At 40.1% G+C, this 72,089-nt stretch overlaps 2 protein-coding genes across 2 annotated transcripts; both read right to left on the reverse strand.

Moving 5' to 3' along the window:
• Positions 1-13,335: 13,335 nt before the first annotated feature.
• On the reverse strand, positions 13,336-24,099 carry LOC106087356 (argininosuccinate lyase). The gene is made up of 3 exons (XM_059365994.1): positions 23,327-24,099; positions 13,824-14,224; positions 13,336-13,755 (listed from the first exon to the last, which is right to left on the reverse strand). Exons 1-3 carry the CDS (start codon positions 24,039-24,041, stop codon positions 13,468-13,470), a joined length of 1,404 nt encoding a protein of 467 aa, XP_059221977.1. The 5' UTR covers positions 24,042-24,099; the 3' UTR covers positions 13,336-13,467.
• A 6,894-nt stretch (positions 24,100-30,993) lies between these two features.
• LOC106087355 (dTTP/UTP pyrophosphatase) lies at positions 30,994-34,438 on the reverse strand. The gene is made up of 4 exons (XM_013252373.2): positions 34,238-34,438; positions 33,926-34,170; positions 31,472-31,618; positions 30,994-31,408 (listed from the first exon to the last, which is right to left on the reverse strand). The coding sequence occupies exons 1-4, from the start codon at positions 34,325-34,327 to the stop codon at positions 31,264-31,266; spliced, it is 627 nt and encodes a 208-aa protein (XP_013107827.2). The 5' UTR covers positions 34,328-34,438; the 3' UTR covers positions 30,994-31,263.
• Positions 34,439-72,089: the final 37,651 nt, after the last annotated feature.

Raw genomic sequence — 72,089 nt, forward strand, 5'->3', positions numbered from 1 at the left:
GGACATTGAGTGGTCTTAAAAATAAAAGTCACTGTTGAATTTTGTAATTCAAATTTCAGCGAAATCGGTTAAAAAATAAAGCTTTAATGGCCTTCAGACCCTTTTTCGGGAGATCGGTCTATATGGCAGCTATATCTAAATATAGTCCGATCTGAACCATACTTAGGTCAGATGTTGGCAGGCTTAAAAAACCCACTGTTTTAAATTTCAACGAAATTGGGCAATAAATAAAGCTTTTATGGGCTTCAGACCCTTTATCGGGAGATCGGTCTATATTGCAGCTATATCTAAATATAGTCCGATCCGAACCATATTTAGATCAGATGTTGGGAAGCCCAAAAATACTCACTCTTTAAAATTTCAGCAAAGTCGGATGAAAAATAAAGTTTTACTGGGCATTAGACCCTTTATCGGAAAATCGGTCTATATAGCAGCTATACCCAAATGTGGTCCGATTTGGCCCGTTCAAGAACTTAACAGACAGACGGACGGACATACCTAAATCCAATCAGAAAGTGTTTCTGAGTCGAACGGTATTTACTAAGTTATAATACCCCGTACCACAGTAGTGCTGTAGGTTATAATGGCAAACTAATTGCAACACATCAAAATATCCATTTCCGACCCTATAAAGTATATATATTCTTGATCAACGTAAAAATCTAAGATGATGTCTATGTCCGTCCGTCTGACCGTCTGTCTGTTGCAATCACGCTACAGTCCTTAAAAATAGAGATATTGAGCTGAAACTTTGCAGATTCTTTTTTTGGCCATAAGCAGGTTAAATTCGAGGATGAGCTATATCGGACCATATCTTGATATAGCCCCCATATAGACTGATCCGCCGATTTAGGGTCTTAGGCCAATAAAAGCCACATTTATTAGCCGATTTTGCTAAAATTTGGGATAGTGAGTTGTGTTAGGCCCTTCGACATCCTTCATCAATTTGGATTAAAGCGGTCCAGATTTGGATATTGTTGCCATATAGACCGATCCACCGAGTTAGGGTCTTAAACCCACAAAAGCCACATTTATTATTCGATTTTGCTGAAAATTTGGACAGTGAGTTATGTTAGGCCCTTCGACATCCTTCCTCAATTTGGCTAAGATCAGTCCAGATTTGGATATAGCTGGCATATCGACAGATCCTCCGATTTAGGGTCTTAGGCCCATAAAAACCACATATATTATCCGATTTTGCCGAAATTTGACACAGTGAGTTGTGTTAGGCCCTTCAACATTCTTTGTCAATTTGGTTCAGATCGGTCCAGATTTAGATATAGCTGCCATATATACCGATTCTCCGATTTAGGGTCTTAGGCCCATAAAAGCCACATTTATTATCCGATTTTGCTGAAATTTTGGGACAGTGAGTTGCTTTAGGCCCTTCGACATCTTTTTTCAATTTGGTCCTGATCGGATCCGATTTGGATATAGCTGCCATAGGGACCGATCAATCGATTTAAGGTTTTGGGCCCATAAAAGTCGCATTTATTGTCCGATGTCGCCGAAATTAGGGACAGTGAATTATGTTAAGCTCCTTGACATACATATGCAATATGTCACAGATCGGTCCAGATTTGGATATATCTGCCATATAGACCGATCTCTCGGTTTTAGGTTTTGGAGCCATAAAAGGCGCATTTATAATCCGATGTCGCCGAAATTTGGGACAGTGAGTTGTGTTAGGCCCTTCGACATCCTTCGTCAATTTGGCTCAGATCGGTTCAGATTTGGATATGGCTGCCATATAGACCAATCTCTTGATTTAATGTTTTGGGCACATAAAAGGCGCATTTATTGTCCGATGTTGCCGAAATTTGGGACAGAGAATTAAGTTAATCCCCTCCACATATTTTTGCAACTTGGTCTAGATCGATCCAGATTTGCATATAGCTGCCATATAGACCGATGTCTCGATGTAAAATTTTGGTGGAATAAAAGGCGCATTTATTGTCGGATTTCGCGAAAATTTGGGAGTTGAGCGAGTTGTGTTAGGTTCTTTAAAATTTTTCAGCAACTTAGCCCAAAACGGTCCATAAAAGGTGCATTTATAATCCGATTTCACTGAAATTTGACACACACAGTCCGTCCCTCTGTCCGTCCGTCCATTCGTCCGCCTGTCTGTCGAAAGCACGCTAACTTCCGAAGGAGAAAAACTAGCCGCTTGAAATTTTGCACAAATACTTTTTATTAGTGTAGGTCGGTAGGTATAGTAAATGGGTCATATCCGTACATGTTTTGATATAGCTGCCATATAAACCGATCTTGGGTCTTGACTTCTTGAGCCTCTAGAGTGCACAATTCTTATCCGATTGGAATGAAATTTTGCACGACCTGTTTTGATATGACATCCAACAACTGTGCCAAGTATGGTTCAAATCGGTCCATAACCTGATATAGCTACCATATAAACTGATCTTGGGTCTTGACTTATTGAGCCTCTAGAGTGCGCATTTCTTATCGGATTGGAATGAAATTTTGCACGACGTGTTTTGTTATGATTTCCAACAACTGTGCCGAGTATGGTTCAAATCGGTCCATAACCTGATATAACTGTCATATAAACAGATCTGGGGACTTGACTTCTTGAGCTTCTAGAGGGCGCAATTCCTATCCGATTTGCCTGAAATTTTGCATGACTTATTATACCCTCCACCATAAGATGGGGGGTATACTAATTTCGTCATTCTGTTTGTAACTACTCGAAATATTTGTCTGAGACCCCATAAAGTATATATATTCTTGATCGTCGCGACATTTTATGTCGATCTAGCCATGTCCGTCCGTCTGTCCGTCCGTCCGTCCGTCTGTCTGTCGAAAGCACGCTAACTTCCGAAGGAGTAAAGCTAGCCGCTTGAAATTTTGCACAAATACTTCTTATAAGTGTAGGTCGGTTGGTATTGTAAATGGGCCATATCGGTCCATGTTTTGATACAGCTGCGATATAAACCGATCTTGAGCCTCTAGAGTGCGCAATTCTTATCCGATAGGGATGAAATTTTGCACGACGTGTTTTGCTATGATATCCAACAACTGTGCCAAGTATAGTTCAAATCGGTCCATAACCTGATATAGCTGCCATATAAACCGAACTTGGGTCTTGACTTCTTGAGCCTCTAGCGTGCGCAATTCTTACCCGATCAGAATGAAATTTTGCACGACGTGTTTTGTTATTATATCCAACAACTATGCCAAGTATGGTTCTAATCGGTCTATAACCTGATATAGCTGCCATATAAACCGATCTTGGGTCTTGACTTCTTGAGCCTCTAGAGTGCGCAATTCTTATCTGATTGGAATGGAATTTCGCACGTCAATATTTTGTTATGATACCCAACAAGTGTGCCAAGTATGGTTCGAATCCGCCCATAACCTGATATAGCTGCCATATAAACCGATCTTGGGTTTTGACTTCTTGAGCCTGTAGAGGGCACAATTCTTATCCGATTTGAATGAAATTTTGCATGACGTATTTTATTTTTATATCAAGAACTGTGTCAAATAAGGTTCAAATCGGTTCATAACCTGATATAGCGGCCATATAAACCGATCAGGGATCCTGACTTCTTGACCCCTAGAGGTCGCAATTATTATCCGATATGCCTGAAATTTTGTACGACGGATCCTCTCATGACCATCAACAAACGTGTTTATTATGGTCTGAATCGGTCTATAGCCCGATACAGATCCCATATAAATCGTTCTCTCTATTTTACTTCGTGAGCCCCAATGGGCGCAATTCTTATACGAATTGGCTGAACATATAATTTAATTGTGGTCCGAACCGGACCATATCTTGATATCGTTTTAATAGCAGAGCAACTCTTTTCTTATACCCTTTTTTGCCTAAGAAGAGATGCCGGAAAAAGGACTCGACAAATGCGATCCATGGTGGAGGGTATATAAGATTCGGCCCGGCCGAACTTAGCACGCTTTTCCTTGTTTTATTCTTACTTTCAACAACTGTGTCAAATAAAGTTCAAATCGGTTAATAACCTGATATAGCTGCTATATGATTTGGCGTATTTATCTTTTTACCACACAATGGACCAAAAAGACTGGTAATATGATTGGAAATTTGTGTTAATAGGGGTTAATACCTTGAACATCATGCAGAGTTATTTTCGTTTGAAATTAGAACACAGACTGAAACATGTAAAAGCGTGCTAATATCGGCCGGGCCGATTCTTGGGAACACACCACCATGGATTCTGCTAAAATGTAGTTTAGGCCGATTTGGACCGTACTTGCACAGTTCTTAAGAGTCATAACAGAACACTTCGTGCAATATTCAAGAAACTAAATCGGGAGATCGGTTTTTATGGCAGCTATATTAGGTTCTTGCAAGTCGTAACCGAACACTATGTGCAAAATTTCAGCCAATGCGGACAAAAATTGCGGCATCCAGGGCCTCAAGATGTCAAATCGGGAGATGGGTTTATATGGGACCTATATCCAAATATGAACCAATATGGCCCATTTGCAATCCCCAACGACCTACATCAATATGAAGTATCTGTGCAAAATTTCAAGAGGCTAGAATTATGCGTTCGACCGTTATAGTGATTTCGACCGACGGACATTGCTAGATCTACTCAGAACGTCGGGAGGATCATGAATGGATTCAGGTGGTAAGATATGGACACGAATGTCATGTTAAACGCGGACTGACGAGGCCCAAGGGAGAATACAATGAATCTACCAACACCTCCATATGTAGTACTAACATATGGATACCAATTTGTTACTGAAACCGAAGTTTGAGGGATTCCCAACACCCGTGGTACCAGCCATAAAAGACTGCTTCCAATTGAACCTCAAACAGTTCTGGACTGCTCTCTTAGGAAAAAGGAACAGCACTAAGCCGATATAATAGCCACCATACAGAGTATGCACAAAAACAACATATTGAACGTATAGCGCTGTCAAAAGCGGCTTTGTAGTCAACAAAGAGATGGTAGGTGTTGATTTGTCCTTCTCGGGTCTTTTTCAGGATTTGGCGCAGTGCGAATATCTGGTCTAGGGTGGATTTCCCAGGTCTAAAGCCGCATTGATAGGGTTCAATTATCTCATTGACTTTTGGTTTTAATCTTTCGCACAGTACGCTCGAGAATATCTTGAATGCAATGGAGAGGAGACTTATTCCTCTGCAGTTGGCACATCCCGTTTTGTCTTCTTTCTTGTGTACAGGACATAGTTTGCTGAGGTTCCAATCATCGCGAATGCGTTCTTCTAGCCAAATTACGCAGACAAGCTGATGCATACGCCTTATCAGCGTGTCGCCTCCGGTTTTAAACAGTTCAGCGGGTAACACGTCGGCTCCTGCTGCTTTGTTGTTTTTCAGTCGCGTCACTACTACTTGGACCTCATACTGACTAGGGGGTAAACATTTTCTATGCCTAATGTTCAGCTCACGGTCCTTTCATTTGCGGTCTAGTTTTTGTCTGAAGTATGTATATTACGCCAAACGCCTGGGTTCAAATCCCGGTGTGAACATTAGAAAAATGTTCAGCGGCAGTTATCTTCTTCTTAGGAAAGAAGAACAGCACTAAGCCGATATAATACCCACCATACACAGTATGCACAAAAACAACATACACCAGAATGATATACACATGCAAATACAGGACACGGCAGCCCTCAAGAGCTAAGCAAGACTTTCTAGTTCCAACATTGAACACAACTTTAAACGTGGGAATACTTACCGATGACCAAACACAACCAATCCCATGGCAGCCGGTTTTGCGTTCCGGGTTGAAGCGATAGAGTTTTTCATCGGCACGGGCTGCCGCCTCAGTGTATAACACACAGCTATAACAACAACTAAACTCAACCACAGAAGCAACGTGTAACCACGAAGAACAAACGCTGCAGCATTAATATTGGCCAAGCAGGTGCGGCAGTCGTCTCGTCTTCATGGGCCCAACTGAAATCCTAAACCGCCTCCCTTATCCCTATCGCACCTTAATCTCTAATATCTGCTTTGTAACGGCATTCAGAAAAAAATTTCAGACGTGGTTATCCCCTCCTAAAGCTGGCGACATGTATGAGGTACTGTACTATTTGGTATGACAGCCACGTGAAAACTTTTCCCCAAAGAGGTGTCGCACTGCGGTATGCCGTTCAGACTTGGCTATAAAAGGGAGGTGCTTATTGAACTTAAATCCACCAATCGAATCCACAATGACTCAAACATCGGATATTGTATTAAGTATAACATAGTGTCCGCAGCCGCCACATGATCCAAGAGAAAGCTCCCTTAGCCTCACGGCAGTGGTCGCTGCAATTTGGGTAGCCACAATGTCCAGAGGCATTAGATGTAGCATTAAATTCAGTGCATCAGATGATGTCGTCAGTGCGATTGTAATGCACAAACCAACCATCCTTTGCATACAGTTGAGTATTCAATTCAATTCAATTCAATTGTTCTTTATTTTCATGTAACGTTATAAAAGGTATAGAAATTTACAAATGTTAACTTATTAGCAATAAAGAATTATACAGCATGGTTTTATTCAAACCGTCTGCCGGAAAATTGAGTTTTTTTTTTTTTTTTTATTATTTCTAATGAATTTATTTTAAATAATTAGTAGTTGAACTCTTCTATAAGAACTTTTCTATATTTAAGTGCTTCTTTCAAGAATTTGTACAGGCTTAGCCAGCTAAAAACTTCCCCACCATTTAGGATATTAATAATTTCATTTCGGGACAAAAATATTTTATTGAAATATCGCTCGCGAATACTTTTAAGTATTGGGCAGCAACCCATGAAATGTTCCAATGTTTCTGCTTCTCCAAGGTTACACAGAGAGCATCTTTGTTCATCTGCAGTTCCGTTTTTATTAGAATTCAGCCAAAGAAGATCTCCTCTAGCTTTCATTATCAAGGTTATTTGTTCTTGACCGTAATTATCATTGCAGTAAAGTGGGCCAGCACTAAAGTCAAGGAATTTAAAAATTCGTCTCTCACTTCGCTCCGCATGTTGTATAAATTCAATATAAGCCTTGCTTTTTATTTCCGTCAAAAGTTTTTTAACTGCAGCCGTCCAACAGTTCTTATTCAATTTTACATTACTGCTCTGGATATTATGCTCTGTTAGTTGGCAAGAAAACTCCTTAAAACAGCTTAAGTTTTTATCTGAAAGTTTCTTGGCAAGTATATGTGGTAGTCTGTGACTCTCCAGATCAAATAGTACTTTTGCCAGGTATTGTAGATGTAGAGAATACGTATATATATACCCCGGCTCGTATCCGGTATCCAAGGCAAGGACGTAATTTGGAGTAGACTCTGGTAGTTTCAGAATTCTTTTTATAAAATAACGATACAATTTTTCAACCTCACTAAAATGGGAATTCCCCCATATCTGTGCTCCGTAACTATGGATCGAACGACAAACAGCCAAAAACATCTTCCATTTCGCCGTCAGATTTACAGAGGGTTTAGAAATAAAATTTCTCCACGTTGAATTTATTGCCATTTTCGTAGCTTCTTCCTTTTTCAATAGGTGTTTAGTAAAAGATAATTTGGGTGTTAATATAATTCCCAAGTATTTATATTCGTTTACTATTCTTATGCTTTCTCCTTTAAATGTCCATTTTTCATTTGCAGATAACTTTCCTCCTCTTCTAAAAACCATTATTTCGGACTTGGTGTGGTTCACTTCCATCCCCCATCTGTCGCAATACGATTCTAGGTTGTCTATCATCCGCTGCAAAATCATTGGGCTATCAGCCATTATAACTATGTCATCCGCGTACATTAAAAGACGAATGTTTGTTTCCTCTACGAAAAGACCGCCCTCAAGATGGCTATGTAAATCATTTAGATATATAGCAAATAGAACTGGCGACAATAAGCAACCTTGTTTTACGCCAGTACAAGTATCAAAATACTCCGACATTTCGGTGCCTGACCATACTGCGGACTTTGTGTTTCCATAGATCTTCTCTACAAAACCGATGATTTTTGACGACAGTCCTATATCATGAAGCTTGTATATAAGGAGGTTTCTTGGCACTCTATCAAAAGCTGCTTTAAAGTCTACGAAGTACGCATAAACCTTTTTGTTTTCGTTTAATTTAAGATTGACTATTGCTGCTAGGTTAAAGATGTTATCGACTGTAGAATAGCCTTTTCTGAAACCCGCCTGGTACTCATTTAATATTTGGTATCTGTTTACCCATTCTGTTATTCTACCATTGATCATTCCAATCATGAGTTTTCCAATACAATTCATGAACGTGATGCCCCGAAAGTTGTTTACATCGTTTGGGTCTCCTTTCTTGTGTATTGGAAATATTACGCCGACGCGAAATGTTTCGAAGTCGTCGAAGCCATCCAAAATCTTGTTAAAACCCTCGCATAATGTTCGCAAGTAGTCATCTGAAGCGTGGATAAAAAACTCATAGGGAACTCGATCTTCCCCAGGCGCTTTATTTGATTTAACATTTTTTAGTTGCAGTTGCAGGTAGGAAACCTGTCCACTGCAGAACTCATGAGTATGATGCAGCAGTCCATGTCACAGCTATTGGATAAGAAACTGGAAAATCTGCCCACAAAAACTGATATACTTGATATAAAATGTAGCATGGAGGGTGTTAAAGAGGATATTAAGCGTTTAACAACTGAGAATGAGGTACTAAAAACAGAAATAAAAGCACTGAGGGAAACAAAGGAAGAGGACAGCAAGAGATTGCAAAAGTTGGAAAATCAATTAGGACGGACCAAACTGATTATACGAGGTTTACCAAACCAAAAAGGGTTATATGGGGCTGTCAACAATCTCTTTCGAAATAATTTAAAGATGAATTTTGAGCCAGAAATCGAAAATATAAAAAAGATGCATGAAACAAACGACAAAATGACTGTCTTAGTGGAGCTAAAATCGGCTAGAACGGTTTCGGAAGTCTTTAAATGTACAAAGTTACTGGCTGGTTCATCGATATTCATAGAGCGGGATCTAAGCGGCGTACGTTTGCAAAAAAAGAAGGTGATGTTGTTAATGAAAAAGGAACTACAGAAGCTAAATAGAGACAAAAGGATTGGTGTAAGAGGTGAACAGCTTGTGGTTGAAGGAAGAACATTTTACTGGAATGCTGAAAATAGGCTTATGTGTGGACAAAGTTGCGGTATAGAGGAGCTAACAAACATGTTTGGTGACGGTATGAAATCCCTTAATATGAATTATAATCATTTAGTTGGTAATTTATCTTCAAAAAACTATTAAAATTCAAAAACTCCATTATTCAAAATAATAATATAAGCGAAAATAATAATATATATGAAATAAATGTAGAAACCATAGAAAGCTATAAACATGTTACATTAAAAATTATAGCATATAATATTCACGGCTTGAGCAGTAAAAATCTTCACCACCACTTTTTTGAATACTTAGAAAACTTTGATATCTTTATGCTTTCGGAAACGCATGTTGAGACAACAAAACAAGATTTCTATATAAGAAAATTTAAAAAATTTAAAATATACTGGAATGCTGCTACCAGGAACAGTACAAGAGGTCGAGGCATTGGTGGCCAATTATATGGAGTACGCAGCGATTTAGAAAGGAATGGTTTTAAGCATGTTTTTACTCGAAGAGGGGGCCAAGATATACTTCAATGCGAGTTTAACTCGGTCCGGTTCGAAATTTTACCAGTATACCTGAGAGGTGCTGATTGGGCTCAAGATTTCGATAATTTAAAATCGGCGGTTGAGAGTAGTAAAGGAAGCAAAATTGTTATCGGAGATCACAATATTCGGATCGGAGAGGAGCAAGAGGTACCTACAGAGATGCTAGAAAATTGCCTCAGCACCAGGCAGTCAAATGATAAAAATATTAATTCGAATGGGAAAAAATATGTGGAATTTTGTAATGATAATGGCCTAGTAATTTTGAATGGACGAACGCCAGGTGATGAAGAAGGCAGGTTTACATTTACAAACAAAAATGGTAGCTCCGTGATCGATTTGTGTGCTGTTACGTTAGAAACTCTGGGATACATAAGGACTTTCAGAGTTGACGATCAGATTTGGTCTGACCATTTCCCGTTAGTCCTAACTGTATCCTTACCAAGTACGAGTCTGAACACACTGGACAGATTAAACTTATTGCCAAAATTGATATGGAAAGACACAAATAAAATCAGTTACCAGAGTTCTTTGAATCGAAATCTTCGCAGCCTACCACTAAATCCAAAGCTAGGAGATTTAACGAAGACCATATACGAGTCTTATCCGAAGAACTCAAACTCACAAAAAGTGCGTTTTAAAAATAAGTGGTTTGACACAGAATGTCTGAAAGACAGAAAGAAGACAATGGGGTTGCTCTCCAAGCTCAGGAGATCTGGGTCAGCAAAAGACAGAAACGCCTATATGGAACAAAAGAAATCTTATGATAATTTATGTAAAGCCAAAAAGTCAAACTATTACAGTTGAGTATTGAATAGTGGACTTTTGAAGAGCCGTCCACCAGACCTTAACACCATATTGCATTATAGGTCTGACAAATGCAGTATACAGCCAGTGCATAGTATGCGGTCTAAATACCCAATTTTTGTCAAAAGATCCCTTGCAGGTGTATACGACAAGAGTTGCATTTCTTGTCATTTTCTAAATACTGCATTTGAAGTCCAATTTCGTGTCCAGCATAACTCCCAGGTATTTCGCTCTTTCAGTAAATGAAAAGTTAGCATCCTCTGCCGAAAAAAATAACTTGGCGAATTTTCGCCTAAATGCTTTCCGTAGCCCACTTTGCCGTCGTAAGTAGGGCTTCCTGACAAATTGTACTGCGCTCACAGCGTACATTGAAAATCATATAACTTTACTTTACTTTATTGGCTATGACAGAACAATTGTTCTATAGTCTCTGACACCAAGTTTCGAGGTATCTTCCACCACTTGATCTTTCCATGGGGATTTTGATCGCCTCGGTTTGCGTGTAGCTGCGTGTTTGCCTTCCAAAGACTTCTTTGATATTCTTATACATGTAACTATGCTCTCGTCAAAGAATCTTTCTCTCAAACACTCCAAGCACTTCCTCGTTTTCACAAATACCCATGCCTCTCAACCTTATAACAACATGGGTAGTATCAGTGCCTTGTATAGTGTAATCTTCGTCTGTCGAGAGTGGCCTTGTTTCTAAACTGCTTACTAAATCCAAAGTAGCATCTGTTTGCCAGTATTATTCTTCGCTTTATCCCAGAACTGGTGTCATTCGTTTCGGTTACGGCGGCGCCGAGGTAGACAAAGTCACTGTCTATCTCAAAGTTGAGGTTCCTGACTTTCTCCATTTTCTTTATCTGCTCGGTTGTACAAGGCGTTTTGGGAGTTGAATCCATCCATTTCGTCTTATCTCCATTTACTGCCGGACCCATTTTCACTGACTCCGTTTCGATTTTTTCAAGGGCTGCGGTTACTACTTCCGGTGACCGACCGATAATATCGCTGTCGTCGGCATAGGCGAGTAGCATTTGTTGTCTTTTGACTAGTGTGCCATGTCTATTCAGATTCTTTCCTATATTTACTAAGGAACGAGTATCAGCAAGTGTCATCCTGCAGAGTCATAATAATTTTGCGGGGTTACCAAACTCAGACATGGCTTGAAATACCATTGAACGTATAGCGCTGTCAAAAGCGGCTTTGTAGTCAACAAAGAGATGGTAGGTGTTGATTTGTCCTTCTCGGGTCTTTTCCAGGATTTGGCGCAGTGCGAATATCTGGTCTAGGGTGGATTTCCCAGGTCTAAAGCCGCATTGATAGGGTTCAATTATCTCATTGACTTCTGGTTTAAGTCTTTCGCACAGTACGCTCGAGAATATCTTGTATGCAATGGGGAGGAGACTTATTCCTCTGCAGTTGGCACATTCCGTTTTGTCTTCTTTCTTGTGTACGGGACATAGTTTGCTGAGGTTCCAATCATCGCGAATGCGTTCTTCTAGCCAAATTGCGCAGACGCTCGTCTGCTGCATACGCCTTATCAGCGTGTCGCCTCCGGTCTTAAACAGTTCAGCGGGTAACACATCGGCTCCTGCTGCTTTGTTGTTTTTCAGTCGCGTCACTACTACTTGGACCTCATACTGACTAGGGGGTAAACATTTTCTATGCCTAATGTTCAGCTCACGGTTCTTTCATTAGCGGTCTAGTTTTTGTCTGAAGTATGTATATTACGCCAAACGCCTGGGTTCAAATCCCGGTGTGAATATTAGAAAAATGTTCAGCGGCAGTTATCTTCTTACTAATACTGGCTACATTTGTGAGGTATCCGGCCAAGATAAAACTTATCTACCAAGTGATGTCGCCTTGCGGCACTCCGTTCAAACTCGGCACAAAAAGGAGGCCCCTAATCATTGAGCTTAAACATTAATCGGACTGAACTCATTGATATGAGAGAAGTATCCCCTGTTCCTTAATGGAATGTTCATGGGAGATTTAACAGTAGTTATTTAAAGTGTTTAAGGTGTCCGATGTAACGGGGAGGGCTTACGTTCCACGACAGTTATATTTATCATAGAATCGTACTTCCCGGAAAATATGGCGTTGTAAAATAACAAGTAAAAGCGTGCTGAGTTTGGCGGAGACGAATCTTGGGAGCCAATCACCATGGGCTCTGCTAAAAGTTTACACAAGACACAAGACAAATCTAGTTAAAGGGCAAAGATGTACTTTATGTACCAAATTTTTGCCAAACCAGGCAAAAATTAAACCTTTTAGAGCCCATAGAAAGCTAATCGAGAGATCTGCTCCAGACGTCAACACGAAAGATAGATTTATATGAGAGCTATGCCAGGTTATACACGGATTTGAACCACACTCGGCACCATTGTTGAACATTGTAACAGAACTCTATGTGGAAAATTTCAGTCAAATCGTATAAAAATTGCAGCTTCTAGGGGCTCAATATGTCAAATCAGGTTTTACACCGATTCGGAGCATATTTAAGGGCAAAATTTAATCTCTATCGAATAACAATGGCGGCTTCTAGGGGCTCAATATGTCAAATGGGGAGATCATTTTATATGGTAGATGTATCAGGTGTTACAACGATTTGGGCCATACTTTGCACGATCGTTGAGAGCCATAATAGAACACTGTTTCAGACCAATAGGATTAAAATTGTGCCTCAGGGCTCTAGGGGCTCAAGAAGTCAGTCAAGTTGAAGGACCACTTTATATGGAAGCTAAGTCCAAATCTGAACCGGTATGGCCATGCAATCAGCAACGACCTATCCAAAGGAAGTAACTGCTAAGCGGCTAACTATTCGACCACTATTGAGATTTCCACAGCCGAACTGACGCGAGGACGGACATTGCCAAATCGACTTAGAATATCAAGACGATCAAGAATATATATACTTTATTGGTTAGCAGATCAGTATTTCAAAATGTTACAAACGGAATGGCTAGCTTATTATACGCTCATCCTACGGCGGAGGGTATAAAAAGGCCCTTTGGTACTTTACATACATCAAATTTGATCCACTTTCTTTAGATCACTTAAAAAATCTTCCAAAACTTTTAGCTGCCTTCGAACGGATTGGGTGGCAGTACCACCAATAACATCATACTTCTCCACATTTCCAGCATAATCGGCCACCTTGAAGATGTCAACATCGAAATGGGGACAGATTTGTTGCAAATCACCCAGAGCCACACCATTAATATCAACCGACAAGCGTTCAGCATGGGCCACCACAGCGCCAATATAATGATGGGCTTTGCGGAAGGGAACACCTTTGCGCACCAAATAGTAGGCCTGTATGGAATTTAATAAAAATAAAACAAACATTTCTTTGACTTAAGCTCAATCGCTTGAAGACTTACCCAATCCGTGGCTAGCATATCGGCACTCAATGCCGCCTCCATTTGTTGTGCTTTGACCTTCATGTTTCTTATCACACCACTGGTGACTAGCAAAGCCTGCTGCAATTTGTCAAAAGCCTCAAAGCAATACTGTTTATCGAATTGCAAATCCTTGTTATAGGTCGAGGGAGTTCCCTTAATAGTCATCATAATGCCTGTCAAACAGGCACACAAACTTGCCGATAATCCCCTGACCAACTCCAAACTATCGGGGTTGCGTTTTTGTGGCATCAAACTACTGCCTGTGGAGAATTCATCGGATATTTCTATGAAATCAAATTCTTTGGTGGCATATATGATTAAGTCTTCGGCCAAGCGGGATAAATGTAAACCAGCCATGGAACAACAATAGATGAAATCCACTGAAATTAAAGGAAAACAACCTCATAAAATTTGTCTCGCGAAATTTTAAATTTTTAATCCCAAGTGCATAAACTAACCTCTGACAAAAAATAGGGTAGTGCTCTCAAATTTATTGAGAGGCTTGGTGCGAAGGATTCTAAGACTCTAGCCTATAAGGAGCGAGATTACCTTAATTTAGCAAATGACTACAATCATTGGATTAACTTCAAGGTGTGCGCCAACGGTAAACTAAAGGGTGATTTTTTTGAGGTTAGGATTTTCATGCATTAGTATTTGACAGATCACGTGGGATTTCAGACATGGTGTCAAAGAGAAAGATGCTCAGTATGCTTTGACATTTCATCATGAATAGACTTACTAACGAGCAACGCTTGCAAATCATTGAATTTTATTACCAAAATCAGTGTTCGGTTCGAAATGTGTTCAAATTTTGACAAATTTTGTTCAGCGATGAGGCTCATTTCTGGTTGAATGGCTACGTAAATAAGCAAAATTGCCGCATTTGGAGTGAAGAGCAACCAGAAGCCGTTCAAGAACTGCCCATGTATCCCGAAAAATGCACTGTTTGGTGTGGTTTGTACGCTGGTGGAATCATTGGACCGTATTTTTTCAAAGATGCTGTTGGACGCAACGTTACGGTGAATGAACACATTTCGAACCGAACACTGATTTTGGTAATAAAATTCAATGATTTGCAAGCGTTGCTCGTTAGTAAGTCTATTCATGATGAAATGTCAAAGCATACTGAGCATCTTTCTCTTTGACACCATGTCTGAAATCCCACGTGATCTGTCAAATACTAATGCATGAAAATCCTAACCTCAAAAAAATCACCCTTTAAAAAACTCTAGGGAAGGTACTTCGGATACAGTAGCGGGCGGAGCATCTTAGATGTAATTGTACCCACTACAAGCGTCCGACGCCCTGAGAAAGAGTGGTTCCACTGCTTTCTCAACTGCCCCTGGTTGCGTATTAAAACTCATCATGACACAATTGAACGAGTCTTGCTAGGGTGAACTCCAACAGGAATCAGACGACGAGGCTGGTAGAAAATCTGAAGCTTGACTACTACGCTGCAGATGTATCTGCACCATTTGAAGTCATTCGACGGCACTAAATGCCCTTCTAATGGCTTATCCAGGAACCAAGGGTGTGTGGAGGACTAAGAAATCTTGCATACTCAAGGGTACGGGGAATGAGAGACACAGAGCCTGTATTCTTTGAAAGAGAAGTCTTAATGTCGTTTCGTCGCTAAGCAATGAGCATTCAGTAGTATGTTAGGTTGAAAAAAAAGGGTGCCGATATTAATCTGAGTCATGTCACTATAGACATACCCCTAAGCCAGTAATCGGCTTGTTGTGCGCTCTAAAAACTGAAAAGTAACCTCGAAAAATAAATTAAAGTCAAGAATTCCGTGCTAATTACAAAATCCTCAATTGTTTTCCATACCACTCCCCTTAGTTGGTTCATGTCTGGTATTGTGTCCCTACCTAAGTACCGGTATCTGTTAGCCGCTGAAGCCGGGGCAATGACATAGGAAATGCTCCAACGTCTTATCAACTTCCCCATATGTCCTACGCATGCCATCACTTGCCGCACCGATTATGCATATGTGTCCCGTTATGACACCAAAAGCTATATTGACCTTCTTACATCCTCGTCCTCTCACGATCCGGATCACCCCATAGGATTCTCGCCGTCCTACCTACGGTTTCGCTGTTCCACAGTGTTACATGCGCCTTTGTCGCCCACGCTCTTAAATCGGACCACCCGAAAAACTTCGGGTTAACTAAGTTTATTGACAGCAGTTCTCTGGCCACTATGGACCGAGACTCAAACGATGCGGATCGTGCCAACCTCAGAGAAGATGTTAATCTCCTTCTTAGACTGCAAGACTGTTCGTGACCTTACTGTCCTGGTTGTTATAACCCTGATGTCCAGTTTACAGTCAGTAAAAATTTTTATAGTCATTGAAACCACTTATTCCGTGATCACCCGGATCTCTGCCCGCAGGATTGTATTATGGTCAGGCAATCGAAAACAGATCTCATTCCTTGGCTTCTCAATGTAGACCCCCAGGCCTACTTTGTCCTCATGCTTTGATCCATCTGTAAAGCATGATCTCCATCCGTAAAATGGCCTGCTCCAATCCTCCACCCATTCTCCAACGCCTTAAATCTCATAGCCGCAGTGGCTGCCTCACATTTAATCTGCAGGTCCATGGGTCGGATATCTAGAATAGTCTCCAGTTAATAACCACCTTCGTTAGGTTAGAAATGGTAATCAACCAAAGGAGTGGCGATAAAATACCCCCTGTGGCGTACCCTGTGTCACTTTCTCCCTCATATTTATTTAGCATATGGTTTATTCAGTCTCTAAGGACCCGATCCACCCACAACTGGTCTAAGGATAAGATTAATATGTCCGCCCGCACATTATTAAACGCCCCCTCGATGTCAATGCAATTGTCGATGTCAATTGTATTTGAGCAGTTCGCTGGATGTCCTTTATCATGGTGTCCACAATACGTTGCATGGGATTGGGTAGAAACACCACGCTTGCCTCCTGCCAGGCTTTCGGAGTATATACAAGTCCTAGGCACGTTGTGAAAATATTGGTCAGATGAGGCGCCAGATAGTTGGCCTTCTTTTGTAGTAACGCCGGAAATATTCCACCAGGTCCGGGTGACTTAAATGGTTTGAAGCTCCTCAAGACTTCCTTAACCATATATTCCGTTATGATAAACCTTCGATCAACCTTATTTTTCCAAGATTCCGGTTTCTCTGTGAGTCCCGTCGTATACTGTGAAAAATGCGTTTTTATCAAAAGCCTCCACATCTCCTCCGTTGTTTCTGCTCTCACTCCCATGTCATCTACTTAAGTTTCAATTTCAACCCATGTTTTGAAAGAAAATTTTTCATCTTGGTGGCGTCATTAACGCTATCGACCTGGTCACAGAAAAGCTTCCAGGAGGCATGTTTTGCCGCTGTGGTAATTTTATTGTTTTCCTTGAGCCGTGTGTAATACACACCCCAATATATTGGTTTGCCCAAAAAGTAATTGCGGATTTTTTAAAAGAAAGTAAATGCATTTTTAATAAAACTTAGAATGAACTTTAATCAAATATACTTCTTTTACACTTTTTTTCTAAAGCAAGCTAAAAGTAACAGCTGATAACTGACAGAAGAAAGAATGCAATTACAGAGTCACAAGCTGTGAAAAAATTTGTCAACGCCGACTATATGAAAAATCCCCAATTACTTTTTGGGCAACCCAATATATTCTAAACCTACTGTGGCGATGATCTGAGAAGGAATGCTCCATGGAGACCCTCCAATCCTGAACCTCATCGATTAGATTTTCCTAACATATTGTCACATCTAAAACTCCCGCTCTAATCCTATTAACAAAGGTAGAGGTGTTACCAATATTAAGTGCTGTTAGGTCTTTAGTATTCAAGAATTCTGCCAGGTCTTGGCCCCGCTTATTAGGACTGGTACTACCCCACGAAATGTGGTTAGAGTTCGCATAGCTTATAATACCCTAATAATACCTCATTTCATGTCTGCTATGCCTTCCTTCCTTCCAATGCGCCTTCTTCAACTCTTCAATGTCTTTTTAGGTCGGGAACACTTCGCCCTGAATGTGGATATCGAATTCGTGACACTGTAACCTATATCCACCTATGACGCTGAACGCCTGCGTTCCAATCCAACCCCAGGGTCTTTGTACCGGAAATGAGTATTCATTTCCCGAAAATCAATAAATTTCCACCCCAAAAGCTTTTATATATAAGGGAGATACTTTGGGGTGAGGCATCTCCCCAATCACATGGCTCTTCAATTGGACATTAAATTCATTTTTATACCCTGCACCATAGGATGGTGGTACACTCCTCGAAATATTCGTCTAAGACCCCATAATGATCTTGATCGTCATGACACTTTAAATCGATCTAGCCATGTCCGTCCGTCCGTCTGTCTGTCGAAAGCACGCTAACTTCCGAAAGAGTAAAGCTAGCCGCTTGAAATTTTTCACAAATACTTCTTATAAGTGTAGGTCGGTTGGGATTGTATGTGGGTCATATCGGTCCATATTTTGATACAGCTGCCATATAAACCGATCTTGGATCTTGACTTCTTGAGCCACTAGAAAGCGCAAATATTATCCGATTTGGCTGAAATTTTGCATGACTTTCAATAACTGTGCTAAGTATGGTTCAAATTGGTCCATAATCTGTTATAGCTGCCATATAAACTGATCTTGAATCTTGACTTATTGAGCCACTAGATGGCCAATCGGATAATAATTGCTATTATCCGATTGGCATAAATTTTGCATGAGGTGTTTTGTTATGACTTTCACGAACTGTGCCAAATATGATCCAAATCGGTCTATAACCTGATATAGCTGCCATATAAACCGATCTGGAATCTTGACTTCTTAAGCTGCTAGAGGGCTCAATTATTATCCGATTTGGCTGAAATTTCACTTCTTGAGCCTCTAACGAGCGGATTTATTATTCGATTTGGCTGAAATGACTTCTACTATGGTCTCCAACATTCAATTAGCATATCAATTCTCTTCTTTCATCCTTTGTTTGCCTATAAGGGGATATCGGGAAAAGAACTCGACAAATACGATCCATTGTGGAGGGTAAGATAAGATTTGGCTCGGCCGAACTTAGAACGCTTTTACTTGTTTCCCCTCAAACACCTTCCGTTAAAGCTCTTTATTGTCGTGATTAGTCTATATATCCATTTGGCGGGTTTTGGGCGGCTGCCGAGGCACCCGATCCCAACAATAAAAACCATGTTTTGTTTTTGGTTTCGCAAACCAATCGCCGAGATCTGGTGTTTTTGAAAACTATAGTAATGAGATGTGCTTTTTAAGGGAAGATATTTCCACTCAAATATGAATACCAAATTCATGCTCCACTCCCAAATCCCCATATTGCCATGGCCAGTAAATATGAACCGTATAAAGGTCGTTTTGGGGATGGGGAGGCCACCGGCACTTTGTCCTGAAAATAAATAAGAAATTCGTTCTTTACTCCCAAATACCGTTGATGTTAGCTCCATATTGCTATAGTCGGAAATGATGTTTAGTTTAAGGGGTGCTTTAGGCCATACCCCCACACACTTGGCTCCAAAATTGAGTATCAAATTCGTTTTCTACTCTCAATTGCCTTTCATTTGAGTCCCACATTGTCATAATGGACCAATTAACCTATTTGACGTATTTTTAGGAGGAAAAGCGCCACCTAAACTTGAACGTAAATTTTAATGTCATATTCGTAGTCTACTCCCAAGTATCTTTCATTTGAGTCCCATGTAACCATGGTCGGCTAATATGGTCATTTGAGGGTATTTGGGCATATTATCTGTTTTGGTACAGGGTATTATAACTTAGTGCATTTGTTTGTAACACCCAAAAGAAAGAGAGATAGACCCATTGATAAGCATACCGATCGACTCAGAATCACTTTATGATTCGATTTAGCTATGTCCGGCTGTCTGTCTGTCTGTCCGTCTGTCTGTCCGTCTGTCGGTCCGTCTGTCTGTCCATCTGTATGTCCGTCTGTCTGTCTGTCTGTCCGTCTGTCCGTCTGTCCGTCTGTCTGTCTATCCGTCTGTCCCCAAACTACAGGACGCAATTTTCATCCGATCGTCTTCAAATTTGGAACAGGCATATTTTTCGGTTTTGAGACGATATATATATATATATAAAGGGTGATTTTTTTGAGGTTAGGATTTTCATGCATTAGTATTTGACAGATCACGTGGGATTTCAGACATGGTGTCAAAGAGAAAGATGCTCAGTATGCTTTGACATTTCATCATGAATAGACTTACTAACGAGCAACGCTTGCAAATCATTGAATTTTATTACCAAATTAAGTGTTCGGTTCGAAATGTGTTCAAATTTTGACAAATTTTGTTCAGCGATGAGGCTCATTTCTGGTTGAATGGCTACGTAAATAAGCAAAATTGCCGCATTTGGAGTGAAGAGCAACCAGAAGCCGTTCAAGAACTGCCCATGCATCCCGAAAAATGCACTGTTTGGTGTGGTTTGTACACTGGTGGAATCATTGGACCGTATTTTTTCAAAGATGCAGTTGGACGCAACGTTACGGTGAATGAACACATTTCGAACCGAACACTGATTTTGGTAATAAAATTCCATGATTTGCAAGCGTTGCTCGTTAGTAAGTCTATTCATGATGAAATGTCAAAGCATACTGAGCATCTTTCTCTTTGACACCATGTCTGAAATCCCACGTGATCTGTCAAATACTAATGCATGAAAATCCTAACCTCAAAAAAATCACCCTTTATATATATATATATATATATATATATATATATATATATATATATATATATATATATATATATACTATATATATATACTAGCTGACCCGGGCCCGCTCCGCTGCGCCTTCTTTTACTTTATATGGAACAAAAGTTTCCTTGGAATATTTATTTTCGACAATTAAAGATCTTTTAGTGAAATTTTTTCCCTTTGGGGGTGTTTTGGGAAAGGGGTGATGCCCTTTGGGTGTTTTGGGTATTGGGGTGGTCCCCCAAACACTATGCCCGGAAAATATATCAGCAACGTGCTCTATTCTCATATATCTATACATCATTTATTTGAACCCCATATTGCCATTGCCCTCAAAATTGGATATCAAATTGGTTTTCTATTCTCATTTTAACACCTTATTGCAAAAGTCAGCAAATATGTCCGGTTTGGGGTATTGGCCCTAAGAACTATGAATATTTTGTTCCACTCTCTTTAAGACCCAAATTTTCTTGGTGAGCAAATACGTCCTATTTGGGGGTTGTTATGGTGGTGGGACGTCCCCTGGACCATTGGCCCCTAATGTTGATATCAGATACATGGTTTAATCCCACATACCTTTAATTTGAGCCCCATATTTCCATAGTAAGCAAACATGACCGGCTTGGGGGGTGTATTGGGAGATGGGCGGCCACTCAGTGACATGACCTTGAAAATGTATATCGGATTCGTGTTCTACTCTAAAAACCCTCTTATTTGAGCCTCATATTGTAATAGTCAGCAAATACTTCCTATTTGGGTGGTGTTGTGGGGGTGGGGTGGCCCCATAGACACTTTTCGCGAATATTGATATCAGATTTGTGCTTTACTCCCAAAGACCTTTCATTTGAGCCCCATATTGCTATGGTCGTAAAATTGTCGCCTTTGGGGGATTTTTTCGAGGAGAGACACTTGGTCCCATATTTGGATATCAGATTCGTATTCTACACTCAAATACCTTTTATTTAAGCCCCATATTCCCATGGTCAGTTAATAAGTCCTGTTTGGGGGGTGTTTTTGGGAAGGGGTGGACCCCCAGAAACGTGGTCCCACATTTGGATATTAGATTCATATTCTACTCGCAAATACCTTCCATTTGAGTCCCATATTGCCATGGTCGGTAAATATGTCCGATTTAGTGGTGTTTTGGGGCTTGGGGTGGTCCCCCTAGCACTTGGTCCGACAATTGGATATCAGATACGTTTTCTTATCCTAAATACCTTTCATTTGAGTCCCATATTGTCGTGATTGGTCTAAATATATGTTTGGTAGGTTTAAGGGTGGGGCAGCCCCCCTAGGTACCCCATACGAAATTTGGATACCAAATTTTTATTTTTAGTGTACTATAATAGAGCACACAAAATTTCGCTAAAAATCGCACCACCCATCTCCGAGATCTGGCGTTTCTGAAAATTAGGGTAAGGGGGAGGGTCGGCCCCCCTTCAGATATCAAAAAATTGAGTACCCTATTTTCACCACGAGGTCATTTTGCACCATCTGTGAAAATTTCAAGAAAATCGGTTTAGCCGTTTCTGAGTCTATAAGGAACACACAAACATACAAACAAACACAAATTGATTTTTATACCCTCCACCATAGAATGGGGGGTATACTAATTTCGTCATTCTGTTTGTAACTACTCGAAATATTCGTCTGAGACCCCATAAATTATATATTCTTGATCGTCGCGACATTTTATGTCGATCTAGCCATGTCCGTCCGTCTATCCGTCCGTCCGTCCGCCCGTCTGTCTGTCGAAAGCACGCTAACTTCCTAGTGCTAGCCGCTTGAAATTTTGCACAAATACTTCTTATTAGTGTAGGTCGGTTGGTATTGTAAATGGGCCATATCGGTCCATGTTTTGATATAGCTGCCATATAAACCGATCTTGGGTCTTGACTTCTTGAGCCGCCAGAGTGCGCAATTCTTATCCGATTGGGATGAAATTTTGCACGACGTATTTTGTTATGATATCCAACAACTGTGCCAAGTATGGTTCAAATCTGCTCATAACCTGATATAGCTGCCATATAAACCGATCTTGGGTCTTGACTTTTTGAGCCTCTAGAGTGCGCAATTCTTATCGGATTGGAATGAAATTTTGCACTACGTGTTTTTTATGATGTTCTATAACTGTGGCAAGTATGGTTCAAATCGGCTCATAACCTGATATAGCTGCCATATAAACCGATCTGGGATCTTGACTTCTTGAGCTTCTAGAGGTCGCAATTATTATCCGATTTGTATGCAATTTTGTACGACGGATTCTCTCATGACCATCAACATACGTGTTTATTATTATCTGAATCGGTCTATAGCCCGATACAGCTCCCATATAAATCGATCCCTCTATTTTATTTCTTGAGCACCCCAAAGGGTGCAATTCTTATTCGAATTGGCTGACATTTTACACAAGTCTCCAACATATAATTTAATTGTGGTCCAAACCGAACCATATCTTGATATCGCTCTAATAGCAGAGCAAATCTTTTCTAATATACTTTTTTTGCCTAAGAAGAGATGCCGGGAAAAGAACTCGACAAATGCGATCCATGGTGGAGGGTATATAAGATTCGGCCCGGCCGAACTTAGCACACTTTTACTTATTCTATATAAGAAGAAGAGATGTTTCTTTCCAGACGAACCTACACCATCTGTGAAACACAAATTGATTTTTATCTATAAGATTAAAAAATGAAAAGCAAAGTAATAAAATAATGAAACAAGTAATTCAAAGATTACTTGATTCCAATGCTTACCAACAAAATCTCTGTCACCCACAGCATGCATGCTATTATCGGTAACCCCGACAAAGCCTAACTTTTCAGCCAACCACAAACGATCGATGCCCAAGGGATTACCTGCCAAGGCACCACTACCCAAGGGTAAGATATTCGAACGATCTCTTAGCTCAATTAAACGCAAACAATCTTCACGCAAAGCAAAAGCATGCGACAGCAGCCAATGTGAGAAAAGAACCGGTTGAGCCCTTTGCATATGAGTGTAGCCGGGCATTAGAACTTTCAAATGTTCCTGCGATTGCAGGCACATTGCTTCCACAACTTGACACAATGCCGAACAAGTTTCTCGTATGGCTTTGCGCATCCATAATTTCATATCGGTTACAACTTGATCGTTGCGGCTGCGACCGGTGTGCAAACGCTGGCCAAGCTCACCAATCAACTCTATTAGACGTCTTTCGTTAACGGTGTGCACATCTTCATCGGTAACTAAAAATTTCATGAGTCCCTCAATCCACTCGTAACGCACCAGCTCTAGCCCACCCAAAATTGAGGACATTTCTTTGCCGGTCAAATAGCCAGCCATGGCCAAGGCTTCGGCATAGGCCCTACTGCCATCCAGATCATCGGCAAATAGACGTGAGTCCACCGGCAGACTACAGTTGAGCGATGCCAGACAATCGTTCGTTTTTCCAGCATTTTTGCCAAAGCGTCCACCCCACAATTGTGTCATCTAATTTCTCTGTAGATTCTTGATAACGCTTAGCGATCTTAACTTGACGAATTGAGAATCACTACTATTTCAGCGTTTATTATCTCGCGAGTTCGGCGGAATTTGTTTTTGTGAAATTAGAATAAAATAATTCCCTCTTATCAATGACATAGATGTACACATGTACTTGTTCTTTCTATTACCTCACAACAATCTTTGCCTCAGCATGAAGAAAAACATGAAGAAATTTGTTGGGAATCAGAAAAAAAAGTAAAAGCGTGCTAAGTTCGGCCGGGCCGAATCTTATATACCCTCCACCATGGGTCGCATTTGTCGAGTTCTTTTCCCGGCATCTCTTCTTAGGCAAAAAAGGATATCAAGATAGGGTCCGGTTTGGACCACAATTAAATTATATGTTGGAGACCTGTGTAAAATGTCAGACAATTCGAATAAGAATTGCGCCCTTTGGGGGCTCAAGAAGTAAAATAGATAGATCTATTTATATAGGAACTGTATCGGGCTATACCCCGATTCAGACCATAATAAACATGAGAGGATCCGTTGTACAAAATTTCAGGCAAATCGGATAATAATTGCGACCTCTAGAGGCTCAAGAAGTCAAGACCCAAGATCGGTTTATATAACAGCTATATCAGGTTATGGACCGATTTGAACCATACTTGGCACAGTTGTTGGATATCATGACAAACACGTCGTGCGAAATTTTATTGCAATCGGATACGAATTGCGCACTCTAGAGGCTCAAGAAGTCAAGACCCAAGATCGGTTTATATGGCAGCTATATCAGGTTATGGACCGATTTGAGCCATACTCGGCACAGTTGTTGGATATCATAACAAAACACGTCGTGCAAAATTTCATTGCAATCGGATAAGAATTGCGCACTCTAGAGGCTCAAGAAGTCAAGACCCAAGATCGGTTTATATGGCAGCTATATCAGGTTATGGACCGATTTAAACCATACCCAGCACAGTTGTTGGATATCACAACAAAACACGTCATGCAAAATTTCATTCCAATCGGATAAGAATTGCGCACTCTAGAGGCTCAAGAAGTCAAGACCCAAGATCGGTTTATATGGCAGCTATATCAAAACATGGACCGATATGGCCCATTTACAATACCAACCGACCTACACTAATAAGAAGTATTTGCGCAAAATTTCAAGCGGCTTGCTTTACGCCTTAGGAAGTTAGCGTGCTTTCGACAGACAGACAGACGGACATGGCTAGATCGACATAAAATGTCACGACGATCAAGAATATATACACTTTATGGGGTCTCAGACGAATATTTCGAGTAGTTACGAACAGAATGACGAAATTAGTATACCCCCATCATATGGAAGAGGGTATAATAAATTTAATTGAAGGGCATAAGTTTATTCTACATACCAAACTTCTGCCAAACCAGCAATAATTAAAGCTTCTAGGAACCGAACAAGGATGATCGAGAGACCGGTTTACATGGGAGCTATATCAGGTTATACACTGATTTGGACCGTATATGGCACAGTTGTTGGAAGTCAAAACAGATGACCGCATGCAAAATTTCAGCCAAATCGGACAAAAATTGCGGCTTGTAAGGACTCAAGATGTCAAATCGAAAAATCGGTTTATATGGGAGCTATATTCACCGATTCGAACCGAACTTAGCATAGTTATTGGAAGTCACAATAAACACTTAATGCAAAATTTCAGCCAAATCGAAAAAAATTGCGGCTTGTAATGGGGTCAAGAAGTCAAATCGGGAGATCGGTCTATATGGGAGCTATATTAAGTTATAGGCCGATTTGGACCGTACTTAGTATAGCTGTTGGAAGTCACAACAGATCACTACGTGCAAAATTTCAGCCAAATTGGATACAAATTGAGGCTTGGAAGGGAGTCAAAAAGTCAAATCGGGGGATCGTTTTATATGGGAGCTAAATATAAATCTGAACCGATATGGCCCATTTGCAATCCCCAACGGGGATTGGCTAGCTCTACGCGGAATGACTAGATTAGTATACTCCCATCCTATGGTGGTGGGTATCTTGATCGCCACCTTCAAAATGCTTGATTTCAGGGTCCGACATCCAAACTCCCTACTATGGCAATAAGGCGGTCAAATAATAGGTATTTGATAGTAGAAAACGAATTTGATATCTAATTTTGAGGCCAATTGTCCCCCTAAACCAATTGCAATTGCTACACAAATAAAAGAAATTTAACAGAAGAGCACGATGTTGATATTTTTTCAAGCCTAAGTGCATGGGTGGCCGACCCAACCTACATATCTCTCAAACTCGACATATTTGTGGATTATGGCAAAAAGGGGCTCAAGTTCTATATCTATTTTATGGTTTCAGGGACGACTCCCCCTGACGACGAACCCCCATATATACCGACTATAGGAATATGTAGCTGAAATGTGATTTTGGGAGTAGAGTATGAACCTGATATTCACTTTCGGGCCAAAGGGTTTTGCTACTCCAATCCACCACCAAATCTGAGAGAGTGAAGTAGATCTAACATGCAAACTGTAATGGGCGGACCTTCCTGCTACCATATTTTCAAAAGCGCCAGATCCCGGAGATGGATGGGGCGATTTACGCGAAATTTAGTACGTTTATAATAACTGAACAAGTAAATAGGCGTTAAGTTCGGCAGCCCCGAACTTTGACGAACCCACCATTTCGGGTATATATGTAAACCAACTTTCGTCATGATCCGGTGTAAATGCGTAATTTATGCTTCCATAGCAGCTGTATCGAAATATGGTCCGATTTTGGCCAAATTCGGTACGGACATTGAGTGATCTAATAAGAACATGGTCAATTTTGTAGAACGAAATATTGGTAGCTACAATATATCCAAATATAGACCGATCTGAACCATATACGAAACGGATGTCGACAAGCCTAGCATAAGTCGCTATGTCAAATTTCAGTGAAATCGGATTATAAATGCGCTTTTTATGGCCCCATAACCTTAAATCGAGAGATTGGTCTATATTAATCCAGAGATCGGTCTATATGGCAGCTATATCGAAATCTAGACCGATCTAGACCAAATTAAAAAGGAATGTCAAAGGGCACAACTCACTGTCCCCAACTTCGGCGACGTCGATCGATCTGGGTCAAATTAAAGAAAGATGTCGAGGGGCCTAACACAACTCACTGTCCCAAACTTCGGCGACATGGGACAATAAATGCGCCTTTTATGGCCCCAAAACCTTAAATCGAGAGATCGGTCTATAAGTCAGCTGTATCCAAATCTGAATCGATCTGGGTCAAATTAAAGAAAGATGTCGAGGGGCCTAACATAACTCCAAACTTTGGCGACGTCGGACAATAAATGCGCCTTTTATGTCCCCAAAACCTTAAATCTAGAGATCGGTCTATAAGGCAGCGTATCCAAATCTGAACCGATCTGGGCCAAATTGAAGAACGATGTCGAAGGGCCTAACACAATTCACTGTCACTGTGGCAAAATCGGACAATAAATGCGCCTTTTATGAGCCCAAGATCTTAAATCGTCAGATCGGTCTATATGGCAGCTTTATCCAAATCCGTACCGATCTAAGCCAAATTGAAGAAGGATGTCGAAGGACCTAACACAATATAATAATAATAAATGTGGCTTTTATTAGCCTAAGACCGTATCGGTCAATATGGGGGCTATACCAAGATATAATCCGATATAGCCCATTTTCGAAATTAACCTGAAATTATGTATATATATATATATATATATATATATATATATATATATATATATATATATATATATATATAAATATATATATATATATATTTATATATACATAAAATATTCAAGAATATGAAGTAAAATATGATTTTAAAAGCGTTCTGAAAGTTTCATACCATCAGAAAAGGTCATAGTTTCACTTTTCTTTTTGCGCCTAGAGGCAACTTACGAGAGTTTTCAGTCTAGTAGAGACTATAATCTTAAAGGTTACTTTGAAATGTTCCTGAGAATCCTTGCGCTTTTTTTGTATACCCACCACCATTGAATTGGTGGTATACTAACCTAGTCATTCCGTTTGTGACACCTCGAAATATTCGTCTAAGATCCCATAAGGTATTATATTCTTGATTGTCTCGACGTTCTGGGTCGATCTAGTCCGTCCGTCGATATCACGATAGCGGTCGAACGCTTAAAGCTAGCCGTTTGAAATTTTGCACAGATACTTAGTATTGATGTAGGTCGTTGGGGATTGCAAATGAGCCATATCGGTTCAGCTTTAGAAATAGCTCCCATATAAACCGATCTTCCGATTTGACTTCTTGAGCCCCTGAAAGCCGCGATTTTTGTCCGATTTGGCTGACATATTGCATGTAGTGTTCTGTTATGACTTCCAACAAATATACCAAGTACGATCCGAATCGGTCTATATCCTGATATAGCTGCCATATAAACCGATCTCCGATTTGACGTCTTGAGTCCCTGGAAGCCTCAATGCTTGTCCGATTTCACTGACATTTATCATATGATGTTTTGTTATGATTAACAAAGACTGTGCCAAATACGGTCCAAACCGGTCTATAACTTGATATAGCTCCCATATAAACCGATCTTCCTATTTGACTCCTTCAGCCCATACAAGCCGTAATCGGGACATACATCTTACACGTTGCCATCAATCCTTGCTCTGTAGGAGTTGAGGCGGAACTACTGGTTTGCCGGGGAAGTCAATTTCTATTTCTTCAGGTGCAATGGGAGGCGGTCGTTCTCCAAGGACTACATTCACCCGGTAGCCATTTACCGCATCTGCTACCGTGTCTGCATGAATGTCGTCTAGACCCGCATGATATGCCGCTTGATCAAGAGGTTCTCTCTTGTAGCGCTGAACCTCACGCTCTAGATCATGTAGATCTACCTTTAGGCTTTTGGGCGTTGGATACCTCTCCACGAGATGATGATTTAGATGGTCTCTGCAATAACAACCCAAAAGGTAGTGCTTATCTCCTGCTGAAGTTGGTCCACATGAGAACTGAGGGGACAGCCCGTCGCAGTTCGAAGGGCGGCATTCTGAAAGATCCGAATATTATTCCACTGCGTGTCACAGAGCTGACGAGACCACACTGGGGCTGCATAACTTACCACAGATCGGCCAATTGCTTTGTACGTGGTCAACAAGGTTTCTTTGTCAGCACCCCAAGTACTGCCAGCGAGTGACTTGAGGACCTTGTTTTTACTTTTGACTTTATTGCAGATTGCTGTTGCATGTGGGGAGAAAGTGTAGGAGCTGTCAAATGTGACGCCAAGTATTTTGGGACACTTGATGGTCGGAATCATTTCTCCATCGTACATCACTTTCAGCCCAGTGTTCGCCTCACGCGCATTTGTAGTGAACAATGTGGCGGAAGATTTGGTGCCAGATATCTTCAGATTTCTTGTAGCGAAATATGAGGCCAGTTCGTGGACGCCGACGTTCAACCTAACGCAGATGTCATCAATGGCTCGGGGGCCTGATGCCAAGGTCGTACAATCGTTCGCATATGATACGATCTCTATGTCGTCTAGGGGGGGAGCGTGGAATGGAGGATAGGTGGAGATATCACCCCACTTTGGGGAACTCCCTGTTTCACTCTAAGGTGCTTCGACGACTTGTTATCCCTAAATTCCACAAATGACCACCTATTGGCGATGTTTTCAAATAGTTTGGCATGGCTGATGGTGTCGAATGCCTTCGATAAGTCCAGTGCCACGAGGACCATCCTATCACATGGGCTGGGCAGAATGAAGCCAAGGCAAATGTGTGCGGTGATGGCATGCAAAGCAGTTGTTGTGCTATGCAGTCTTCGAAAGCCATGCTGATGCCCGGCGAATGAAAAATCTCCTGCGAGGCTCGGGAGGAGTAGTGCCTCAAGAGTGAGGGAAGGGAGATCGGTCTGACGACTCGCCCAAACTCAGGTCCTTTTCAGACTTGACAGGACAGTAGTAAGGTACTCAACTCCAGGTAGACCCAGCATCAGCATAGAGATTCCGTCGGGTCCCAAAGCCTTGGATGATTTGGCGCCACGGATAACATTCTCAACTTCGGCCACGGTAAATTGAGATGGCTGTCCATCGGCTCGGAGACCATGTATACGACGAATGGCTCTCCTCCTAGCCCTGTCACTCTCGGGATGCACAATAAATTGACGGTTGAACAACCTGGCGCATCTCTTCGGATCAGTCACGGTTACTTCGCCAAAAGTGACGGAGGTCCTGTCATCCCGTCTATCGGGGTTCGAGAGTGACTTAACAGTAGACCACAGCTTGCCTAAACCGGTGCCTAATATCCATTGGTCCAAGCGTTCCAGCCACAAATTCCGCTTATCTTCGTTGACTACCCTGTTTATTTCCAGATTCAGCTCGCTGATTCTGGGATCAGTGGGGTCCGTACAATGAAACCCATCACGCTCGTCTGTGAGTACCATTGCCTGCGTTGGGAAATTGGGCTGGAGCTTTCAATCTGTTCTGCCAAAGCTATGCCACGCTGGTCGTTACCTAGGGGACAATGCCATGATGTGTGATGCGCATTAAAGTCCCCTAGAACCAGACGATTTTGGCCAGATAGCAACCCACTTATGTCAGGGTTGTAAGCCTGGCCATTAATCGGGACACAGCTACCAACCGGCGGTATGTACACGTTGTATAGCTCTAACTCGGCAGTACCAGACCTGACTGCTATCCCCATGCATTCCATGTAGGGGTCACTAGAGTCATTCGTAAGCGAGATAGGTCTATACTGCACGGAATGGTGTATTACGAAGGCCAATTTCCCACCTCCATTCCTTGAGCGATTCTACTTGCAAATATCTTTCATTTGAGTACCATATTGCCATGATCGGTAAATATGTCCGATTTTAGGGTGTTTTGGGGATTGGAGTGGTCTACTAAACACTTGGTCCAACAATTGGATATTAGATACGTTTTGCAATCTTCAATACCTTTCATTTCAGTCCCATATTGAAGTCCATCTACTGTTCAATACTCAGCCGGATCCAAAGGATGGCTTGTTTGTGCATCACAGCCGCAATAAGGACCACACCATGGACATTGTGGCTAGACAAATTGCTGCGACCACTGCCGTGAGGCTAAGGGAGCTTTCTCTTTGATCATGTACAAGTTGGGATGTATTGGTTCTCAATAATAACCAAAGATTTTTGTTTCAGTAAAACAACGTTAAAAATTATTTTGTCTATAGACTAGAATGTAAAACTAAATTCCTACGCTATATCTTCTAGGAATAATTTGTTCAATTCACAGCATAAGCGATGCAGAGGTAAACCCATGACACAGTAATAATCACCATCAATGCGGGATATTAAGGCTCCACCAGCACCTTGAACACCATAACCACCGGCCTTATCTCTGTAAGAAAAACACGACTAACAGTTAAAACTTTTTACTGTTCGTTACATATGAGGTACTTACAGCGGTTCTCCACTATCTACATAGGCTTGAATCTGTTCATTTGTCAAATGGCCAAAATAAACGTCAGCAGTTTCTGTAAAGCTGCGAACACCTTTGGAATGTTTCAAAACTACGCCAGTAAAGACACGATTGCACTTTCCTGCAAGACTATAAAAATCATATCGTATAAGTGGGTTAAAAAACAAAACAAAAAGTTCTGCTTGGGCGGAATTTATATACCCCTCCCCTCTTCGAAAATCTGCGGCTACAAAAACAGATTTTTTATGACATCCACAATCGCCCAATACTCTAGAATCCGATGAAATCTTTACTTCGATGCTGAAACAGGTTGGTCTAATTGTGTCCCTGGCCAAGGTCCTTAGAGTGATGCCTCTACTGAAGTCAGGTAATGATTCGAGTAAAACGCTACTACTCTCGTCCAAATGGTACAAATTTTCCAACTGCTCAATCAGGTCAATATGACAATTGTGGCACTTGATCTATCGGAGGACTTCGCTACTTTTTGCCTTCCTTTCCTACAAAACTGCAACATTGGATTACGAACTATTTATGTGGTCGGCAGTTCAATGCGAAATTTTGCGAATCAGTTTAAAATCTGTCAATCCACTTTTCCAACTCAAGGTATTGAGATCGTATAATAGGACGATTGTACTATCTTAAGCCACATTCTTCAGATGTATGAGAAAATTTCGAACAACAACTATCCTAATATATTTGGGGTCATATCCTAGGCTAGCTACCTAAGCGGACTCATTGTTATTGTGACACCGGTGATACCAGGTTCGGTCAGACTTCGTAGCCAAAATACTAGGACAGGTTAGGTTAAAGTGGGAGTCTGCCATCAGGCTCGCTTAAACGTTTTCGTCCATTGTGATACCACAGGAACAGAAGAAGGAAGATGCCTCCTAGTTCCTACCATCCATATGATCGTTTTAAAAAGCCCAATGAATTGCGAATGTTCACATCCGCTATATCAGAGAGGTCCTCAAAGAAATAAGAACCTAAAGTGGAACTTCTTCTGACTGTTAGTGCGGGACACACACACAGAAGGTTTTCTATAGTCTCTTCTTCTTTGATGCATCATAGCTTCTGCAAACGTCGTTGCTGGCAACTTTCAGTCTGTCAGCATGTTTTCCGATTAGACAGTGACCTGTCTTGACGGACACAATGACTGAGACGTCTGTTCTAGCCAATGGCAGCAAAACAGTCGACCTCTTCAAGCCTAGATTAGGACACACAGTTTTGCAATGCTATCAGCCCCCTCTTTTGGACCATCTATCATTCGTTGTCCTTCGGGCCTGGTCCTGAAAACTTAGGCATACCCATAGATTCCAGTATCCCTGAAATGTGTAGGCTAGTTCCTAGTCTCTAGAATTTTGAACTGTTCAGCCATCTCGTTGAGAGATCTGCGACAGTCGAGGGCGGTTTTCGTGTTCAGAAATAAGTTCTCCAGGGATTTAATGGCATTATATCTTAGCCATTCCACCACTTCCTTAATTGCAAGGATCTCCGCTTGATACACACTGCAGTGGTCGGGGAACTTTTTCGGTATGATCAGTTCTAAATTTTTAGAGTCTATGTAACCTCTGTTACCAGGGATATCGTAGTTCCAATCGGTTCTATCAGGAATAGTGGTACAGTACTTTTTATCAAAAAGCGGTGCAGGTAGGGTGTAATCCATACTGCCTGGAATATCGGATATTGTATCAATGATAACACAGTGTCCGTAGCCGCCACATAACCAATGAGCTCCCTTAATCTCACGGCAGTGGTCGCTGCAATTTGGGTAGCTACAATGTCCAGAGGCATAAGATGTAGCATTAAATTCAGTGCATCCGTTGGTGTCGTCCTCAGTGCCGGTTAAGTATTGAGCAGTAGGTGGACTTTTGAAGCGCCGTTCACCAGACCACAACACCATAAAGCAATTCCATGGCAGCCGGTTGTATGTACCGGGTTGACCCGATGAATTCCTTCATCGACAAAGGCTGCCGCCTCAGTGTACCACACACTGCTACTACAACAACTACCATATAGCATTATAGGTCTGACAACTGTAGTATATACCCAATGCATGACACGTAAATGGTGCCGCCCGACCTCTCACTGAGACTCTCCACTCGATACCGCTGATTGTCCGCAACTGCAAATACAGCTACTCCTTATGAAGCATTCCACTATCCGCAACCTGTGGACGCACCCAGTAGCTCGCAGCTAAGCTTCTCATGACAGCAATGAGCACCACATAGATCTGAACTCAATGTTCCAGCTTGTGTGGAGCTCAAAGCTATACCGTGCCGGGTAGGATGTTTGTGGGGTAAAGATGCAATTCAACAATGGATTATAGATACAATTCTATGCATTTTGCTTTGTGAGATCAATAGTTACCGACGGAATGGTTTTTAGTACACTATGCCATCCCATGGTGAAGGTTATGGATTTCTGTTTTCCAATTACCTAGTTAACATTTTAAACGCCTCATTGCTATCCTTTGGTTTACCATATATCTCAGGACCCATAGTCACCATGGTATCAGCTGCTATTACCAACAAGTTTTCCTGATTGTCATCGGACTTTAAACGCTCGTACACCTCATCGGCTTTTCTCAAAGCTGTAGCTACTATAAACTGGGAGAAATCCTTAAAGTCTGCGGCATTGAGGTTTTCCTCAAATGTGGAAGGACAAAGTTCGGCATTGAGGCCCTATGTAGGGAGGGTGGTATATTTATGTAAGAACTGAAATATTTTGATTTTGCAAGTGCCTACTTACCAGTGACTTTACCAATTCCTGCCTCCTTGGGGAACCAGAGGCTAAGATAATGCGTTTTGAGGGAAGTAAATGCTTTATGGGGGCTAACATGTTGAAAATTATATTTTTTTATTTATTTATTCCTGAGTATTGTTTACAAAATAGCAAAACAACAACAAAAATTAGGAAAACGTGCGTAAACATCTGGTTATTGTCGATAAGAATGATCTACCTAACACACAGTACTTATACAGCAACGCATGTCAATCAAGCATGTCGGCTGTTGTTGTTTTGTTCTACATTAGGTATAGATAACGATAACAATTTGGTTGCGCTATAAAACACCGTTTAAGCAGAGTATTGTGTTCAGCTTTTCAAGCGCAAATTCTGTCAAACTCCATACAAATAAAAAACAAGTAAAAGCGTGCTAAGTTCGGCCGGGCCGAATCTTATATACCCTCCACCATGGATCGCATTTGTCGAGTTCTTTTCCCGGCATCTCTTCTTAGGCAAAAAAGGATATAAGAAAAGAATTGCTCTGCTATTAAAACGATATCAAGATATGGTCCGGTTCGGACCACAATTAAATTATATGTTGGAGACCTGTGTAAAATTTCAGCCAATTCGAATAAGAATTGCGCCCATTGGGGCTCACGAAGTAAAATAGAGAGAACGATTTATATGGGATCTGTATCGGGCTATAGACCGATTCAGACCATAATAAACACGTTTGTTGATGGTCATAAGAGGATCCGTCGTACAAAATTTCAGGCATATCGGATAATAATTGCGACCTCTAGGGTCAAGGGATCTTGATCCCAGAGCGGTTTATATGGCAGCTATATCAGGTTATGAACCGATTTAAACCTTATTTGACACAGTCGTTGGATATCATAACGAAATACTTCGTACAAAAATTCATTCAAATCGGATAAGAATTATGCCCTCTAGAGGCTCAAGAAGTCAAGACCTAAGATCGGTTTATATGGCAGCTATATCAGGTTATGGACCGATTTGAACCATACTTGGCACAGTTGTTAGATATCATAACAAAACACGTCGTGCAAAATTTCATTCCAATCGGATAAGAATTGCGCACGCTAGAGGCTCAAGAAGTCAAGACCCAAGATCGGTTTATATGGCAGCTATATCAGGTTATAGACCGATTTGAACTATACTTGGCACAGTTGTTGGATATCATAACAAAACACGTCGTGCAAAATTTCATTCCAATCGGATAAGAATTGCGCCCTCTAGAGGCTCAAGAAGTCAAGACCCAAGATCGGTTTATATGGCAGCTATATCAGGTTATGGACCGATTTGAACTATACTTGGCACAGTTGTTGGATACCATAACAAAACACGTCGTGCAAAATTTCATTCAAATCGGATAAGAATTGCGCCCTCTAGAGGCTCAAGAAGTCAAGACCCAAGATCGGTTTATATGACAGCTATATCAAAACATGGACCGATATGGCCCATTTACAATACCAACCGACCTACACTAATAAGAAGTATTTGTGCAAAATTTCAAGCGGCTAGCTTTACTCCTTCGGAAGTTAGCGTGCTTTCGACAGACAGACGGAAGGACGGACGGACGGACGGACGGACGGACGGACGGACGGACGGACGGACGGACGGACGGACAGACGGACGGACATGGCTAGATCGACATAAAATATCACGACGATCAAGAATATATATACTTTATGGGGTCTCAGACGAATATTTCGAGTAGTTACAAACAGAATGACGAAATTAGTATACCCCCCATCTTATGGTGGAGGGTATAAAAATGTCGGCGAAACGTCGGCTGAAAATAGGCGGAAAAACATGGCAAAAAACTATTATAGTGGCAACACTTGAAATTATTGCCGGCTTCATTTATGCTGGTTGTATTGGTTTCAATAATTCATTTTTCTTTATTTATTTGAGAAAAACTTAATAAAATAGAGAAAACAATTAGTGTAGATAAAGAAAAGAGTTTTGGTATGGATATAACAACATTTGGTTGCTGTCAAATTCCGCTCGCGGAACAATTTAAAATTTCAGCGGCTCTTCCGAAAGAAGAATAGAATACCAACCATTACATCGCTCATTAAATCCGGATTTAAGGCTCTCGTCAGCTGATTTTATAAAGGGAAAACAGATGATCGAGCCGGGGTTTAAAGGCGGGTACCTGTGTGCTGTGTTTTATTATAGTCCTATCCAGTGCAAGAAAGATGTTGTGGATAAAATATTATTGCAAAGTTGGCCAAAATTAAAGTCTAATGTTTGGTACCAGAGACCACCGTAGCGCAGAGGTTAGCTTGTCCGGCTATAATGCCGAACGCTTGACGGACGGACATGGCTAGATCAACTTAAAATGTCACGACGATCAAGTATATATATACTTTATGGGGTCTCAGACGCATATTTCCAGGTGTTACAAACAGAATGACGAAATTAGTATACCCCCATCCTATGGTGGAGGGTAAAAAAAAATCATATATTTTTATTGCAAACTAGCTGGACAAGGCCCGTTCTCTTATTTTATCTGAGCCCTATGCTGGCACGGTCAGGAAATAAGCCCTGCTTGGGGTGATGGTACGGTCTTTCAGATATTTCGCCCCAATGTGTATATGAGATTGGTGCTCAACTTCCAAATTTTTTTCATTTGAGCCTTATATTGGTATGGTCGGTAAATATGCCCAGTATGGGGGTGTTTTTGGGGGCGAGGTGGTACCCCATGTATTGGAAGTAAGGAAGTGTATTCGTGTTCTCGTCTCAAATATCTTTTATTAGAGCCTAATATTGTCTTTATTGGTTAAAATTTCCATTTGGCGAGCTTTGGAGGTCGCCCTAGACATCCCACCTTAAATAACTATAACAAGTTTCTGTTTTTATACCCACCCAGGATGGGGGTATATTCATTTTGTCAGTCCTTTTGCAACACATCGAAATATGCATTTGCGGCCCTATAATATATATATATATATATATATATTTATATATATATATATATATATATATATATATATATATATATATATATATATATATATATATATATATATATATATATATATATATATATATATATATATATATATATATATATATATATATATATATATATATATATATATATATATATATATATATATATATATATATATATATATATATATATATATTTCGACAATTAAAGTGCTTTAGTGAAATACCATGCTATGAAAATAGTATATCGCTTGACTACCAGTTTAACAATATAAGTGCCTTTATCTGAATCCCATATGATCTTTATTGGTCTACGAATTTAAGTTGGGCTGCAAGGTGTGCTCCATTCTTAATATACTTTATTTCAGCCCGAAAATATCATCGTGATCTTCTCTCAAATACCATTTATTTAAAGCCCATATTGCCATTGGTTTTGAGGGGGAGTTTTCAGGATGAGGCATCCCCCAAACACATGGTCCCAAAGTTGGTTATCAAATTCGTTTGCCAATCTCAAATACCTTTCATTTGAGCCACATATTGGCATGTTCGAAAAATTTTTACCCTTTGGATTTCAAATTCGAATTCTACTCCCAAATACCTTCATTTGAGCCCCATATTGCGATGGTCAGTAAAAAATAGCTGTTAGTGGGGTATTTTGGGAACGGGGTTGACCCCCAAAAATTGATCCCGAAAGTGGGTATCAATTCTTGCTCTGCCCCCCAATACCTTTTATTAAAGCTCCACACTGACATGGTCGGTGAATATAAGCCCTGAAAATATATCAGCAACGTGCTCTATTCTCATATATATTTAAACCCCATATTGCCATTGGCCTCAAAATTGCTTATCAAATTCGTTTTCTAATCTCAAATACCATTCACTAAAACCCCTTATTGAAAAAGCCAGCAAATATGTCCGGTTTGGGGTATGGGCCCTAAAAACTATGAATATCGAGCTCCACAGTCTTGAAGACCCAAATTGTCTTGGTGAGCAAATACGTCCTACTTGGGGGTTATTATAGTGGTGTGACATCCCCTAGACAGTTGGTCCTGAATGTTGATGTCAAATTCATGGCCTATTCCCAAAATCACTTCAGCTCCATTTTTCAATAGTCGGCAAATGTGTCCGGTTTGGCGGTGTTTCGGGGGGATGGGGCGGCCACTCAGCGACTTGGCTTTAAAAATATATATCCGATTCTTCCTATTTGGGTGGTGTTATGGGGGTGGGGTGGCCCCATAGACACTTTTCCCGAACATTGATATCGTGCTTTACTTCCAAAGGCCTTTCATTTGAGCCCCATATTGCTTTGGTCGTAAATTTGTCTTCTTTGGGGGATGGACGAGCCCTCAAACACTTGGTCCCACATCTGGATATCAGATTCGTATTCTAAACTCAAATATCTTTTATTTAAGCCCCATATTATTATGGTCAGTTGTTGTTGTTGTAGCAGTGTGTTGTACACTGAGGCGGCAGCCCTTGCCGATAGAGAACTCCATCGGGTCAATCCGGTAGGCACAACCGGCTGCCATGGTCTGTAAATAAGTCCTGCTTGGGGGGTCTTTTGGGGAAGAGGTGGACCCCAGAAACTTTGTGCCAAATTTGGATATCAGATTCGTATTTTATTCGCAAATACCTTTCATTTGAGACCCATATTGCAATGGTCGGTAAATATGTCCGATTTAGGGGTGTTTTGGGGCTTGGGGTAGTCCTCTAAACACTTGGTCCGACAATTCTAATCTTATCAGATATGTTTTCTAATCTAAAATACCTTTCATTTGAGTCCCATATTGTCGTGATTGGTGTAATGTATATTTAGTAGGTTTTGGGGTGAGGCGCCCACCCTAGGTACCCCATCCGAAATTTAGATACCGAATTTTTGTTTGTAGGTTACTATAAGAGAGCACACAAATCGCACCACCCATCTTCGAGATCTGGCGTTTCTGAAAATCAGGGTAAGGGGGAGGGTCCGTTCACCCTTCTGATATCAAAAAATGGAGTAAACTAATTTCACCACGGGATCATTATGTACCATCAGTGAACATTTCAAGAAAATCGGTTCAGCCGTTTCTGAGCCTATAGGGAACACACAAACAAACACAAATTGATTTTTATATATAAAAGAAGATTTTATGACAACATTTAACAAAGCCAGTAATAGAAGAAAATAAAGGAAGCCAAAACTTGTATACCCTATTGCCAAAATACAGAGGTAACATTCAGTATAATTCTTATTAAGATTTTTAATCACTTTACGCTTGCAATACCCGTTCAAGTCGGGATATTTTAGAATTTCTCGATATCCATTGGTATAAGTGATTCCGGCAAGGTTCATCTATCATCATCTAAAGCGTAAAACAGCGTCCATCAACTGATTTGCTCCATGGCGATTGGCAACTACTAGCAAATGGGCGGCGTTTTCTACAGTTAGTTTAGAAAGTAGAACATCTTCTTCGTATTTGTTTTCTCCGTAGTTTGATTCAATAACTAGAAATTAGTGCTTCCCCTCTTAAAGCATGCACATACTTGCTTTATATTAGCGCCAACCTGCAAATAACATACCTGTGTGAAGTTAACGACGTCGCTAACTTTCGATAATAAGAAATCACAGGGTGACACAAAATCAAAATGTGCGGAAATTATAAACCATTTTCTGCCGCTGTCGACGGCGACGGCGACGGCATAAAATTATGATTATAGCAATTGAATTTTTAACACGTTTCCATTGAAATTTTTATGATCTAGATTTAACTAAATCCAAAACCAAATCCTGCCCGTTTCACTGCGTTTATGCGCATAACACGAATGCGCATATCATACACAACCATACACAATTCTAGAAAACAGTTGCATATTTTGGTACTTTTATCGATTATTCAGCCATGAATGAAATTGGGTTTATTTGGAATAAAAAAATAAGGGTAGAGTTACATACATCGCGCAGCACTTATGCGTGCATGTCAGAAAAAATAAAATGAAAATATATTAGGTTGCCCAAAAAGTAATTGCGGATTTTTTAAAAGAAAGTAAATGCATTTCTAATAAAACTAAGAATGAACTTTAATCAAATATACTTTTTTTACACTTTTTTTCTAAAGCAAGCTAAAAGTAACAGCTGATAACTGACAGAAGAAAAAATGCAATTACAGAGTTACAAGCTGTGAAAAAATTTGTCAACGCCGACTATATGAAAAATCCGCAATTACTTTTTGGGCAACCATAGGTTGTTTTGTATTGTGTGAGTTAAGCTGAGTATTCTGTTCAGCTTTTCAAGCGAAATGCAGTCAAACTCCATATAAAAAAACGTCGGCGAAACGTTTATACTGAGGAAAATGGCAAAAAACTATTATAGTGGCAACAATTGGCACTTTTGCCTGCATCATTTTTGTTTGTTATATTGGTTTCAATGGTTCGTTCTTCTTTATTTATTTGAGAAAAATGGAGAAAACAATACGTGCAGATAAAGAAACGTGTTTTGGTATGGAAATAAAAACCTTTGATTGCTGTCAAATTCCGCTCGCGAAATAATTTAAAATGTCAGCGGATATTCCGAAAGCAGAATAGAATACCAACCCTTACACAACACAAATGCACACACGCATCTGACAGAGTAAATTAACCAACACTCAGCTTTGAACGCATTTCAGGGCACAAAAGATATGATATGAATATGCTTAAAGGCTTTATTATACGGCATGTAGTTGTCTTATGACATGTCAAATTAAGCACATGTTGAGTTGTACATGTCGTGTGATACAAACGAAACTAACATATGAAAATGACTTTTCAAAATAGCACAAAATTTTTTTCGATTATATCATGCTCTATTCCTTCTGACAAAAACCTAAAGAAATCAGCTGTTTTTGTTGTCAGTCGAATGAAAGCAACCCCAAATTAATTTATTTTCACAAAGTTATGATTTAACCAGCTTTCTCACAACTTTAACAACTATTACTCATAAAAAATCAGATTTTGCTCAAATTTTTAGGTTATGTCACTCGAATATATTGGGTTGCCCAAAAAGTAATTGCGGATTTTTCATATAGGCGGTGTTGACAAATTTTTTCACAGCTTGTGACTCTGTAATTGCATTTTTTCTTCTGTCAGTTATCAGCTGTTCATTTTAGCTTGCTTTAAAAAAACATAAAAAAGTATATTTGATTAAAGTTCATTCTAAGTTCTATTAAAAATGCATTTACTTTCTTTTAAAAAATCCGCAATTACTTTTTGGGCAACCCAATATCATACAGGTGTGATAGCAAAAATTATGAGTCGTTTGCAAATTAACAATTTTGACAAACATTTTCAATTACATGTGAACACAAAAAGTGACATGACATCTACATGCTGTATAATAGCGCCTTAAGGTGGATTTACATACCTCGCATACCATGACATAATTACCAGGTAGTGTACCGTAAACAGCTGAGTAAAATTTTTGTCTCGCAAAGTGCATTTTCTGCCAACGAGTTTTGGTTGGGTATTATGGTGTATTATAGTTAAGAACTACGACACACAAACAACGAAAAATTGCGCGAACTAGTAACATACACAAAATCAATGTTGCACTAAACGCTGATTTTGACAGTAAGGACACTCAATATTTTGTTGTTGGGCAACTGCCACCACCTGTGAATGAATTTATTTTGGCTATAATCGCTTTGATATTTAAATTTACGGCATTTACCACTCGAAGTAGTTTCGCTAGGGGTATATTTTTGTTGTTGTCCCAATGGCAAAAAAACTATTTTGGTGGCAACACTTGAAACTGTTGGCGGTATCATTTTTGCTTGTTTTATTGATTTCAATGCTTCGTTTTTCTTAATTTATTTGAGAAAAAATATATAAGTTAGAGAAAACAATAAGTGCAGATAAAGAAACGTGTTTTGGTATGAAAATAACAACATTTGCTTGCTGTCAAATTCCGCTCGCGGAACAACAATTAACAATTTCAGCGTCTATTCGGAAAGCAAAATAGAATACCAACTCAAACTCTTTATTATACCATGCCCTGTTGCCATCGCTTTGCTTTTCCATCACAGCTGCTACTATCGATTATCAATAATAAACGATTAAAAAAAATCGATTTACCAATTACTTTGTTATTTTACGTTTGTTTAACGTTCAACGTCGTCGTCCAAACGAAAGGCATAGCAAAAATCTAGATTGTAAAAGTGTATACTTGGCGAATTCTTAACGAAGTCCAGAAGTGTGCGTGAAATTTTCCACAAGCGGAGCCATAGCGATAATAATCGATTATCTTAACATAAAAGTGAAAATATTCCCAACGTTAATTTGCCCAGAATTTGCTTTGCTAAAAAGTTGCTCACCCTCAAAAGTGAGGTTATAATACACCCGACTTGACTACGAATAAAAAAACCAAAAAAGAAGGAATAAAACAAAAAGAAAGGTGTTCAGTGTATGTGTATGGTGGTTTGAGTGTTTTGATGCAAAACGAAACAGCCAAAAAATTGTGACTGTCCAAGTGGCGAGAGTGGATTCAAAATTTGCCAAAAATTAGTTGATGAAGCAAACCTTATATTGCTCATCCATCCCAGACGACGTTTTGTCCAAACATCTGTTGTTGCGTTGGTGAATTTGCTTAATTTTACAGATTATTGTAAAATTTCTTTTCCTTGATCCAGCCATCCAACCATTTGAGTGTTTTTCGATTGCATAGAGTACTCCTTACAACGCCCATCTCGTTTTAGGTTGGTCTCAACAAATGTGTATGGCTATTGTGGTAAGTACTTGTTGTTTTCATGTTTCTTTTATGTCTGCCTCTTCCCCACCCTTTGCCATTACAATTGCAGAACGGACATTATAATTTTTCTTGGTTTTTGCTTTATCTTCAATTGGGAAAAGTGCATTTTGAGAATGTCATCATCATCATAACCATCATATTTGAGTAAAAAAACAACACTGCATTCCATCGTTAATTTTGGAACTGCACATTTCTACCCCTCCCCAAATGGCTGACTGCAGTATGCTTGTGTGTGGCGGGTGTGGGTTTTCCTTCAGAGTTTTGTTTTTGTAAACCTACAGATGGGTCGCATATGCAAAGTACAAGGCGATCAAAAGTGAACTGGGTATAACCAATTTGTTATTCGGACAAATTTTTACCAGGAGAGAAGAAGGGAAACGGCGAATGAATTGATTTGTATGCATAAATCCATAATAGCTGGAATATATTGTGGAATTATCCAGACTAGGCTAATCTCCAACAATAGTTGCAGAAATTTGGCCCATTCTACAATAGCTGTCAATGTCCAAACTACAGTTGAATTAGAAGTTGTGGTTTGATTGTTCTTGCTGTTGTTGTAGCTCAGTGTTATCATTACCTTTAATTTGGCCGGCACGGGATAACTAACTATGAGCACCACACAGGCTGGAGCTTTGAGCTCCGATCTGTGTGGTGTTCCGATCTGTTGTTGTTGTAGCAGTGTGTTGTACACTGAGGCGGCAGCCCTTGCCGGTGAAGGAATCCATCGGGTCAATCCGGTACGTACAACCGGCTGCCATGAGGTACGAGGGCGTCCACAGGTTGTAGAATGCTCCATACGGAGTAGCTGCAATTGCAGTCGTGGACACTCAGCGGTATCAAGCGAAGAGTCTCAGTGAGAGGCCCGGTGGCACCGGCTCTTGCATAAATACTAAGTGCCTATGATGCTCGATATGACAAGGCCTGTTATTGGCGCCTTTGAATAACCAATGGCCAACATGTTTCTGCGGCGATCGGTCCTTTGGAACGTAGCAAGCTTGCTCACCTATAAGTGTTAGAAGAGGATCACCACCTCTACATATAGACATGTGGCAACAACAACAACAACACAACCCATTACCCTTAATTTGGATTCTTTTAAATTTCCTGATCAAGGAACTCTACAACTTGTGTTGGGTATGTCCAGATTGAGCTGGTAGAAAGTCGAACTGGATTGGCAGGGTTGATGAACACATGATGTGTGTCAGGCTTGCTCACCTATAGGAGCTTGACGAGGATGGATAATTCCACATGCAAATGTGGCTAATAAAACAGCAAGGTTGTCGTGTGGCCCAGGTTAATTCCGACGCGCCCTTGTCTCGTAGGTCTCATTACTACACCAGTAGGAATTAAAAGTGCATGTTGTGCAACATAGTTGAGCCAAAATTACTATGAAATACCTGAGGAGGTTTCATTACACAGGTGCTATGGCTGGTGGAATGGCACTCACTCTGTAGCTGTTCACCGCTTTGGTGGCCACCGTGGCGCAGAGCATGCCTACCTATGACGCCTTGCGCCCGGACTCGAATCGAAAAAATTGTACTGCGTTGGCTATCTGCGCCATTTATGGCGCAGGTTTTTGATTTGGTTAACCTATCAGAGGTTGAAATCACGATTTCACGATTTTCAAACCACAGAAAACATTTTCAGTAGAACTTTTTCCCCTTTTTTAATGCTGGCGTCATTAATGATGTTTTCACCCATTTAAGATTTTTCTACAGCAATGAACACCACATACAGATCGGAACCCAATGTTCCAGTGTGTGTGGTGCTCTCACAGCTATCCCGTGCCGAGTTGTAGCAGTGTGTTGTACTCTAAGGCGGCAGCCCATGGGTAGGATCTTTGCCTCAAGTGATGGTGTTGTTGTCTGGTGGACCGTCCACCAGACGACAACACCATCACATCACAGCCGCACTGAGGACGACAATACCTGATGCACTGAAGTTATTGCTACAGCTACTGCATCTGGGGGCATTGTGGCTTGACAAATTGCTGCGACCACTGCTGAGAGGCTAAGGGAACTTTTCGGTTATGTGGCGGCTACGGCGTATTCGTGATCTCCGAGCCGATGAACGACGAACACAATTTGTAGTGGTCAAAGTTATTCACAACGCCAAGTCGCCCGAGGCGCTGCGCCCAGACGTAATCCCTATCATGATTGATGCTGAAGAAACTGGATGTACCGGAAGTTGAGTACATGGCACAGATCCTTAACCTCTCTCATGGTTCCCGATGTCTACAAAATGGGCCGAGTGATCCCGCTTATAGGGCGTGGAAAGGACCCGAGTAAAGGAGAGTCGTACAGACTGATCTCTATTCCCTCTCCAGTAGCCTAGACGCATGAGGGACTTCTCCTGCGCCTAGTTTGAGAAGTCCCTCATACGTCTAGGCTACTGGGGAGCGAATAGAGATCAGTCTGTACGACTCCCCTTTACTCGGGGCCTTTCCACGCTCTAGAAGCGGGATCACTCGGCCCATTTTGTTGAGCACCAGCAAGGATTTCGTAAATGGTACAGAAGGACGACTGATTTGTACGCCATCACTATCCATATTAACCGTGGCTAAATCAGATCAGGCCATGCCATAGTGCAGTCCTCGTGTTTCCAAATCCCTCAGAAATTTTCGATACGGTTATTCGTGCCACACTCTAACACGTCCCTCAGGCCAGGCCTAAAATGTTGGATAACGAAAGTGTAGTCACCAGTCGTTTGTGGTATTTAGGGATAAAAAGACAAAGCCCCGTAGAGTGAAATAGGGAGTTGCTTAAAGAAGGGTGATATTTCGGACACTGTTGAACCGCTAACTTTCCTCTATTCCAGACCCTCCAGACTGTATCGAGTTTGTATCATATGCGAACGATTGTACCTGTGGAAGTACCCGAAAGGTCTCTACTGAGCTTCTCCAGATTACGATGAACATCACACAGATCGGAGTTAAAAATTTGCCTGTTTGGTGCTCATAGACATTCCATGCCAGGAAGTTATTCGGTCAATCAAGCTCAATGTTTGTATGAAGGCGAGATGATAATTGTTAGCCATACCTTTTTTATACCCTCAACCATTGGTTGGGGGTATACTAATTTCGTCATTCCGTTTGTCACATATCGAAATATTGATCTGAGAGCCAACAATGTATATTATTCTTGATCGCCTTGACATTCCAATTCGATTTAGCCTTGTCCGTCCTTCTGTCGAAAGCACGTTAACTTTCGAAGGAATGAAAATAGGATTTGGAAATTTTGCACGAATATTTCCTATTAGTGTGCGTCGGCTGGTATTGTATAGGGCCTATATTGGTCCATGTTTTGATATAGCTGCCATAAAAACTGATCCTGGATCTTGACTGCTTGAGCCTCTAGAGGGCGCAACTTTCATCCGATTTGAAAGGTATGGTTTAAATCGGTTCATAAACTGATATAGCTCCCATTGAAACCGATTTCGGATCTTGACTTCTTGAGGCGGCGCTAGACGGCGCGTTTATTAACCAATTTGGTCGAAATTTTGCATAAAGCAACAACTGTGGCAAGTATGGCCTAACTCGGTTCATAACCTCATATAGCTCCCATATAAACCGATCTCGGATCTTGACTTCTTGAGCCGCTGGAAGGCTCAATTATTAACCGATCTTGCTGAAGTTTTGCATGAAGTGGTTTGTTTTGGCTTCCAAAAACTGTGCCTTAATTGTTTCACAACCTGATATAGCTCCCATATAAATCGATCTTCCGATTTTATTCCTTGAGCCACTACAGAAGGCAATGCTTATCCAATATGGCGAAATTTGCACTATGGTATCCAACAGCCATACCAAGTAGGGATCTGGGTCTGAGTCGAGTCGAGTGGGCCTGGCTGTGCAGTTAAACAGGTGACGTGTGTCGTGTCGTCCCTGGTCACAATCGGGACATACATCTTGCACGTCGCCTTCAATACTTGCTCTGTAGTAGTTGAGGTGCTACATCTGCCGGATCGTAATTGGGCCAGAACTACTCTGGTTTGTCGGGGAGGTCAATTTCTTCAGGTGCAAAGCCGTTATTTTTTGGGATCAGAACACCTCCCCAAAGTTCTCACCATCGATAGACAAACCGACTTCATAACCTCTGAGCGCCGGACGTTTATTAATCAGAAGAAGGTCGATTAGGCTCGATTCAGTAAACTGACACTCCCGTCGGATGTGCTAGTTGCAGAGAGGAAACACCGAGACATCATTAACGCAACAGCCGCTTGCTTTATTCCAGCCGGTCGATTATCCCAAGTGCTGCGCAATTTCCCAGCGCAGGCAGTGGTACTCGCAGACGAGCGTGATGGGATTCGTTGTACGGACCCCACTAATCCCAGAATCAGCGAGCTGAATTTGGAAATAAACAGGGAAGTCAACGAACATAAGCGTTATTTGTGGCTGGAACACTTTGAGCGATGTACCTTAGGCACCGGTTTAGGAAATTGGATTCGGAAGACTTCATAGCACAACAACATGCACACATTTGCCGTGGCTTCAATCAGCCCAGGCCATGTAATAGGACGGTCCTCGTGTCACTGGACCTATCGAAGGCATTCGACACGTTCAGCCATGCTAAACTATTTGAGGCCATCGTCAACACGCCCTCCAGCCAAGCCTGAAACGCTGGCCGCCCTTTGAACTGCGACGGGCTGTCTCCTCAGTTCTCAAGTGGACCACCTCCATCAGGAGACAAAGATCCTACCAGTGCGAAGACATAACTACATGCTGTCTAAGCAATACCTTTTGGGCTGTTATTGCAGAGACCATCCAAATCATCATCTTGTGGATAAGTATCCAATGCCCAGAAGCCTTAAGGTAAATCTACATGAACTAGAGAGCATGAGGTTCAGCGCTACAAGAGAGAACCTCTAGAACAAGCGGCATATCATGCGGGTCTAAACAAAATTCATGCGGTAAATAGCTATCGGGTGATTGTAGTCCTTGGAGAACGACCACCTCCAGTTGCACCTGAAAAAATTTCACTCCCCCGACAAACCAGAGTAGTTCTGGCTCAATTACGTTCCGGCAGATGCAGCCGCCTCAATACCTACAGAGCTAGGATTGATTCAGACGTGCAATATGTATGCCCCAATTGTGACCAGGGACCACACGACACACGTCCCCTACTTAACTGAACAGCCAAACCCACTCGCAAATTTTCGAACTACTAGCCATACTCCTTCAAAACTTTTCGCAAACAGACGGACGAGCACAGCTGTATCGATTTGGAATATTATTCGGTTCAAGAATGTATATTAAACTGGGACGATTTGAACATCTTACGGCACCCTTCGCGTTTCTGATTGTTGGGATTGTAATAAGCTAAAATTTCCACTAGACCATCCTCTACGGTGAAATCGAGTCTCCAGACTTTGACTTGAAAGGGTCATGTACCTATTTTTCAAAGTGCTTTGCTAAATACCCATGTGGTGGTGGTGATCGTCGTTTCGGTCCATAGGACCGATCGCTGCGGGAACCGTGTGGCCATTGGTTATTTAAAGGCGCCAATAACTCGCCTTGCCATATCGAACACCATAGGCACTCAGTCTTTATACAAGGGCCGGTACAGCCCGAGCTCTCACTGCGACTCTCCGCTCGATACCGCTGATTGATCGCGACTGTCATTGCAGCTACTCCATATGGAGTATTCCTCTGTCCGCAACCTGTGGACGCGCCCGTTAGCTCGCAGCTAAGCTTCTCGTGACAGCAATGAACACCACACAGATCGGAGCTCAAAGGTCCAGCCTGTCTCACAGCTAATCCTGGCCGGGATAGCTTTCTTATCCTTTGGAGGAGTGTATAGAAAAAGACACTTTCCCAGTGGTCTGTCTCTCCCATTATCGCCGGTAGTAGTCCGGTTTGCCCCCAATTAATCCAATGTAGACAGAGTCATGGATGAAATATATGCACATTTTATGGATACTTGAGTAGGCATACAATAACACTAGGCGGTTGTAAAGGAAAGACTACATTTCCTGCAGAATTGAAACGATTTTAGGTAGAGCCACACGATTTCAATTGATGATGGATGAATGCCAGTACATACATACACATATGTATGTGGTTGGCTGTATGACGTTTGGTTGATTCTAGTAACCTGGTTTTGTAGCCCCATTTTTGTTGTTGTTTTTGTTATTTATCTATTCATTGCCTATGTGAAATTCTCCGAGTTGTATTCACTCTGGGTAGCGTGTCTCAGTTGTAGTTTTTTTGTTTTCATTGCCTATGCCATTTCCACATGCAGGCATTACGACTATCTGCAGTTGGTTACGACTCGTGTAGGATAGTTTCAATTATTATATGCCTTGGAACTATTGCAAATGCTGGGGAGAGGTTTTGTTATGCAAATTAAACATTTCGCATTTATTTACTATTCATTTATATAGTTAACACTTAAGACTAATGCTAATGAACAACATATTTATGATGTATGAACATACAATAGTTTGGTGGTGCAATGGTGCAGCATAACATATTGGGGGGGCCTGCTAAACTAGTCATTCTTTGTGTAACACTTTGAAATATGGATTTGTAACCCAATGGGTTTAGTGGTTAGGTTAGATTAAAGGGCACACGCTTGGCAACCTTAGTTAGTTGCAACGGTCCTTGGTCCATTGTATTCGTTTTAGATAGGGATGAGGGAGGAATTTTTTTTTTTTTTTTTTTTATTTATTTATTTCATTTCATGCAATGCGAAGCCATCAGGCCTATAAATAATCACACTATGCATAAGACGTACTTTTTCTAACATAAGTTAAAAAACTGCTCAATTAAAAATAAAAAACTCACAAACTTAGAAAATGGAAAAAAAATTTAACCTATTTAACACTTTCTGAATCTAGATAAAACTAAATAACAAATAAAAAACAAATTACTAAAAATTATAAGCAGCAACTGATTAAAAAAAATCCTACTCAAAAAAAATTTTACTCATAGACAAAACACATGCGCAGGGTGATGAGAGAGAGGGAGGGAGGGAGGGAGGGAGGGAGATAGACGAAACTTTGGCGCACAGGCGTTAAGTTCGGCCGTGCCGAACTTTGGATACCCACCACCTGGGGTATATATGTAAACCACCTTTTGTCAAAATTCTGTGAAAAGTATATACCTTATACCCCAATGCCCGATTCGGACCAAATACTTATAAGTACAATTGTGCATAACAAAATATTGATCTTTTTAGTAGGTATATCTAAAAATAAACCGATCTGAACCATCGGTCGAAAAGCCTAACATAAGTCACTGTGTCAAATTTTAGGGAAATCGTGTTATAAATGCGTCTTTTATGGACCGATTTGGGCCAAGTTGCAGAAAATTTTCAAAAAGCCTAACATAACTCACTGTCCCGAATGTCGGCGAAATCCGACAATTAATGCGCCTTTTATGGCCCCAAAACCTTAAATCGAGAGATCGGTCTAAATGGCAGCTATATCCAAATCTAAAACGATCTGAGCCATATTGAACAAGAGTTTCGAAGGGCCCATCACAACTCACTGTCCCAAATTTCGGCGACATCGGACAAAAAATGCTCCTTTTATGGGCGCAAAACCTTTAATCGAGAGATCGGCCTATAGGCAGCTATATGCAAATCTGTACCGATTTGAGCCAAACTGAAGAAGAATGTCGAAGGGACCACCACTACTCATTGTCCCAAATTTGGCAAAATCGGACAATAAATGCGCCTTTTATGGCTCCAAAACCTTAAATCGAGAGATCGGTCTATATGGCAGCTATATCTAAATCTGTACCGATTTGAGCCAAACTGAAGATGAATATCGAAGGGCCTAACACAACTCACTATCCCAAATTTCGGCAACATCGGACAATAAATGCGCCTTTTATGGCCCCAAACCTTTAATCGAGAGATCGGTATATATGGCAGCTATATCCAAATCTGGATTTGAGCCAAACTGAAGATGATTTGGATCCGAATGTCGGCGAAATCCGACAATAAATACGCCTTTTATGGCCCCAAAACCTTAAATCGAGAGATCGGTCTATGTGGCAGCTATATGCAAATCTGTACCGATTTGAGCCAAACTGAAGAAGAATGTTGAAGGGACCACCACTACTCATTGTCCCAAATTTGTCAAAAATCCGACAATAAATGCGCCTTTTATGGCCCCAAAACCTTTAATCGAGAGTTCGGTCTATATGGCAGTTATATCCAAATCTGTACTGTTTTGAGCCAAACTGAAGATGAATATCGAAGGGCCCAACATAACTCACTGTCTCAAATTTCGGCGAAATTTGACAATAAATGCGCCTTTTATGGCCCCAAACACTTAAATCGAGAGATCGGTATATATGGCAGCTATATCCAAATCTGGATTTGAGCCAAACTGAAGATGATTGTCGAAGGACCCAACACAACTCACTATCCCAAATTTTGGCGACATCCGACAATAAATGCGCCTTTTATGGCCCCAAAACCTTAAATCGAGAGATCGGTCTATATGGCAGCTATATCCAAATCTGAACCGAACCAAGCTAAATTGAAGAGGAATGTCGAAGGGACCAACACTACTCATTGTCCCAAATTTGGCAAAATCGGACAATAAATGCACCTTTTATGGCCCCAAAGCCCTAAATCGAGAGATCGGTCTATATGGCAGCTATATCCAAATCTGTACCGATTTGAGCCAAATTGAAGATGAATGTCGAAGGACCCAACACAACTCATTGTCCCAAATTTGGCAAAATCGGACAATAAATGCGCCTTTTATGGCCCCAAAGCCCTAAATCGCGAGATCGGTCTATATGGCAGCTATATCTAAATCTGTACCGATTTGAGCCAAACTGAAGATGAATATCGAAGGGCCCAACACAACTCACTATCCCAAATTTCGGCAACATCGGACAATAAATGCGCCTTTTATGGCCCCAAAACCTTTAATCGAGAGGTCGGTCTATATGGCAGCTATATATAAATCTGTACCGATTTGAGCCAAACTGAAGAAGAATGTCGAAGGGCCTAACACAACTCACTATCCCAAATTTCGGCCACATCGGATAATGAATACGCCATTTATGGCCCCAAAAACCTTAAATCGAGAGATCGGTCTATATGGCAGCTATATCCAAATCTGGACCGATCTGAGCCATATTGAACAAGAGTTTCGAAGGGCCCATCACAACTCACTGTCCCAAATCGGACAATAAATACGCCTTTTATGGCCCCAAAACCTTAAATCGAGAGGTCGGCCTATATGGCAGCTATATATAAATCTAGACCGATTTGAGCCAAACTGAAGATGAATGTCGAAGGGACCAACACAACTCACTATCCCAAATTTCGGCCACATCGGAATACGCCATTTATGGCCCCAAACCCTTAAATCCAGAGATTGGTCTATATGGCAGCTATATCCAAATCTGGACCGATCTGAGCCATATTGAACAACAGTGTCGAAGGGCCCAACACAACATCGGACAATGAATACGCCATTTATGGCCCCAAACCCTTAAATCCAGAGATTGGTCTATATGGCAGCTATATCCAAATCTGAACCGATCTGAGCCATATTGAACAACAGTGTCGAAGAGCCCAACACAACTCACTATCCCAAATTTCGGCGACATCGGACAATAAATACGCCTTTTATGGCCCCAAACACTTAAATCGAAAGATCGGTCTATATGGCAGCTATATTCAAATCTGTACCGATTTGAGCCAAACTGAAGAAGGATGTCGAAGGGCCCAACATAACTCACTGTCCCAAATTTCGGCGAAATTGGATAATAAATACGCCTTTTATGGCCCCAAAGCCCTAAATCGAGATATCAGTCTATATGACAGCTATATCCAAATCTGAACCCATCTGTACCATATTGCAGAAAAATGTCGAGGGGCTTAACTCACTGTCTCAAATTTCAGCAAAATCGAATAATAAATGCGGCTTTTATGGGCTTAGGACCCTAAATCGAGAGATCGAATTATATTACAGCTATATCCAAATTTGGGCCGATCTGGGCCAAATTGAAGAAGGATATCGTGTGTCCTAACACAACTCACTGTCCCAAATTTAAGCAAAAACGGAAAATAAATGTGGTTTTTATGGGTCTTAGACCCTAAATGGTCTGATTGGTGTATATGGGGGTTATATCAAGATATAGTCCGATACAGCCCATCTTCGACCTGCTAATGGGCAAAAAAAGAATCTGTGCAAAGTTTCAGCTTAATATCTCTATTTTGAAAGACTGAAAGCGAGATTTCAACAGACGGACGGACGTACGGACATGGCTAGATCGTCTTAGATTTTTACGTTGATGAAGAGCTCAAAAATGCAACAATCTGTAGGTGTTCACCTATAATCCTACGCCACCTTCCCACCATCGCGGGGCATTGGCACATCAGATGCTCGACTGACTCAGACCCATAGACCTTGTAGAAATCCCCTTATCGACCTCTCACAATGTCAGCGACCTGTGATCGCAATAATTAACCAAATTTCGGCTGATCCAAGGGGCTTGAAAGTTGGTCATCTCGAGCATATCAAATTTTGAATTGCCTGTCAAACAGTCATTTATGGGCCGAACGGTTTGATACTTTTGAAAAGTTAGAGCTTGTTAAACCCTACAAAAAGCATGCTGAAATGTCTGTTATATCTCTAACGGTTTATGAGTTATTGGGCTTAGGTTAGGTTAGGAACACCGAGGAAGGAAGAAGCCATTGTGCGCTTTTTACTTCTGCAGGAGGATGTTCAGTAGGAAGTGGGGGGTGACTTCCGAGATGATTTATTGGATGCATACGGCCATCGTGAAACCAGTACTGGCCTATGGGTCACTGGCATGGTGGAATGCCGTAGAGAAGAGGACGCGTGTGAGGGAGTTCGAAAAGGTCCAGAGACTGGCCTGCATCAGGCCTGGAGGCGATGCTGGATATGCAGCCCATTGCGGCCTATATTTGGAACTGCGCCGGCAGGGCTGCGTCGGCATGCTAAATAAGGATGGTTGCGGCCACAGTTTGATTCTGGGTGTTATGGATACGGAGGGTGAACTGAGAAGGATCTCTGACTGCTTGGCACCAGTGCCAATCGCATTCGCGATTCGATTTCCAGAGAGAGACGAATGGAGGGCAAATAGTGTACTTGAGGAGGATGAGACTTCGATCTACACAAATGGCTCCAAGATGGAGTCAGGGACTGGATTGGGGGTCTACTCTGAGGGACCAGTCATCGGTCTTGCCTACGTGCCATTTGTCGATGGCCAGGGCGGCGTCGGTGGTGAGGTGGGACTCGGTAAATGGTTGCCGGACTGCAAAGGCGCTATGGGCAGTCATCGACCAGAGGAGGACAAGGGAGTTGCTGGCATTCGATGAGGTTGATGAGTACGTTGACAGGGGTCATAACCGGACACTGTGCCATAGGCCGCATGACGGCGCGCGGGGATACCGCACAATGACTTCTGTAGGAGTTGCCTCGATGAGGATGAGACTATTGAGCACTTGCTGTGTTGAGACAAAGGCTTTCCATTCTTAAATCTTGTTGTAGGTGAAACTGAAAACAAATAAACAAACAAACCTTTGATTCAAGAAATCCTACGTCCTCTCACCACCATCACTGGGCACTGGCACAGGAGATGCCCGATCGTCTTCAACACCTTCCAAACTTGATCTACGCCCTGTAGAATACCAAGAACACACTTGCTCAGTAGCTCAGCCCTGTTTCTAAGATCATCATCCATAATTATCGAATTCCAGCTTCTGATAAACTCATCTCCTAGTTTGGCATCAGCATAAGTTTCGCCAAAGATTCACGATTACAAAAGTTTTGCCTGGAAAAACTTATTAAGTTTTTTGTTTGTTTTCGTATACAAAAATATTGGGTTGCCCAAAAAGTAATTGCGGATTTTTTAAAAGAAAGTAAATGCATTATTAATAAAACTTGGAATAAACTTTAATCAAATATACTTTTTTTTACACTTTTTTTCTAAAGCAAGCTAAAAGTAACAGCTGATAACTGACAGAAGAAAGAATGCAAATACAGAGTCACCAGCCGTGAAAAAATTTGTCAACGCCGACTATCTGAAAAATCCGCAATTACTTTTTGGGCAACCAATAATTTCTTTTAGTGTCTATTTTAATTATGGAAAATGGTTATGGCAATTTGTTGCTAGCTGCTCTAAAGAAATATGAGTTGCGGTTCCGCAATAAAATATTTAGCACAAGACCAAGCAACCTACAATCAACTGTGAATACACCAAACGCCAGCAACTTTGAAGTATTATGCAATTTTTGCTTAGATTTGCAACAAAATTTCATTTGAAAATGTGCATTCCACCATTGGTGGCAGTGTGGGGGCAACAGCACTCTCAACATCCATAGCAGCTACAGCGCGCTAGGCAATGAAACTCGTTTTTCCCTCCCCTGAACAGAGTCCACTTCATAGGCAATATAAAGTCGAGTTTTCTTCTCTTCGCTTAGCGAATATAGCAACAACTACTGAGAATGGTGACTTTATATAGCGATCTCGGCTTTCCATGAGCGGCTGCTGTAGTGAGTTGGCCAGTTAGTTGGGTTATTCGATAGTTTATGCGGCCACTTGAATTTCAAAACCCTCTCGGCCTTGTGTACTGTTAGCAGTTTTTACCACTGTGGGACAGGCAGGCGCTGAATTGTGGCGTGTGTACACCACCGTGCCTGGTTGCTACAAAAAAATATAAAAAAAGGAGGTTTCCATGCCAAGGTGAACCACCAGTTGTTGGATTTCAAATGTATTTTCGCTTGGTGTTATTGTTGTTGTCGCATGCTTATGTGCTAGTCGGTCATGCGTTCTTGGAAGTAGACAATTGCAATTGAGAACACAAAGCAACATAGACAGACACTTAGTTACCCAAGCTTGTCGCATTTGCTTGTTTGGTTTTGGTTTTTTCATTCATGAAATTTTCGATATTGAGAATAGCACAAAATACGTTAAGGGCACATTATTTGATTGGGCATAATTGCTCGAATTAGGCAATTGGTTAATAATCTATGGGCTATGTAAATGGCTAAAATCATTAAAGGCCTCCAGGGTCTTTCTGGTAGACTTGGGGTCACCCCTCTATTAGTGAAATGGATTGATATGATGCTGAAAGGCATCGTATGCAGAGGTCTCGCTTAGATTGTGACTTGAGGAAATCGGCAAGGAGGATTTTTATTCCCTCTTTTGTGGCTTCTGGCTATTTATGGCATTCTAAAGTCTTTCGAGAAGAAGAGGGTGAAGGTCGTTGCGTACGTCATTATGGTGGATGCCCGATCCCTCTACTATTACGGCCCTTTTTCAGGGGGTGAGGGCAAACGGGCGGGGGATAAACTCCAGACTGTGCCCGTACTTTTCACCAATAAGCGGACTATTGTACGATCATGGCATCAGGGCCCGCAACCATTGTTGGCATCTGCGATTGGTTAAACGTCTAACACATTTAACTTACCGCTTATTTCGCTGCAAGAGATTTGAAGATATCTGACACCAAATCTTTAGCCGGATTGTTCACTACAAATACGGGTCAGGCGAATGACAATCTGGAGTTGATGGAGTAACGATTCGACAAAATACTTGGTGTCACATTTGGCAGCCCTTCTACATTCAGCTCACATGCCACAGCAAACTGCGAAAAGGCCAAAAGGCCAAAAGTAGAAGAAAGAGACTCAGGTCACTTGTCGGCAGCGCTTGAGGTGCTGACAAAGAAACCTTGTTGACGACGTACAAAGCACTTGGCCGGTCAGTGGTAAGTTATGCAGCGCCAGTGTGAGCTCGTCAGCTTTGTGACACGCAGGGGAATAATATTCTGATTTGTCAGAATGCCGCTCTTCGAATGTGGACCACCTTGATTAGGAGACAAAGATCCTACCCGTGCAAAGACATAACTACATGCTGTCTAAGCAATACCTTCTGGGCAGTTATCATCATCTTATGGATAGATATCCACCGCATAGAATTCTTAAGGTAGATCTAGAGCGTGAGGTTCAGCGCTACAAGAGAGAAACTCTAGATCAAGCGGGTCTAGACAACATTACTGCAGACACGGCAGCAGATGCGGTGAATAGCTATAGGGTGAATGAAGTCTTTGGAGAACGACCGCCTCCCATTGCAACTGAAGAAACCAGAGTAGTTCTAGCTCAAATACGATCTGCCGCTTCAACTCCTACAGCGCAAGGATTGAGATCGAGGTGCAGGATGTATGTCCCGATTGTGACCAGGGATCACACGTCCCCAGTTTGACTGCCCAGCCGGACCCTCTCGACTCAGACACAGATCCCTCTGGACTAGAGCTGGCACACTATCGATAATTGCAATATTCGATATTTCAAAAAAAATATCGATAGTATCGATACTATCGTTAATTTCCCATCACCTTTATTTCCAACGAAAATGAGCAATAAAAAAACAAGATATCGACGATATGGAAGCCGATAGTATCGATAGAAAAAATTTCAATCGATATTCAGCCAAAATAAAAAAGAACCGATAGTGTCATCGATATTTTGCCAGCTCTACTTCCGTATTCGTCGAGACTCTGCTGTACATTGCCAAAGTACGAGTATGTGCTCAATCGTCCTAGTTCTTCCTCATCCACACTGTTCCACAGTGTTACATGTGCATTCGTCGCCCACGCCCTCAACTCGGACTTCATCGACCAGTTGGTCTTCGGGTTAACCAAGTTTATTGACGGCAGTCCTCTGGCCTTCAATGCCAAATGTCCTGCTCTTTCATTCTACTTAATCCGCTATAGCCCGGCATCCAAGCGATGCGGATCGTGCCAACCTCAGAGAAGGCGTTGATCTCCTTACATTCCAAGACTGTTTGTGATCTTACCGTCTTGGTTGTTATTGTCCTGATGGGCAGTTTACTGTCCGTACAGGCGTGCTCGCGTTAACTCCACATCACCTCACGTGTTCCGTGTTCGCCCAGATCCCCGCCTGCAGGACTGTATTATGGTTTACTTACTTTAATTGGCTATGACAGAATATTTGTTCCACTAGCCGAACGTAGAATAGCGTTCCAAGCGCCTCGATCTTCTGCGCTCATCCTAAAATCTCTTTCCATCGGGCTTTTGGTCATCCCGGTTTGCGTATACCACCGTGTTTGCCTTCAAAAGACTTCTCTGCTGAAGGTTCTTCATCCATTCTGACAACATGACCTAGCCTACGCAGCCGTTGTATTTTGATGCGTGTAGCTATGCTATCGTCGTCATACAGCTCATACAGCTCGTGGTTCATACGTCGCCTATATTCTCCGTTAACGCAAACTGGTCCACATATTTTACGAAGAATCTTTCTCTCAAATACTCCAAGCACTGCCTCATCTGCTTTCACAAGTACCCATGCTTGAGAACCATATAACAGCACGGGTAGTATCAGTGTCTTGTATAGTGTTATCTTCGTCTGTCGAGAGGTGGCCTTGTTTCTAAACTGCTTACTTAGTCCAAAGTTGCATCTGTTTACCAGTATAATTCTTCTCTTTATCTCAAACCTCGTTTCGTATTAAATGGTTCGGAGAGATTCTTTCCTATTCTTACTTAAAGTTACTGTGGTAAAAATATGTTAATTCCTGTTAGTCTATGTCGGCAGCGAGACCTAAACCCGCCTCACAAACCCCTCAATTTCATAATTCGGGAAAAAATATTTTCCATTGTATTTACAGGAGCGATCATGGACCCAAACATAAGCTTCAAATGCGTGTTCCAGGCGTTTTACATATGTGAATCATGGGGCATCGAAATTGAGGATGCGCCCTATACAGCGCTCTTTTCGCCTAAATTTGTATATACAATTTGAATATTTTCATTTGAATTTTTAATTTCAGTAATTTTTTTAATTGAGTCAATTAAACAATTAATTAAAAATTTAAGAAATTTTAATAATTTTTTAGTTGGAACAATTAAAAAATTAATTGGAAATTTCAACTGTTATTTTAATTGAATATGCAATTTTTTTAATTGAAAATTTTTTCAATTACCTTTTTCAAAAACCCTGTTTGATATTATAATTTTCGTGATTGAAGCAGTTTCATGATTGAAGCAGTTTCAATTAAAAAAATAACTGGATCAATTAAAAAATTAATTGACAATTTTAAAATTTTTCAACTGTTATTTTAATTGAATATGCAATTTTTTTAATTGAAAATTTTTTCAATTACCTTTTTCAAAAACCCTATTTGATATTATAATTTTCATGATTGAAGCAGTTTCAATTAAAAAATTATTAGGTTCAATTAAAAAATTAATTGGAAATTTCAAAAATTTTCAACTTTTTACTTAATTGAATATGCAGTTTTTTAATTTAAGGTTTTTATAAACAATTTTTTCAAAAACCCTGGTTGATATTATCATTTTCATGATTGAAGCAGTTTCAATTAAAAAAATAAATGGATCAATTAAAAATTAATTAGCAATTTTGAAATTTTTCAACTGTTATTTTAATTGAATATGCAATTTTTTTAATTGAAAATTTTTTCAATTACCTTTTTCAAAAACCCTGTTTGATATTATAATTTTCGTGATTGAAGCAGTTTCAATTAAAAAATTACTTGGTTCAATTAAAAAATTAATTGGAAATTTCAAAAATTTTCAACTTTTTGCTTAATTTAATATGCAGTTTTTTAATTTAAAGTTTTTGTAAATAATTTTTTCAATAACCCTGATTGATATTATCATTTTCATGATTGAAGCAGTTTCAATTAAAAAAATAACTGGATCAATTAAAAAATTAATAGGCAATTTTCAAACTTTTCAATAGTTTTTTTTTAATTGAATATGCAAATTTTTTAATTGAAAAATTTTTCAATCATTTTTTCAAAATCCCTATTTGATATTATCATTTTGGTGATTGTAGCAGTTTTAATTAAAAAATAACTGGATCAATTAAGAAATTATTTGGAAATTTCAAAGATTTTCAATCGTTTTTTTAATTGAATATGCAGTTTTTAGGTGAAAAATTTTATAAACATTTTTTCAAAAACCTTGATTAATATTATCATTTTCATGATTGAAGCAGTTTCAATTTAAAAATTAACTGGATCAATTAAAAAATTAATTGGAAATTTCAAGAATTTTCAATTGTTTTTTTTTAATTGAATATGCAACTTTTTTAATTGAAGATTTTTTCATTCACCTTTTTCAAAAACCGTGATTGATATTATCATTTTGGTGATTGTAGCAGTTTTAATTAAAAAATTAACTGGATCAATTAAGAAATTATTTGGAAATTTCAAAGATTTTCAATCTTTTTTTTAATTGAATATGCAGTTTTTAAGTGAAAAATTTTATAAACATGTTTTCAAAAACCTTGATTGATATTATCATTTTCATGATTAAAGCAGTTTCAATTTAAAAATTAACTGGATCAATTAAAAAATTAGTTGGAAATTTCAAAGATTTTCAATTGTTTTTTTTTTAATTGAATATGCAACTTTTTTAATTGAAGATTTTTTCATTCACCTTTTTCAAAAATCGTGATTGATATTATCATTTTCGTAATTAAAGCAGTTTCAATTAAAAAATTAACTCGATCAATTAATTTCGTGATTGAAAAAGATTTTTATTTGTTTTTTTCTGTTCACATAAACCGATATACTAATTTTACTTCTTCCGCCTCTGGAGGGTGTAAGTCTTATCGGATTCTTCTTATCCCTCGATTTGACTTCTTGATCCTATAGAAGTTTCGTTTACTGACCGGTTGCATTTCTTATGATTCTTATAATTTGTATAAATATCTAACAAAGTTCATGGTTGCTGACACCCAAGTTTCGGTTCATCCAAACATAGAGCTTGTTAACATTATATATGTCGAATTGTAGTTCTTCTTCATGAAGACTAGTGATTTCAGGCCTTTTTTCCACAAATGTACTAAATTCATCTTAGGCCCATGCCATAGATGTCAATGAACGCAAAATGTTGTCTTTCTAGCAAAATTATTCGTTGCTGAAGCAACAAAAAACTTAATCATTGTGATGTCAAAGTAAAAAAGTTATTTGGCCTTTAATTGACTTTGTTTCGCTAAATAAAATCACCATATTCACCCTTTTAAACTTGGGCTAAAAAGCAATAAATATTTCCTGAGAATGTGTCCATGCCATTTTGGTGTTGTATTGGCCTAAGGTATTTACTCGTCTCTACAATATTTTCTTGTTCAAATTTAATGCACGCAATTTCTGCAAGATTTTTTGCATTGACAAATTTTCTACGGTTTGGTTGTTTAACGATGAGCCTTGCCAAGTTTTTAGTTACAAAACAAAACACAAACCTTGAACTTCAAACCCCACCCAGTGAACACGTGCCGCCGGTGACAAGGTTAAAAAAATGTGACTAAAATATTTAACCCATATGAGCCATTGCATAACAGACCGGCCTCGTGTTTAAATTAACTTTGTGCAGGGAGCACTTGCATACATGTATGATGATGGCCTTCCTTTTGGCTGCTCGAAAAACAAAAACGTCCTTTGGAGAACAAATGGCAAAATTGTCTAAAGGAAAAATTGATTTAACAATGTCATACAAATGTTACTTAATCAAAAACGTTTTCAACCTATGTTTTAAACTTTTTGGCTTTCGTTTTTGTTTATTTTTTGGTTTGCTTTTTTTTGGGGGGGAAAAAGCAAATATTATCAAATCTAATAACTTGTCCTCTGTTTTTTGCTGCTTTTGATTGCTCTTTGTACGACAAAACCAACCTTGAGTGCACATTTCGTTGAACACAACGACAGAAGAGAAATAAATGTCTATTTACCCTCCAAAAATTTCAATATTAAGACAACAAATATTTACTTTGTAGTCACTGTGACTCTTAAAGGAGCGCCACATTTGCGGGGAGTTGCTATGAAAATATTTTCTCATTTGAAAGGTATTTAGCCGTATCTTATCTTTGTTTTTTTTTTTTGCAAATTTCTTTAAACATCTGGTTAAGGTGGGGGGCTCTATAGGAGTTTTTAAATTCATTTTGTCATTCTGTTTAAAACACATCGAATTACCCATTTCCGACCGTATAAATAAAATTTATATATTCGTGATCGTCGACATATGTAAGACGATCTATCTATCTGTACGTCTTTCTGATGAAATCACGCTATTGTCTTTAACAAGTAAAAGCATGCTAAGTTCGGCCGGACCGAATCGTATATACCCTCCACCATGGATCGCATTTGTCAAGTTATTTGCCCGACATCTCTTTATAGGCAAACAAAGGATAAACGGATAAGAATTGCTATGCTATTGGAGATATACCAAGTAATGAACCGATTGGGCCCGGCACGGGATAGCTGTGAGCACCACATATGCTGGAACATTTAGATCGGATCTGTGTGGTGTTCATTGCTGTCACGAGAAGCTTAGCTGCGAGCTACCGGGCGTGTCCACACACACAGATAAAACTAATTTTGAAAAACAACAACTTTGGTCGAAAAAACAACAACGAAAGTTGTTAATTTTCCTGCAACAATTTGTTTTGAATTTGAACGACCCAAAGTACAAATTTGTTATTGAAAGGCTTTCTTTGCAAGCCAACATATAACAACAACAACAACATATCCATAAGCAAGACAAAAAAACCATCTAACCAGCCAACGCATGTGCTTTGTTCGGGTGGTGGTGGTTCGGCTCGCGCTGCTTTGTCTCGTTCGTTTTACTGCTGCTCTCGGGTTTCCTTTGTCACTCTCTACTATTACCCTTAAAAACAAATTTTAATAATTTTGGTATTGAACTCATGATCTTATGTTCGGTGGTCTTACACGCGTCCTCTGGCCTCTAGTACGCCTACTTTAATACCCTCCACCATAGGATGGGGGTATACTAATTTCGTTATTCTGTTTGTAACACCTCGAAATATGCGTCTGAAACCCCATAATTCGTATATATTCTCGATCGTCATGTCATTTTAACTCGATATAGCCATGTACGTACTACAACAAAGAATGTCTTCGATTCAATGCTAAAATTCCTTGAGAATTTAAAGTTTTGGTCGATTTTGATCAAATTTGAAACAGTGTGTTTTGATACCCTTCTTAACCTTTTAGTTGAATATCAAACCTCACTGTTTCAAATTTCATCAAAATCGAATGAAAAATGCTCCTTTTATGAGTTCAATACTCCATATTGGGAGATCGGTCTATATGGCAGCTATAACCAAATATGGTCCGATCTGGACGATATTCAACAAAAAGGTTTAGAGGGGTAGCAGAAATCGCTGTGCCAAAATTCATTGAAATCGGATGAAAAATGCTCCTTTTATAGGCTCATTACACTATTTCGAGATATCGGTCTATATGACAGCTTTATTCAAATATGGTCCGATCTGGACCACATTTGACAGGAATGGCTAGGGGTCTACCAGAACACACGAATTCGGGTAATAAATGGATCTTTTATGGACTCAATACCATATATTTGGAGATCGGGCGGTCGGTCTAAGGGCAGCTATATCCAAATATAGTCCGATCTGAACCACACAGAAATGGGTAGGGATCTACCAGAACCTACTGTGCCAAATTTCGGATGAAAAATTACCAATTTATGGCCTCAAGACTTTAAGTCTAAAGATCGTTCTATATAGCGGCTATATATTGGGTTGCCCAAAAAGTAATTACGGATTTTTTAAAAGAAAGTAAATGCATTTTGAATAAAGCTTAGAATGAACTTTAAACAAATATACTTTTTTTACACTTTTTTTCTAAAGCAAGCTAAAAGTAACAGCTGATAACTGACAGAAGAAAGAATGCAATTACAGAGTCACAAGCTGCGAACAAATTTGTCAACGCCGACTATATGAAAAATCCGCAATTACTTTTTGGGCAACCCAATATAACTAAAATCCGATTTTATGAGATTTCTAATCTAATCAGGTTACGAAATCATCAACAATTGTTTGGAAAATATTTTCCTACCCAAAATATCTGCAAAATTATAAATACCCAGGTATTAATCCAATTTACCGGGTAATAACCTTTTAGGTGTCTACCAATCGCCCATCTCTACCAATAGCCACCCTGTTCCTGGGCGATCGATCTTATGGACCGAGAATCGCCACAACAACATGAACGGTTTGGCCATACTTGGTTTGGCTGTTCGAGACCAATTTCAGCCAAATTGCGTAATAATTGCGCCCTCCAGAGACTCACGAATTATAATCGGGAGATCAATTTATATATGGGAATTACATCAGTTTATGTACCGATTTAGACCATGTTTGGCACAATTGTTGGAAGTCATAACAAAACACTAATGCAAAATTTCAGCCAAATCGGTTCGGTGCCCTCTAGCAGATCAAGAAGTCAAGATCCGAAATTGGAGCTATATCAGGTTTTGAGCCGATTTGTACTATACTTTGCACAATTGCTGGAAGTTAAAACAAAAGACTTCATGCAAAATTTCAGCCAAATGAATTGCGCCATCTGGAAGCTCAAGAAATCAAGATCCAGGATGGTTTTATATGGCAGTCATATCAAAACATGGGCCGATATAGCCGGGCACAAACCTTTAAAGTTAGAACAAACATTTTTTTAGTGCACCACTTTACTCTTACCTTGCAGTAGCTTTTATTAGCGACTTCATTTCTTCAAAACATTTCCTACTTGGGCTGTAATGGCGACCTATATTTTGTGTTTCAAGTCAGCAATTGTTGTATTGGGTTGCCCAAAAAGTAATTGCGGATTTTTCATATAGTCGGCGTTGACAAATTTTTTCAACGGCTTGTGACTCTGTAATTGCATTCTTTCTTCTGGCAGTTATCAGCTGTTATTTTTAGCTTGCTTTAGAAGAAAAGTGTAAAAAAGTATATTTGATTAAAGTTCATTCTAAGTTTTATTAAAAATGCATTTGCTTTCTTTTAAAAAATCCGCAATTACTTTTTGGGCAACCCAATAGTAACACTTATCCTTAGCAACTACAAACAACAGTCCATCGGAATCAAATAATTTCAAAAGCAAACCCAAGATGGACTGCCCTATAAATATTTCGCCTCTTTATTGCTAACTTGCTTTAATAAATGCCCGGCAAAAGAGTTTTGGGGTCTGTTTGTTTTTGGCAAGAATAGAAAAACCCACAGCTTGAACAACTAGAAGGACAAATCTTCTGAGATAAACAAAAGACACGTTTAGCATCGCCAGGGATAAGAATAAGGGCAAAATTTAACTTTAAAGCTCGTGCTGATTTTTATTTATTTATCTCTTTCCAAATGTGTAATAGAAAACCTTTAAGAGATGATCCAGACAAAAAAGTAAGAAAGAAAACGGCAAACTCATTTCATCTGCCCTTTCAGTTCCAGAAATATAAACAAATCCATTTCAGAATAATCAACAAAATCAAGTGCAATTGGCAAATGACACCAGACTAAACAATTCCAAAGAGTAAAACAGAAAAAATCTTCATTCGAAATGAGTTTTAGCAAATGGTATCAAGTGTGGTTACAAGTAAAGTTTGGCCGGGCCGAATCTTCTATACCTTTCACCCTGGTTCCATTTGAATGTATGGTGGAGCAATACATAAATTTCGCAATACATAAAATGCTAAATTCCATTTAAATTTGTTAAGAATTTGGATATTTGGCACCGAAGGATTCAAAACTTAGAGGCTGTTTATGTCGAAGCTGCATCATCATATTTTTATTGGTCCTCTTCTGGCATGCATGTTCGAATTAATAGCAACAAGTACAAATGCGTTAAGTTCGGCCGGGCCGAACTTTGGATACCGGCCACCTCGGGTATATATGTAAACCACCTTTCGTCAAAATCCGGTGAAAAATGCATACCTTATGCCCCAAAGCAGCTTTATCGAAATATGTTCCGATTTGGAACAAATACTAACAAGTACAAGACATTGTTGAATTGTGTATAACAAAATTTTGGTCTTCTTAGTAGCTAAATCTAAAAATTAACCGATCTGAAACAAATACGATATGGATTTCGAAAAGTCTAACATAAGTCACTGTATCAAATTTCAGTGAAATCGCATTATAAATGCGCCTTTTATGGGGCCAAGATTTTAAATCGAGATATCGTTCTATATGGCAGCTATATCCAAATCTGGACCGATCTGAGTCAAATTGAAGAAGAATGTCAAAGGGCCTAACACAACTCACTGTCCCAAGTTTTGGCGACATAGGACAATAAATGCGCCTTTTATGGGCCCAAAACCTTGAATCGAGAGATTGGTCTATATGACAGCTATATCCAAATCTGGACCGATCTGGGCTAAATTGAAGAAGGATGTCGAGGTACCTAACGCAACTTACTGTCTTAAATTTCGGCAAAATCGGACAATAAATGCGCCTTTTATGAGCCCAAAACCTTGAATCGAGAGATTGGTCTATATGACAGCTATATCCAAATCTGGATCGATCTGGGCTAAATTGAAGAATGATGTCGAAAGGCCTAACACAACTCACAGTCTTTTATGGCCCCAAAACCTTAAATCGAGAGATCGGTCTATATGGCAGCTATATCCAAATCTGGACCGAGCTGAGTCAAATTGAAGAAGAATGTCAAAGGGCCTAACACAACTCACTGTCCCAAGTTTCGGCGACATCGGACAATAAATGCGCCTTTTATGGGCCCAAAACCTTGAATCGAGAGATCGGTCTATATGACAGCTATATCCAAATCTGGACCGATCTAGGCCAAATTGCAGAACTATGTCGAGCGCCTTTTATGGACCTAACCTTAAATCGAGAGTGGTCTATATGGCAGTTATATCCAAATCTGGACCGATCTGGGCTTAATGGAAGGAAGATGTCGAGGGGCCTAACACAACTTACTGTCCCAAATTTTGGCAAAATCGAACAATAAATGTGGCTTTTATGGGCCTAAGACCCTAAATCGGCGGATCGGTCTATATGGCAGCTATATCCAAATCTGGACCGATCTAGGCCAAATTCCAGAAATATTCCGAGGGGCTTAACTTTACTCACTGTCTTAAATTTCGGCAACATAGGACAATAAAAATAAATGCGCTAAAACCTTAAATCGGGAGAGAGGTCTATATGACAGTTATATCCAAATCTGGACCGATCTGGGCGTAATTCCACTGTCCCAAAATTTGGCAAAATCGGACAATAAATGCGCCTTTTATGTGCGCAAGACCTTAAATCGAGAGATCGGTCTATATGACAGCTGTATCCAAATCTAGACCGATCTGGGCTAAATTGAAGAAAGATGTCGAGGGGCCTAACGCAACTTACTGTCCCAAATTTTGGCAAAATCGGACAATAAATGTGGCTTTTATGGGCCTAAGACCCTAAATCGTGAAATCGGTCTATATGGCAGCTATATCCAAATCTGGACCGATCTGGGCTTAATGGAAGGAAGATGTCGAGGGGCCTAACACAACTTACTGTCCCAAATTTTGGCAAAATCGAATAATAAATGTTTCTTTTATGGGCCTAAGACCCTAAATCGGCGGATCGGTCTATATGGGGGCTATATTAAGATATGCAAATTTTGCCCGTAAACATTCCACTAAGGAACAGGGGCTAACTTCTCACATATCAATGAGTGCAGTCCGATTCATGTTTAAGCTCAATGATAAGGGGCCTCCTTTTTATAGCCGAGTCCAAAGGGCGTGCGGCAGTGCGACACCTCTTTGGAGAGAAGTTTTACATGGCATAGTACCTCACAAATGTTGCCAGCATTAGGAGGGGAAAACCACCGCTGAAAATTTTTTCTGATGGTCTCGCCAGGATTCGAACGCAGGCGTTCAGCGTCATAGGCGGACATGCTAAACTCTGCGCTACGGTGGCCTCCAAGTCCGATATATAAGATATATCGGTCTTGGAGGCCACCGTAACCCGATAAAGCCCATCTTCGAACTTAACCTGCTTATGAACAAAAAAAATCTGTGCAAAGTTTCAGCTCAATATCTCTATTTTTAAAGACTGTAGCATGATTTCAACAGACTGACGGACAGACGGAGGGTCATGGCTAGATCGTCTTCGATTTTTACGGTGATCAAGAATATATATACTTTATAGGGTCGGAAATGGATATTTCGATGTGTTACAAACGGATGACAAAATTAATATACCCCCATCCTTCGGTGGTGGGTATAAAAAAATTTAAGTCACAGAAAAAAGTCTGCAGATTATAGCAAACACTGTCTGCTGACTGTTAGTAGTTAATTTTGCTGCTATTTCAGCAGTAGTGCTGTTGTTATAGCAAAATGCCTGCTATTTCATTACAGCGGACTCACGGCTGAAAAGTATTTATGTTGTTTGTTAAAGCAGAAGTTTTGTCTGCTTTAACATTTTCAGCAGAAAAAACTGTTGGTTTAGCAAACATTTTTGCTATTTTGCATAACAAATTGAGTGTATGCAAGGTTTATTATATCAAATGCTCTAAAAACTGAGACATCCAGGTTCTTAAGAAATTCAATCCTAAGATTGGTCTAAAGACGGACGGACAGACGTAGCTTAATCAACTTAAAATTCACATCTTATAACTTATTCATCTTAACATAGATGTTATCAACGGAATGTCTTATCCTCTGGTGGTGGGTATAGAAATGACTAAGAAAACACCCGAAATGCAAATCTACACCAATTTTGTCACTGCATTTGTCCATGACAAATGGTTTTCAGTTTTCAGTTTTTTTGTTTTTATGATTATTGTTGTTATTCAATCCCAACGTTTATTTTGGTATGTGCTGAGGACTTGTTTTGACTAAGAGGCGCCAATTGTATAAACTTTTTCACTCCAGCATTCGCTGTGCCGCCTTTGTCTTCGAAATAATGCCTTCGATGGAAGCTCATTCAATGCTTACTTATAGCTAAAACAATCCATTTTGTTTATCAACGCAAGTTTATTTTCTTAAGTTTAATTTTATAAAAACCATCTTAGCATAGGTGAAGAGGAGAATACTTATTATTCCGTTCACTGTGCTACAAAAAATCACAATTTTATGCATTTATGAAAAGATATAAACACACTTTTAAGCATTGAAATTAAATGCGAATTCCTAATTTGATTTACCATCGTCCGTCTGTCTATAATTTTAATCAAGGACCTGGCCCTACCGGCCACCTGTCAGTATTCTTTTAAGCAAGGTAAGGTAGATTAGGTAAGGTAAGGCAGGGCTAATTTTCAGACTTTGAATAGGTAGAGATGTGACTAGTTTTTTGACCAACTTTGACAATAATACGGCACCACATAGTTCCACTCGGGGAAGACTAATGGGGTGTAATGGTGCTACCTTAGTTTTCGATACGAGCAGGGCTGAAAAATGAGAGTTATTATTTGATATACGAAAATATACCACCGCACAATAAGCCTTCTCGATGGTATGGTGAATTCAACCGATGTCGTAGTTCACTCCATGCCCTATATCGTGAAGGTCGTCTAAAATCAGTTATTGTTCCAAAAACCATTGATGCTGTGCGCCAATTGATATTGCAAGATCGTCATGTGGACTATAATGAGATTGAGACAACCTTTGACATTATTGGGACCAGCAGCATGACGATCATTTGCATGAACGGTTGGGATTATAAATGGGCCAAATTGGTCCACGTTTTGATATAGCTCCCATATAAACCGCTTTTTCGTTATGAATTCTTGGTCCCTAAAAGGTGTCATTTTTATTCGATTTGACTGAAATTTTGCATATGATGTGATCAAAATCTGTTCATAACTTGATATAGTTGCCATATTAAACGATCGCCCGGTTAGACTTCGTGAGCCTCTAGAGGACGCAATGACAATTTGATTTGGCTGAAATTCTGAATATGGTATTTTTTTCCATAACTTAATAGAGCTCCAATATACAGTGCCAGACATAAGTATTGGCACAACTATCAATTTTTAACTTGACCGCTATTTTACAGCCCCGTCTCCCAGTCTACTCAAAAAAAAAAATATTTTTCCGAAAGATCCCATGTTGCTACTTAACTAATGCAGAAATTTTTATTCCAAATTTTTATTTAACAATAAAATTACGCGATTTCATCGCACAAAAGTATTGGTACACTTACATGGTCTGCTATATTTTTTCCTAATTTTTGCCAGTTGGCAACCCTTTTTGCAACAACATTGGTTCCTAAATTTATCTACCGTGTTGCTTTGTTCGTTGCAATTGGGTCCTAAAATTATCTACCGTGTTGTTTTACCGTTAATTTAAGTGGTTTGTTAAAAGAATAAAATTAAATGCAGAAAATACAATAAATGGCCCCAAAGCAAAAAGATACGACTGTATGTGAGCGGAAAATTATAATGCACCTTCACAGCCAAGGTAAATCGTTTGCTGAGATCGGTCAAATGATGGACAGAAGCCGTTTCACAATTTGAAGGAGAATCAAATTTACAATACGCAAAATGCTCTGGGCGTCCCCGAGTTTTAAGTGACCGGAAGCGCCAAAAGATGGTGCGAAAAATTCGAAAAGGTACCCAAAAAACATCAACACAACAGCTAGAGTTCAAGAGGTGACTGTAAAGAAAATTCATCTCATGACAGTCAGAAGAGTGCTCCGATTACAGTGCACGAATTGTTAGACTTAAGCCGCTTATTTCTTTAAAGAACCAGAACAAGCGCCTAGCCTACGCAAGAGAATATGTGAGCCGACCGAACAGTGCTATTCTTGATCAAGTGCTATTCTCGGATGAGAGTAAGTACAACATTTTCCAACATTTTCCATTCAGAAGAGTGCTCCGATTACAGTGCACGAGTTGCTAGACTTAAGCCGTTTATTTCTTTAAAGAACCAGAACAAGCGCCTAGCCTACGCAAGAGAATATGTGAGCCGACCGAACAGTGCTATCTCGATCAAGTGCTATTCTCGGATGAGGGTAAGTACAACATTTTCCATTCTGATGGCCGCTTTACTGTATGGAGAAAGCCCAATACGGCATATGAAAAAAAAATCTTGAACCTACAGTCAAAGACGGTGGAGGAGGAGTTATGGTATGTGGTCGCATGTCATCTGTGGGGGTTGGTGTGCTGGTCTTCATAGATGGCATTATGGACAAAAAAGTATATTTAAATAGTTTAAAGGACAATGTAAAAAAAGCGCGGACAAACTGAGTCAACATTTAGATCATTTACGTTTCAACAGGACAATGACCCCAAAAATTGTGCTCATGAAGTGCGTATGCCATGCCACATCCTCCGCAATCTCCAGACCTCCGCACCTTTGAGCATTTGTGGGAGAAACTGAATAGACGCGTAAAAAGGCGGCCCATTTCCAATAAGTCTGAACTTAAGCAGGCACTTATAGAAGATGGGAAAAAATAGGGGAGGAACTTACGAAAAGATTAGTGCATTCCATGCCAAACCGTTTGGACGCAGTGATCAGACAAATGGGCTTGCCAAAAAAGTATTAATTAGACTAACATTTTAGGATATTTAAGATATAAATATAAGTGTCCCAATACCTTTGTGCGATGAAAGTTAAAAAATAATTTTTGGAATAAAAATTTCTGCATTAGTTAAGTAATACCATGGGTTCTTTCGGAAAAATATTTTTTTTTTTGAGTAGACTGGGAGACAGGGCTGAAAATAGCGGTCAAGTTAAAAATTTATGGTTGTGCCAATACCTATGTGTGGCACTGTATTTGAAAAGAATTCATTCAAGGAGCTTATATAAGACTAGCTGACCCGAACCCGCACCGCTGCGCCTTCTTTTTCTTTATATGGAACAAAAGTTTCCTTGGAATATTTATTTTCGACAGTAAAGATCTTTTTGTGAAATACCATGCTAACTTGACTAACAGTATAACAAAATAAGTGCCTTTATCTGAATCCCATATGATCTTTATTGGTCTACGAATTTAAGTTTGGATGTAAAATACTTAATTTCAGACCGATATTATCATGATTTAGTGGCGTTTTCGGGGGAGAGGTGGTCCCCCAGATGCTTGGCCCTGAAAAAATATCAGCATCGTGCTCTTCTCTCAAATACCATTTATTTAAACCCCATATTGCCATTGGCTTAAGAGGAGTTTACAGGATGAGGCGTTCCCCAAAACACATGGCCCCAAAATAGGTTATCAAATTCGTTTTCTAAACTCAAATACCTTTCATTTGAGCCACATATTGGCATGCTCGAAAATTTTTTTCCCTTTGGGGGTGTTTTGGGAAAGGGGTGATGCCCTAAATACATGGTCCTACATTTGGATATCAAATTCGTATTCACATTGCTGTTTGTGAGGTATTTTAGGAAAGGGGTAGACCCCCTTAAAATTGGTC

This window comes from Stomoxys calcitrans, chromosome 3, assembly GCF_963082655.1.
Source record: "Stomoxys calcitrans chromosome 3, idStoCalc2.1, whole genome shotgun sequence".
NCBI lineage: Eukaryota > Metazoa > Arthropoda > Insecta > Diptera > Muscidae > Stomoxys > Stomoxys calcitrans.

Coding starts and splice junctions, on each gene's coding strand:
- LOC106087356 (XM_059365994.1), bottom strand. CDS start 24,041: ATGACACAATTGTGGGGTGGACGCTTTGGCAAAAATGCTGGAAAAACG. Junction 14,225..23,326: donor GGGTGACAGAGATTTTGTTG/GTAAGCATTGGA, acceptor CTTTAATTTCAG/TGGATTTCATCTATTGTTGT. Junction 13,756..13,823: donor ATATGCTAGCCACGGATTGG/GTAAGTCTTCAA, acceptor AATTCCATACAG/GCCTACTATTTGGTGCGCAA.
- LOC106087355 (XM_013252373.2), bottom strand. CDS start 34,327: ATGTTAGCCCCCATAAAGCATTTACTTCCCTCAAAACGCATTATCTTA. Junction 34,171..34,237: donor AGGAATTGGTAAAGTCACTG/GTAAGTAGGCAC, acceptor CTCCCTACATAG/GGCCTCAATGCCGAACTTTG. Junction 31,619..33,925: donor GCGTTTAAAATGTTAACTAG/GTAATTGGAAAA, acceptor TGATTTTTATAG/TCTTGCAGGAAAGTGCAATC.